Source organism: Lathyrus oleraceus, chromosome 7 (assembly GCF_024323335.1).
Source record: "Lathyrus oleraceus cultivar Zhongwan6 chromosome 7, CAAS_Psat_ZW6_1.0, whole genome shotgun sequence".
NCBI lineage: Eukaryota > Viridiplantae > Streptophyta > Magnoliopsida > Fabales > Fabaceae > Lathyrus > Lathyrus oleraceus.
Genome location: NC_066585.1, coordinates 92,884,642 through 92,956,730, shown reverse-complemented (window position 1 = coordinate 92,956,730; position 72,089 = coordinate 92,884,642). Strand labels below are relative to the sequence as shown.

General features: G+C 35.9%; 1 protein-coding gene, 1 non-coding gene and 1 pseudogene across 2 annotated transcripts; 1 reads left to right on the top strand and 2 right to left on the bottom strand.

Annotated features, from left to right (window-relative positions):
- Positions 1 to 30,926: 30,926 nt before the first annotated feature.
- On the bottom strand, positions 30,927 to 31,033 carry LOC127109243 (small nucleolar RNA R71). Its single transcript, XR_007796573.1, has one exon. It is a non-coding gene; the product is annotated as a small nucleolar RNA R71 (small nucleolar RNA).
- A 5,927-nt stretch (positions 31,034 to 36,960) lies between these two features.
- On the top strand, positions 36,961 to 37,878 carry LOC127103985 (putative ubiquitin-like-specific protease 1B). Its single transcript, XM_051041212.1, has 5 exons — positions 36,961 to 37,054; positions 37,131 to 37,241; positions 37,314 to 37,395; positions 37,486 to 37,581; positions 37,680 to 37,878. Exons 1-5 carry the CDS (start codon positions 37,005 to 37,007, stop codon positions 37,779 to 37,781), a joined length of 441 nt encoding a protein of 146 aa, XP_050897169.1. The 5' UTR covers positions 36,961 to 37,004; the 3' UTR covers positions 37,782 to 37,878.
- Positions 37,879 to 49,224: 11,346 nt separating this feature from the next.
- On the bottom strand, positions 49,225 to 49,324 carry LOC127109076 (uncharacterized; annotated as a pseudogene).
- Positions 49,325 to 72,089: the final 22,765 nt, after the last annotated feature.

Genomic DNA, 72,089 nt, shown 5'->3' with positions numbered 1-72,089 from the left:
ATGATCCAACTCAATTCAACATTGCATGGCTTAATGCAACACTTTCAGAATGACCTATGCACGATTTTGGACCTTTGCAAATGATCATTTGGGCTTTGCACATGCCCATGCTAGCCCATGAATAAACTTTCTATTTTTGAGCATTCAAATGGAACTGTATGAAAATCAATTGCCAAGGTTATAAATAGAAGTGCATTGTGATTAGAACTCCATCAAGACCTTGCCCAAGCTTTTCCAGACCAATCCAAACCCTCCATTCCATAGAATTTTTGAAGATTTCTTTTGAAATCGAGCTTGAACTTCATCTCCTGTTTGGAAGTTCAAACTCCAAAAATTCATTCCCCTTTTCATCTCAATTGGTTTCTGTAAGCAAGAGGAAAAGAAAGCAAGCAAATTCAGATCAAGATCAAGTGAACTTGAAGCAACTCGAAGGTGATTTTTCAGAAACTTCATCTCTTCGATTCTCTCTAAATTATTCACCATTCTTTGTGGTTTTTGGTTGGCTGAAGTCCTACCAATATAGGTAACAAGATTGAGTTGCTTTGAGGTCAAATCGAAGCAACTCATTTCATGATCCTCAAAATTCAAATCCTGGTATCTTTTCATATACTTGGAATTAGAGAAAATTGAGGTCAGATTCGTGCTCCCGAGCATTTTTCCTTCAAATTAGTGTATTCACTTTTCATTTTTCATGAAGTTTTGGTTGAACCAGTCCGGTGGCCTTCACCGGAGAAGATGACCGAAGCTAAGGCTCCGGTGATGTGTTGGCTTGACCTGAGCCATTTGATCCTTGTCCAACGTTTTAATCTCGTCCATTCAATTTGATTACCACATGTACGCACGCGCTGACTTTGGAACACCATGGACATGATGCGTGTGGCCATCAAATATGCCACCTCAATTAATGAGGGAGATCTAATGGCCCTTATTTTTTCATATTTTCTGATTTTCCATTTAATCCATTTGTTTTGATTAATTCATATTAATTTCATTTTTAATCCAAAAAATATGGGACTTTCATCAAAAATCTTTAAATATTTCTCTCTTTCATTTTCTAAATTAAAATTATTTTTTGGATTAATATTTATATTTTTTATGAATTAATTATTTTTGTGCATATATTTTATTCTTTAAAAATTCTTATGACTTTTTAAAAATCATGAAATTTTTTGTCTAAGGTCCTTTGAACTTCATTGACCTAGGATAAATCTCTTGGATATTCATTTGGTGTTTTGAAGAGGTTTTAGGTTTTGGCCAAATTAAATTGAATTTAAATGCATTTTTAATATGACTTTTAATTGATTAATTGTGTAAAAATTATGTTGAACTATTTTTATTGACTTGCGATGTTTGACTATTTGTTGGGGCCTTGGTCAAGGTTGATTTGACTTTTATTGAGTTAAAATCAATGGATTTAGGGGATTGATGAAATGCACATTTCATCTCCCAAAATGAATGAATGATTTTAATTTGATAAAATTCCTCCCATGACCAATTTGTATTTCTCTCATATCCCCTCCCTCTTCATCTTTAATCCCATTATTTCTCATCCCTTTCATTGACCAATGAAATCTCAAGATTCTAAGGCTAATTGGTTCATCAATAACTTGTGTTAGATGAACCAATACAAGTATGGATGAGATAGGTCCTCATTTGATCTTTTTTCTTTTAGTGTGTGGTATGTTTTAGGAGTTTGGTTCATTATACCAAATCTCTAACATGCATTAACACCTAAATTTTTATTGCCTGACCTCAGATAGTTGTGACTTCTCCATAAGTCCAATTACGATTGCTTAACATAGAGCTAAATTTGACCCTAAAGGTATAACATTCTAGTAAGTGAGATTGTAAGTCTCCCATATTTCTTGATATTGTGAGGAAACTTGGATTTTTTCCTTCCTTTGGAAGATGTCTTGGTTCAAGGGTTCATGCTTGTGAATAGATGGTTGAGTATTGTCCAAAGAATGACTTAATCAATTGAAAAGCAAAAATCCATTAACATCTAATTAACTTTGACTAACACTAACTACTATAAACTTTGATTTAACTTCAAGTCATTTACTTTATGCAATTTAATTTCAAGTCATTTACCATTCATTGCCATTTTCATTTCATTAACTTGTTTATGTTTATGTCATCTTCACTTTGCTCATTTGAGCCATATATTGTGATTGTATATATTTGTTTGTATATCTTGTTTGTATTTGTGGTCTTTGGACCTTAAAATACTTAATAAACAACAAAAACCCTAAAAAATGTTTGTGTGAACTGTTGGGTTTGATTTGAACTTTTGGACTTAGGATTAGGCAACATTACATATGCAAAAGGACTTGGCCAATGCCAACATTTCTGAGACTAAGTATTGTGATTTGAGCTTTCATCTGATGCAAGTATTGGGATTCACTAGAATTCATCTGCTACATGGTCTTGATACAACTTTTATTTTGATCTTGTGTGTAATGCTTTATTCTGAGTTAATCAAGGAGTATTTCATCTGATACATAAAAAGACAAAGAAGACTGCTAGCTATGGAATTGCTTGCTTGAATGTGGCTATCTTTATTTGATGCCTTGATATTCATATTGCTAATTTCTTGTGGATATTTTATTGATTCAGAGTCCAAAGGGAAAATGAGTTTTCTATATGATATTCTTGTCTGTTGGATTGTATCCCATTGGTCAGATCTTTTCAACTCTTAACTTTTAATTTTATGCTTAGGATTAGTCTCTTCATCTTCTCCCACTTCTTAAATTTCAAAAAATCTCTCCCCTTTTTTTCAAAAATCTTCTTTGCTTATGATTTCAAAACTTAGACCTTATTTAAAATTAGAAACTTTGGCCTTATGCCATTGCATTTTTAAACTCTTTTCTTAATCAAATTTGTAAACGAACTTAACAATATTGACTTACAATTTAAAAAGACAAAAAAACTAACACTCATTCAAACTCTTGGGTCCTTTGTGCCTCTTTTTTTAATTTAATTTTGATTAAAAGAAATCTACTCATTTTGAAATTAGTACCACGAACTACGAGGTTTTGATCCCTCATTTTTATGTTGGTACGTACGCACAAGTTCGAAGGTTTTGTCAAACACAAAAATATAATCAATAAATTCTTTTCTCATCCCCACACTCTATTTTTCTCAAAACGTCTTTTATACCAAAAAACACATACACACATAAAAAAGGGCTTCCTAGGAGTACCTATGACACTTTGGGTGCTAACACCTTCCCTCTGTGTAACAAACCCCCTTACCTGTAATCTCTGACATTTTATTAGTTTTGATTTGAAAACTTCTTATCTTTGGGTTTTGTTCACACTTTTCCCTTTTTCTTGGGAAACAATAAAAGCGCGGTGGCGACTCTGGTTTTATTGAAGTTAAGTTTATTCATAGCTTAATGGTCATGAATTTACCGTTACACTTCCCTTTAACAATTCATAAGGAATTTTGTTGAGAATAGGACGAATGAGTATCCTATTCAAGACATAACAAGTCGTATTTATGGCATCGGCCCAAAAATATTTAGGAAGGCTATTTTCATTGATCATAGTCCTTCCAAGCTCTTCTAAAACTCGGTTTTTACGTTTCACTACTCCATTTTATTGTGGAGTTCTTGGAGCGGAAAAATTATGATCAATGCCATTTGTTTCACAAAATTACTCAAAGAGGTGGTTTTCAAATTCACCTCCATGATCACTTTGGATAGTAACTATGCTAGTGCTCAATTTGTTTTGAAAATCTTGGCAAACGTTTCAAAAGCGGAAAAAGTGTCACTTTTACTTGCTAAGAAAATGGTCCAACAAAATATAGAGTAGTCATCTACAATAACAAAACCATAGTAGTTTCCACCTAAGTGATCCTTGTTTGCTTTCCCATTTGGAACGCATCACATAAGTGATCTTTTGAAATTTTGATTTTGGATAGACCAACTACTAAATCTTTTTCCACTACTTTATTTAGTAAGTCAAACTTGAAATGCGCTAACCGCCTATGCAAAAGCCAAAAGTCTTCACTCATGGAGACAAGACATTTAACGCTAGTCAAAGATACTTCAGTCAAGTCAAGCATGTATACGTTATTTACCCTCAATCCCTTAAACACATCATTCTTTTTATCATTATGTCCAATCATGCAACAATCTTTTGAAAATGATACTTTATATCCTTTGTCGCATAATTGGCTTATGCTAATAAGATTGTGCTTAAGGCCTTCAACTAAAAGGACGTCTAAGATAGTAGTAGAAGAGGGATTACCTACACTACCTTTTCCGAGTATAGCTCCCTTGTTATTATCACCGTAGGTTACAAATCCTTTCTTCTTAGACACAAAGTCAAAGAATAAGGAAATGTCACCCGTCATATGTCTTGAGCATCCACTATCGAGAAACCATGTTCTCTCCGTAGCCTCAAGACATTCCACCTACAAATAAAACAAGGGAATGAGGTGCGCAATTTTCATTGGGTCCTTGTGTGTGAGTGAAACTTTGGTTGCATTTGGGAAACCATTGGAAAATTCCTTTAGGAACTAAAAATCTCCTAAATCAGCATTTAGCAATAGTGTGTCCCATCTTGCAACAATATAGACAATTTGAGTTTGGATGAGAGTTACTTTTGCTAACTTGATTTTTTACCACATAAGTGTATTTTTTATAAGTATTATTCATGTTACTTCTAAAATGTGATTGATCAATAACAAAGGTAACTCTAGGTTATAAAGCCTTGTCTAATTTAGCTTGAAGGGTTCTAACATCTCTTTGCCAAATGTGACAAGTTTCACATCCAGACCATCTAAACCAAAATCCCCTATCATCTTCAGTTTTTCCTTTAGTAGCCTCTATCATAGATTTCTTAAGAGTTTCTAATTCCTTTTTGGAATCAGAAACCTTTTTTTTCTAAATACCAGAAAATCTTCTTATTTGAGGCTAAGTGTTTAAAAGCTTCCTTGGCCTCATTGTGTAGAGTACTAAAGGCTTTTTGCAAATCTAAATAAGACATTTTATCAACATGATCATATTTAGAATGACTTACATTCTTTTTCTTCTTTTGATGAGGCATAAGACAAAAATTGACCTTTTGTTCTTCATCACTTGAGTTACCATTGCTTGAGGGCTCACTATCGCTCTCCCATACAATGTATACTTTTCTAGCTTTGCTAGATTACTTGTGACGTTTGTCTTTTCCTTTGTATTTCTTCAACAATGGACAATCCGACTTATAGTGATCGTCCTTTCCGCAATTGTAACATGAGCCTCTTGAATTAGTTGTCTTACTTTCTTCTTGTTTTGAGAACTTTGATTGTCTTTTATAGTTGACTAGATTTTTATCCGAATGTTGAACTTCATTCTTTCTAAGGTATCAGTTATACCTCCTTACAAACAACCCCATGTCTTCCTTCGAATCTTTATCATAATCACTTGATTCACTCTCACACATATCATTGGTGGATGACTTAGAACTTGAAGCCTTTAAAGCGATAGACTTCTTTTCGGTGTCCTTTGCTTTCTCCTTCTTTTCCTTCTTTTGACTCTTTTCATGTTTCTCAAGGTTCATGAGCTCTTGCTCATGCTCTTGAAGCTTACCAAACAATGTTGTCATGTCCAATGTTCTTAGATCATTGGCTTCCTTAATCATGGTGACCTTTGGTTGCCATTCCCTGTTAAGACAAGATTTTGTTAGTAGCAAAATCATTAGAGGTGGTTTTATCAAAAGCATTTAACTTATTGATTAGATGAGAAAATCTCTTTTGCATATCAGCAATGGTTTTACCATTCTTCATATGAAAAAGGTCAATTTCTTGAGTCAAAGTGTTGATTCTAGATAGTTTGACATCATTGGTTCCCTCATGGGCAATTTGCAATGAGTCCCAAATAGCTTTAGCACTAGTATAATGGGAAACCCTATAATACTCATCAATACCTAAGGCGATAATGATTATATTCCTGGCTTTCCAATCATAGCTATACTTTTTCTCATCCTCTTCATTCCACTGTGCTTCAGGTTTAGGTATAACAACATCATCCACATTGGTCACAGTTATTTCCATAGGACCATCTTGGATGACTTTCTATACCTTCCTATCAACATAGTTAATATGAATACGCGTACAATATTTCCATTTATGATCGTTATCCATTTTCTAAAAGTTATATGCGAAGCACTAGATGAACTGGTGCTTGTGATACCACTTGTTAGACAATAGTACCGATCTAGAAGGGGGGGGGTTGAAAAGATCAGGTATTTCAAAATTTAGAGCTTTTTAAAATTGTTTTTAAAGGTTACGAAAGCTCCCTAGACCACGATTGTCTAAGCGATCCATTACTAGAAAGATCGGATATGCGTGAAACCTAATGGAATGAATAAGATAAAGCTAATCTACAACAATCTTAATCATTCGATCAAATAAACAAATTCTTGATATAGCTACCACCAATGATGAATTAAAACAATGAGAAAACAAGCAAAATATTGATAAACTTGGGTGAAGTTAATTTTAGCAAACACTTGGTGTGCCACTACACCAAGTCTTAATTTCACTAGAATTGATTGTGCAAAATTTTCCTTAGTTAAAACCAAAGTGATTGCAACAATTGATCAAACAAATTTAGTGCACAACAATTAAGCGAGATGAAGTTTCTAATTAGTTTCACACAAGATTCAATTTATGCATAAATTAAAGAGTTGGAGAAAGAGAGAACAACACCAAATTTGTTTAGCCAGTTCCCCTTTCGTCCTTGATTCAGGTACGTCTGTCCCCAATTCTAAAACTAGAATTGAGATATTTATTATCAATTGCAAAGTTTATACAAGAGAAGAAATAATCACCACCAAGCAAACCTAAGTGTTGTTGTAGATCCTATTCACTTCTCCCCCCTTGATTCGAGTTGAACCAAGTGCTTCAAACGTTCCAAACACACCTCCGATTATAGCTACCTTATTGCAAGAACTCCAGATTCTCCAAAACTCTAGCTCTGATGATTTCGATCGGATATGCGTGAAACCTCCAATTGTAGCTACCTTATTGCAAGAACTCCAAGTTCTCAAAAACTCTAGCTCGGATGATTTCAACCGCGACACGCTTGAACCCAAACCTTTCTTCACAATCCTCCAATTACCGTTACTCGTTTGAATGAACCCACTGTTCTTCAAACCTTTCACTCGGCTGAATCTATGAAGCAAAGATTTGTGCAAAAAACACCAAATCTTGGAGGACAAAACCCTAAGATTTTATTCAAGAAAAACCCACTAAAAACCTCTAACCAAACCAAGGTACATAATCCTATTTGGACTTTATCACCACAACAATGCACTATGATCAACAATTTTTTTTATGTGTAGTTGTTGAAACATGCAATGAAAAATGAAGATGAAGAGGAACTTTAGTGTATATCTTTCACTTTTCTTATTCTTCAGATGAAAAAGAGACTCAAGAATATATATATATATATATATATATATATATATATATATATATATATATATGATGTATGAACCAAGTGAAAAACACTGCAGATTTTTTTTGCAAAAGTACACAGTATAAAAATGACTGAAATCAGCGACCACTCGACCTGTTCACACTAGGGACTCGACCTGTTCATTTCCGCAGCAACACAATTCAAATAAAACAGGTAATGAGTTGGCTCAAACAGGGAGATGAGTCGACTCATCTTGTTTTTCCATAAATGAGTCGACCTATGACTCGACCTGTTCAGGCCCGCAGTAACACAATGTAAATAAAACAGGTTATGAGTCGACTCAAATAGGAGATAAGTTGACTCATCTTGTTTTTCCAAAAATGAGTCGACTCAAAGACCCGACCTGTTCAGACCCGTGAGTTACAAAGAAAATGACATGCATGAATGAGTTGACCGCTCCAAAGCATGAGTTGACTCAAAGATTTTAAATGGTCAAAAATGATTTTTTAAGATGTATTTTGGTCAATCCAAACCATTCTCTTATGGATCTAAGCTACCAACAATGATCAAGTGCAATATTGACATATATGAGATGCTCCTATATACATAGACATATTGAATTGATACTTTGAGCATGTTAAAGAATGAATGCACTCTACGATATGATGACACCGTCCAAAGTACATAGTATGAGCTACTAAAAGGTTTGGCATCATTAAAACAAGGACTAAGAACCTTTGCCCTCACACTGTTTAGGGTATATGTCGGCAAGGTCTTCAAAATGGCAATAGTGCCCAGAGCATAATGCTTAGCTTCCACTAAGTATTGTGGAAGTTTTTTGTATGAATCCTTTCAATTTCTGAATACTCGTTCAACCGCCTTACTCCTAGTTATCCATGCCTTCTTGTACGAGGGAGTATAATTGTATCATGTAACGATATGTGAGATTATTGTACTCACCTTCAATGACGGATTATTGTTAATGACATACAAAGTTTCATCGCATATTAACTGAGACTTGAGTTTACGTTGATCCTGCATCGGATTGGTGATTATGCAAGTGAGAGTTGGACCCATAGAACCTATCTCCCCAAAATCACTCCTCTTTCGTTAAGATATTATCAGCCGAAACATGCAGAGCACATTACAACACAAGATTTTGTACCTCATCACATTAGTTTGATCGACCCTATAATCAACTGATATTTCCATGTGATACTTTTTAACATCTCTAACAAAATCTTCTTTTGTGTGAAATCTATCTCCACTTTTAGTGATCCTTCTGTTTGCATATACAAATTGTAAAATATATTTGACGACGGTTCATCTGCAACCAAGTTCAAGTTCTTCATGTGTTGAGGCAGATAATACACATGACCAGAAGGTAATGGGTCTTGCTCATGGTCGATAGTGTCATCGTTCACCATTTGATCAACCAATATCTCATATTTTTCTTCTTCGTCGTCAACAACATCGACTTTGACATGTTTTTCGTCGGTAGTTTCACAAAAAACTTGTGAAGAATCAACGATATGAGACAACTAATTTTGTTGTTGTAAAATATATAACTCAATATCTTTGAACCTAGAATGTTCATGACTGAGAAACATATTTTGAACATCTTTATCATCTCGAATCTTTAGATGATAAAACTTGACTTGGTTGTTGGCAAACAAAACTGAATTTTTGTAGATAATTTGTGCCACCGGACTACACAACAACTTTTTTTTTCTATTCTCTCTTTCAAATGTGAAAATTTTGACCTTCTATTTATTGTAAACTGAGTAACTTCGGTATTACAAAAATTAAAATCAGATATGTCACATTCAAATATCTCACCATTGATGTGAGCCTTGATAATATATTGTGGTGATATAGCCATTTATGTGAAACGTAATGTATTTTAGTGTACTGGTTGTGATAATACAATGTGAGTTGGTTTTGAAACGAAGGAATATTAATTTAAATAGGGATCAGATAGAGATACCAAAAAGTAACCCATGCGCCATGATGCTTTTTTTTCTTCACCTATGCGCCATATGGATTGGCTTGTCCTTTGTTTGCATGCATGAGCCTAGCCTACTCCCCCTTCCAAGAATCTTGGCATGCATGAGTCTAGCTTCATATCTTGTGTCCCCTACCACAAATCCTTGCATGCATGAGCCTAGGAGGCGCCATTTTGACTAGTGAATGCTCATAAAAAAACCCATGCGCCATTGGGTATGAGGCATACGTTGGAGATTACATGCAACATTTCTTCACGTGAATGCTATAAATATGACTATGTTACTCAGCATTTCCATCAAACACACTCAATCTATTCACTTTATCAGCAACAAACACTCAATCTATCCATTTTATCAGTAATAAACACTCAAAAGCATTCTAAAAAATATCTCTACTAACCATGGGTGATGAACATCGAGGAACTATCAATAACATTGTAGAGTTTGTAAGTTAATATTTTGAAATGTATTATCGAATTTCCCGCTAATAATTTTCCTTTATTTAATTTTCGTTAATTATTTTTCTTAATTCTCTTTTGTTAGGATCCAAAGAGATTTCGATGTCATGTACATGAATATGTACCACACGATCCATTGATAGAACCATATTTACTAGAAAACGATTTTGGTCATTAGCTCAGCATAGTCTTATACTTTGTTGATTACAAATTTATCCTTGCTTTGGTAGAAAGGTGGAGATCCGAGACACACACATTTCACCTTCTGTTTGGTGAGTGTATCATCACACTAGAGGAGGTGTATATGTTGTTGGGTCTACCTATCGAAGGTAAGGTTGTTAATGGTAGAGTTAACCAAGATAATGCAATACCCAAAGAATTATTGGGTGCCTCTTTATGTAAAGACACAACTAGAGGTCAAGGTATTAATCTAAAATATCTTAAACAATAGTATTCAAATATAACATTAACCGAAGATTCAACTAAGTATGAAAAAAATACTTAAAGCTCGGTATTATATTATGATTCTATTTGGTAATTTTTTATTTCATGAAACTATTGGTAATGCGGTAAATATTATGTATTTTCCTTTGTTAATAAGCATAAATAAAATAGGAACATATAGTTGGGATTCAGCTGTTTTATCCCATCTATATAGTTCTTTGTGTAAAAATGCAAAAGAGGATACTTATTCATTTTATTCTTGCTCCTTTTTGCTACAAGCATGGGGTTGGTCGAGAATGTCGTCACTCATCCTGGTCAACGAGAAACCATTCACATTCCCCTTCGTAACAAAGTAAGTTTATTTTATTTCTTCAAATTGATTACTTTATACTACAACTAACTCTAAATAATTTATTTTCAATCTTTTTGGTTTAGGTGATCTGTTCTGGGGGTGAACTACAACAAATGTCTCGAACATACTATAATAGTCTATCAGAATCTTATAGACCACCTTGGACAAGACGGTGTATTACAACTAAACAACTCTAAATTTGGTTTTAACATTACCAATTACAAATCTTCTAATCAAGTATTTTTCTTATGCAGTTTATGTGGAGGTTGTATCTGGGTCTAGATCATGAGGTTAACCATTATGATGTTGCAGGTTGGACAACAAAAACACCAATCATCTGGTTCACTACTATGAAGATACACCAGAGTGACCGTGTCAAACTGCAGTTCGGCATGCAAGAATAAATTCCAGACCCTCCGACGTGTTTGAGAGACTGACATCAACTAAGATTCGATGGCCAGTGGGGTTATTCCGATTGGAAAGTGTTCTCTAAAGAGATGTGTTATTGATGGAGTAATCGAGATTGATACATCTTAAACGAACCTATCATACATGGTGCTAGACCAACTCAAAATTATATGAATTGGTATAGATCAATTACAACGATAAAGTTTGTGTCTGAGCCGAGGTATTTGATCGACGCACGCCAACGAGTTTCATCATCATACACCAAGCAACAAACCCCTGCCCAAAAACCAACCTCACACCATTACCAAATCCAGTAACAATGTCAACCCACCCAAACCCAACAACCAGCCTCACAATGTCACCATACCAAATACACACAACCACACAACCAATTCATGCCACACACTTAAACATAAAACCATGAGCATGACCCATACCACCAACAACCATATGGCTCAACCACATCTTACTATAGCCTGATGATTCCACCTCATTCCACCATAGCCCCCACCAATGTATACCCAAACATCACATCGCCAAAGCACCCAACCACCACATGACTTTTTGAAACCACAAGAACCATTGATTTGTTTCCAAAATGATCCAATGTCCCAATTCAACCAACCAGCCCATCAACACGTAGCCCAACCCATGACCCAACTACAAGATTATGGACACCAAACTCGACTACGACACCCATGACTCTTGGAGAGAAATGATTGAAAATTTGTTAGATATGCCAGGACCCTCACACCAACCACCTTTGCCTCAGGCCAATACTAGGAGACCCCAAACACCTCAGAAAAATTATGGGAGACCTCGAAGGCAAGCAGATGTACGGATGTGGAGCTGATGGGTGTTACGACCGAGCGGGCCGTTGATTTCTATTCAATCATTTTTTAATTCAATTTTATAAAATAATATTATAAATTATTTTTAATTTTATATTTTATTTCAAATTTCTTTAGTGTTAAAATAATTAAAAAAATTTTTTAAAAAAAACAAACAAAGCAGTAGCCACTATCTGTGGCGCATGCTACTATAAAATTTATTTATTTTTAATTTTTAATTTTATTTCAAATTTCAAATTTCTTTATTTCAAAAATACATGCACCACTTACAGTGGCATCATCTATATGCAGTCGCCATCCCCTATGGCGCCTCTGTACAAAATTTTAAAGCATGTGACACTCATAGTGACTACTCCTCTTGCCAGTATTATTTTTGAAACATGATTAGTTTGGTAAATTATTTGAGAAATTGGTTATTTTGGAATATAATTTGAAAATGTTGGTTATTTAAAAAAAATCAAAATTCGTTGTTGGTATGAATATATTGTTGAGAAACAAGTGTGAATAGTGTAAGTCTCGCACTATTTGAAAAAGTGAATGTTGAGCATTTTATAAGTGACATGACTCATACATTGTATCAAGGTTTTGGATGAACATGTTGTGTCTCTCTCACTTTTTTGGGTGAGTCTTTGATTAAAGGTGGATGCTTCCCCATCATGATGACCCATCAGTGGTATCAGAGCCTAGTTCGAGTAGTGGACCGACTTCTTGTATCGAAAGTCTTCCTGACGTGATAATGGTCAGGAGGTGTGTCTCATTGAAGTACCTGTAATGTGGTAAGAGTGTATCTCAACAACGGTACAAGTATGTGGATAAAAGAGCTTCCGATTGAGTGAGAGCATTGTAGATGAACTCACACTTGAGGGATAGATTATTGAGAACCAAGTGTGAGTTTTATAAGTCTCACATTGTTTTAAAAAATGGAGATTGAATACTTTATAAATGAGATGACTCATACACCCATTATTTCAAGGTTTTGGGTGAATATATAATATTTCTCAAATTCCTCCAAACCAATATAAATGTTTTCTCCTTATACTTTTCAGTGAGTCTTTAACCAAATATAAATGTTTTCTCCTTACGATGACCGATCCTATATTCATTTGAGTTTTTAAAAAGAGATTTAAAAAACTTTTAATTTAAAGTGGACTTGATTTTAAGAGCGCTCAAACATTTTTCTATCATTTTTAAACACATTTATAATCTTTTTTAAAAACGTTGAAAATTATACATATATCTTATAAAAAATGTCAACAACATTTTCGTTAAAAAATATCATTTTTCTCTATATATCAACAACATTTTCGTTAAAAAATATCATTTTTCTCTATATTATGTTAACAATATTATCTTATAAAAATATATTTTTAGTGAGACGTCCTTTAAGCCTTCATTTAATCTTTACATGAAAAGTGATTGTAAGATAAGAAAATCAATCTTTTTATATAAATTAAAAAAAAAAGAGTTTATCTTTCATTTCAATATCAACATTTGATTATTTTCCCTCTACTTTTCTTACACATATTTGTTAAAGGAATATCATAGACAATGATGATGGATATTGGATACAATATCTATCACTACATTTCACCATTGGCGGTGAGAACTATCATTATGAATGGTGATTGCTTATTTGACTTTTCACAACGAAAAAGCTTATTGCCTTTTTCATATATCCCTTTTACTCTTTAATCTTTCTAAACTCAACCTAACCCTACATACACCTACCCTTTTTCTCAAATTCCTCCAAACCAAACTTATAATACTCTTATCATATCCTTATCATCTTTTCAAATTAATTAAGTGTGACAATCATCATTAACTTTATATTTTCTCATGCCTAAAAATATTTGTGGACCAATGTCTAGAAGTCGAAATCATATGTAGTTGATTTATCTACCCGTTTGATAACTTAAGTCTTTTATGCTGTTAACTAAACACTAGAATGATGATTTCATATTTAGAAATTGATGGATGAAGTGAAAAGTAGCTACTGAGTAAGAATTCATAGAGAAGAATTGTGTATATGTGGTGTATACGTGCTAATATTAGAAAAGGATCATGAGATAGTGTAAAATCATGAATAGAAAATTGTTTATAATTATTAAAGGACAAAGGACTTTTTAAGGTAAAAGTATATTAATTAAAGGAGAAAACACTAGGGACATAAACATAATTTTGTTAAAAGAAAAAGACAAAAAAAAAAATACAAAAAAATTATAAAATAAAAGAATGAATGACTATTACAAAGATTTAATAGTGGATATATAAAAATAAATATAATATTTTATAAAACAAATATTTATTAAAAAATTATATTATATATATATATATATATATATATATATATATATATATATATATATATATATATATATATATTTGTTGCATAATCAAAATTGTTCGATGAACAATAAAATAAAACTTTGGTACGGTAGAGTAAGTTTTCGATAATGGCGGAGAGAGATTAATCTGCAAAATTAGCACTCCAACGTCCAAGTCAATGAGAGAATGAAAAATGATGTGTAAGTGAAAACGAATTTGAATACCCAGAATGACACAATTTCTCTCTTATATAGTTGGAGCAATTAAAATCGTATGTGAGAAGTGCGGTATGTCATGCAAACAACTTTTTGATTAATCTGGAAAATTGACAATGCTTTACTGGACACTATTGTCTACTTCAATCGAGGATAGAGGACCACTTGCTCCTCACGTTCGCTTCATTTGCTCTACCTCTAGGTCTTTCGTCTTGGACCTCGTGAGTGACCTCTTTGAACAGTTTCCCCAATCCCTTATCCCGCTTTGCAGGACAAGGGTTTTCCATATACACCTTAACCCTGTTGCTTGGCATGATGCGGTGAAAAGCCTTGATGGGACGTCAGTATCTCGGAAATAAGCGCTTTAAATCTCTTTCTCATAATAGGTAAAGTTTTGCAGGAAACAACTGATGTGTGTCCCTACGCGATTTGGTAATGATGTTTCCTATTCTTTAGGGTACTTAAGTACTTAGAGAAGTGTTTGATGAAATCCTAACCGTTGGTGGTGCACAACAGATCGTACGATCCTCTATCGTTGACGCACATATAAAAGGTTTCTAAAACATCATTTTTTTCTCTTTTATGTCATTCACGACCTGTAAAATATCTTTTTCTTTGTTATGTCAACTTCGATCTTTCTTCCGAGCTCTTTTGCACTAATTTCTTAGTTAAGCTCATTTGTGATCTTTGTTTGGTGGCATTTGATATGAATAAAAAGCCAACCCATTTATTTTAAGGTAAATTCAACATCATTTTCTTGTTATTGCTTCCTTATATATTAAGGTTTGTAGAAATGAGTTTTCCGATATCTCTGATGCTCAAACTTCTATTATTGGCATGTCCGATTTGAGTGTTGTTTTTTCATATTTTCTTTTTTTGTGTTGATAGGGTTATTCATAATTGACATTCCACCTACTGTGTTTCATAAAGCCAGATGGGGAAATTTATTAGTGCGGGTAAATTAGGAAACGTTGGACATTACTTCTACATTCGCCTCTAAAAGGGGTTTAGATTGAGCTTTTGCCGAGTTAGGGCCTTCATCCACTGGGTATGTCATCCCACTTCATAAGTTTCATTTCTCATTAATATGTTTATGTCTTCCTTTCATCAATTTTGAAATTGACGTTCTTAATCACCTGTTAATCTTACCTTCGCAACTACACCTGGTGACCTAGGCTTACGTTGAAGTCTTCCAATACTAGTGTAAATATAAGCGAAGTGTTATAACTAAGAGGATCTTCTTAACCTTTTCAAAGCTCAACACAGTTCGTCTACTTTAGCAAAGGGCCCATGCATGATATCTCTTTGATAGTGCACCAAGATGTTTGATGTTTATTCAGACAATGTAAAGCATTTCAAGAATAGATTTTTCCTAGTTACCCCTCTCGATGAGAAGCTTAATGCCACAATAAACTCAATAAACCTCGGGCCTCCTTACAACTGCTTGGATACATTTTCCAAGTTTTGGCGGCAAAGCCACTTCTTGCTGGAATAAGGATCCTATATTTGCAAGATGGATGATTTAACCCAATAAAACAACTACTTAAAAAGGAAGTTGTGTCTTTTTACAAGGCTCTAGGTTACGACGAGGTTGTTACTCCTCTTGATGCAACATCAAGGAAATAGTTGAAACGACTCATAGAGACATGTCTGCTAGTGGATGGTGGCTCGAAAGAAGCCATGAATGACATTTTTGGTGAATAACTAGAAGGATGTTTCCTTTTCTGAATACTCTTTGATGATTTTGTCTAAATCAAATATTTTATTTCCTTGCATATAAGATGGAATGTGATAAAACATTATATAAAATGAGGAGGACTTCACACACTACCCCTCATTCGGTCGATGTTACCAGTATTATGACCATTGGAAGGGTTTAAGTGATAGATGCCTCTACTATTTTGGTCAGCAAGGGCACGCCTACCTCGATAAAGGTTGAAGTATGGGATTCATCTAATGGGGCCATACTGGAGGGTGCATAGGGTTCTTCAAAGCCTTACGACGGAGGAGACTTTGAACTTAGTCATAATCTTGAAGAATGTTGAGTAGAAAGGCTGCTTAGTTGATAACGAGAAATTGTATCGTGTTTTTAGGCTTATTTCATATGATATCCGTTTATGTTTTTATGTATTTTATCGTCTTTTACTTCCATTTTTTGTGTTTTGCAGTTATTATCCGATATTAATGAAGTTTTGGGAGCCTCGCGGAAAAGGAGCAAAATAGGAGCTAAAAATGAGCAAAAGAGCCAATTTTATGCATTCTGTCCAGACGGCGTTTGCCATTTACTTCGCTGCCGCGTCATTTAAAACATGAAAGGAATGGTGTTCGCCATTTCCCTAAAGGCGTTCGCCATTATTGCGCGATAACAGAATTGCGCTAGTGGGCAGTTTTTGGACCAATTTTTATCCTCTATTTTCCTTCCACTCTCCATGCACGATCCAATGGAGTTACCAGGTCTCAAAACCTCTATAAATAGGATTGCTGGAGACTTTGGAAGGTATCCAAGTAGTTCGGGAGCGCTGTCGAAATCGCGTTTTAGAATTAAGCATAAATTACCTGTAAAAGTGACAATAACTCATACTGAGGGATTATCACACCTATTCTATTTTATTTCTCATTGTACTCTTGGATCAAAGAAAAAGTCTGTCGTTATTTTATTTTCAAGTTAATTCAAGTTCAAGTTCAAGTTAATTCTTTTTTTACTGATTTTGATATTTGCATGTTTTACTGTTTCAATTACTTGTATGCCATGTTGCTCTTAATTTTGAATGTTTTAATTATGTTGTTCCCAAATAATATCATATCTTGCTAATTTATTGATGCGTGATCGTGACTATATATAAAATATAGTATATCGGGTACTTGACTGTAAGTGCACAGTCCAGTCGTTTTAGTTTTAAAAGATATCGAACCCACAGGGACCGATGGTCAAACTAGTGTTACTAATGTCACTTTGTTAGCTAAGGGAATGATTTATAGAAGTTCGGGTGCAGAATATTAAATCTAAGAGAAATTTAGTATTTAGAAATGATTAATAAGAGGAATCAGTATGCAACGCATTAATCTTCGGGGATTCGATAAGTCACCGGTGAATAGTTTAAATACCAAATATCTTTCAGTAGAAAATACTTATTTAAAAGACTTCATCTCACACTCTCGTGGTTGTTGATTCAGCCTATAACTTTAAGTCAGAATGTACACTCTCGTTGTCCCATTTGAAGTTAAAAATACTTTTTGAAAATAAATAAGTTCTAATTGCTTTTAAAGTGCTCTCGCTGTTTTTAAAATCAATGCCTAGTTTTTACTATCCAACTCGAGCCTCACACTCTCGCGATTGTTGGTTCTCACCTTAGTTAATTTCCCACTCTCGTGGCAAAACCGTATTAAATAGCTTCTCACTTTTGTGACAAAGTTAATTAAATTTAAATTAAAAACCTCAGCCTAAAAGATTGTTTGAGAAAAAGAGTTTTCACCGATTATTATTAAATCTCATCCAATTAAATTGTTACATACCGACACCGGTAGTTTAGCCGGACATGTTAAATAGCGCAAAGACAGAGCATAAACAGATTAACAGTGCAACAAACATAATTATAACAATAACTGGGCAATAATAATAATAATTAAATAAAAACCTGGCAATTGGATTAACAGAGTACGACAAATCTTGGAGTACTTGAGCAGTCCTCCACAAGTCGGTAGGATTTTGCTTCTTCAATACAATTACTTACTAAATTAAATAAAGTGTAGTAGTTCCCCAGTGTAGGAAACTACTACTATGGCTAACTGGAAAACGGGAAGGAAAAGAGAAAACGGGAATTCTAAAAGGAATGGTAAATGAATTAAGGAAATGGAAACAAAGTTGCTGAAAAGAAAATAATTAAAAAGCTAGAATGCTGTAAAAAATCAATTGCAGAGCGGAAGTGTAGGCGTCCCCTTTTTTTCCAACTTCGGTCCTTTATATATTGCTTTTGGTAGGTCTTGGCAGTTGAGAAAATTAAGGAAGACTGGTTGAATAAGGAATCCACGGGGGAGTCATTCTGTTGGAGAGAATTTAGGCACGTTTGGTTGCCTCTGCTGACTGCTTCAAAGTGTAAAAATCTGGTCGTGTGACGCTCGTCATGGGCCTGTGACGGTCGTCACAGGCTGGGCCGTGCCGGTCATCATGAAGCTTGTGACGGTCGTCATATCAGCAAATTCTGTCTTCTGGTTTTTCTGCTTTTTCTGTGCTTTCTCATCTGTTTCTTCTTCTTTTTCTTCCTTTTCTACATTTTGCTCATTAATGCTTGAAGATTTAAATACCTGCAAAAATAACTCGAATACTTGCGAAATAATCGGAATATTAACTAAAGTGGTATGATCTTTGAGTGTAAATCAAGGAAAATATCTTATGCATTTTCGCGTTATCATTTATTCTGAGTCTGGCGTATGAGAAACGTCGTTACTGATGGGACTCGGTAGAAATAATAGATGCGAATTTATGATTTAACTATGTTATGGCTTTAGTTTCCAATTGTATGTTTTATTGTTTTGGTACGAGAGTGTGAGACAAGTTAAGGTTCAATCCGATAGCGCGAGAGTGTGAGGAAGGAACCAGATAGTGGAAACTAGGCATCGATCCTAAAACCAGCGAGAGCAAATTCCTGTGGTTATGAGGTGTGATCTTTGTCAATAGCGCGAGAGTGCGATACGGGATCTTTAAGTCGACATTTTCTACATAACTCAATAGAATCATATTTAGTGCCCAATTCTACCTAATCCCTTAGGTACGCGGAATCCATATTCCAGACTCGTTTTTTATCATAACTTTTAAACCGTTAGAAAATAGTATTTTCGTTTTCGTTCCTACCCTTATAATCTTTAGCCTTAGCTTTGCGCTGCAATAATAGATAGCATTAGTTTGACCATTAGTCCTTGTGGGTTCGATAATCTTTTAAAACTACATGATAGGTTGTGCGCTTGCAGTCATAATCCGACAGACACGCCTGTCGCTCATCATCAGTAAGTGTCCTCGACTCCTCGAGTGGGATGTAAGGATGTAGGGATTCGCTAATAACTATGTGTCATTTCCTACTAGTTTTCCACCTACATTACTCGCCTTCCCTAGTTTAAGAACGATTAGGGAGTTCCAGTCATTGGTATCTAAAGAAGACTACTCACTTATTTTTTAAACAAATTTGAAGGAGCTCTCTAGAAGGAGTTATTAGAATTTTCTCTCTACACCCGTCAGGCGTTGGCTGTCCTAGCCTTTAGAGTTGTCGGGTGAGAAAAAGTCTTTATGTCAGACCATCTTTAGAGAGAGAGTGAAGTGCTCAAATAAGTGTTGATTCCCTTACTATCAAGTGTGATATTTATAAGAACTCCAATAAGCGTTTACATCACTTTCGTGTGTAAGGGTTGATGTGGAATCTTCCAAGTACCCTGACGGACGGACTGGTTGAGAAGATGAAACTGCTTGTATAGATAGTGACGAAGAAGAATGAAGTATTAGCTTCTACTTTGACATTGTTATCTAGGATGGAGGTCGCCCTTGATGATGCAAGATATTTATTAGATCCTGCTTGATAAATGATAGATGAGCTCGAGGAATCTTTAAAGGATTATCAAGAAGGTCAAAATAAGGATGAAAACTGCCTGGGTGAGATGTTTTTTGAGAACCTTATCTTGTCCAAGGAGTATGTGAAGTCTTTAGAGGAGATTTACTTTATCGCACATGGATCTTTTGAAAATGCTTTGCAACATGTGGCACTTTTTCATTTCACTAGGTCCATTTATTGAGAGCAAGTTCCCCCATACCAGACAATGATCTCCTTAGTGGATTAGTCGACTTTTTCGTACCTGGTGTATTTGTACCATAATTTTTTTTTTGAAGTGTATGTTTCAATTTTGGTTACTTACCCTTATTTTTACTTGTTAATTTGGCATTGCTTTACGTCATGACTTCGTTTATCTAGAAGATAACTCATATTTCAAGATTGTGCTTGAATTTTTATTGAACATCTCTAAAGATCATGCCCAACCAAGGGTTGATACCCCTTACTTGCCCCCAGGTGAAAATATGTTTTGAGGTCGACATAATGTAAACTCGCCACTGCCTCGAGAATGGCTAGCTACCAAGAGGGGGGGTGATCCCGCGAATGTCACTTTTTAGTCTGTTATCTTTGTCTATGCATTGGCACTATAGGGATTTTATTGCTTTAGTCACACACCGGTTGCATTTCTGAAAGCATCCCCTGAGTCATTTGTGATTGATGAAACGCCGCAAGCGTACGACTATATCGAAGTAGTAAGAAAGTTGTCATCCTCTGAGACCAATTCAATTACCAAATTCTAAAACTCATATAATTATCTAAGACGATAATTTTGAATTTGTATTAAAAATAAATATATTAGACTTTAACAGTTTCTAAAATGAGTTTTTGGATAATGAATCTTGTCTTAAACTCACTCATGTAGGCATGGATTCTAGTTATAAACAAGAAACTAATTTGTATAAGTAAATGGAAATTGACATTAATGCTTACCTTTGTCAGCATAATACCATGTTCTAAACTAACGAGTAACATGCATTCATAGCGCAACTCGTTTGTTTAGGATCATTTAAATACACAACTTTTTTAAATACACACACATACACACAGAAAATCACAAACTCTCTCTCTCTCTCTCTCTCTCTCTCTCTCTCTCTCTCTCTCTCTCTCTTAAAATATGTTTTCAAATCTTCATCTTTTTTAAAACACATCTTCTAAAACTTATTGGTTTTGGCCAAGCCTTTTAAAATTGAAGCTCAATCGATTACAAAGCTTGGTTAATCGATTATGAAGAGAAAATTCACCCTATAATCGATTACGACACTTGTTTAATAGACTATGGGGTGAACTCTTTAAATAATTGATTAAGTAAGCCTTCATATCGACTATGATTCAGATCAAGCAAAACATTTCCTAGTTTGTTAGGTCATAATCTATAATGGTCGTAACCTAAGCGATTATGATGCAGATCCGACCCAATTTTTTCCTATTCTTGGCCAAATATTTTACTACAAAAGGATAACTTGTGATAATTTGAAAACACATAAAAAATATAAAATAATAATCTCTCTTTTACTCACTCCTTTGATATTCTAAATTTCATATTCACTAAAATATCTTTTTAATATTGTGAGAGCAAATACTTAAGTAGAGTTATCTTGTGTAAATCATTGTTGATCCGAAACTATAATCAAGAAAGGTTGTTCCTTTGACTCTAATATGTTTTGATATAAAAATTAGAAGATGAACATGAGATAAAATCTTGGTGTAAGAAGGTTTTGAGTTGATCATGTTGTAAAAGCTATCTAATAGTGAAAATCTCAAGGGTCACTCCTTGGGAACTGCACGTAGGCTTTGTTGTTTTAGGTCAAACCATGATAAAATATGGTGTGTTCTTCTCAGATCTCTTATTTGTTTACTTTTTTGTCTTTATTTTCTTGTATCGCTCTTCATCTCTTGCCAATATTCTTAAAATCAATCTTAAATTTGTTTTCCTGTTTAAAATTGCAAAATAAATAAAAAATCATAATTCACCTTCCACTTGTGTTTAAAGTCACTTGGATAAAAAGTGGCATCAGAGTCTAATTCTTGTTTAAAGATTAATCATCTTAGGAGGTAGGATGACTTTAAACAATTCATTAAACAACCCATCATTTTTCAATGGTGAAGAGTATATTTATTGGAAAGAGAAAATGAAAATATTAATTAAAGGGATGGATTGTGCTATATGGGCCACGGTTAAAAATGGTATATTTGTTCTCAGACATCAAGTTAATGGTGTTGTGAAAAATAAACCTAGAGATCTATGGACCAAAGATAATAAAATAAAGGTGCATTACAGTTTGAAAACAAAAACTATTATTAGTACCACCCTTGGTATTTATTTATTATCTTTTCACATTTCACACTATAATTCTACAAAAGAAATATGAGATATTGTTCAAGTTATCCATGAAAGTATATTTGATTTAAAAAGGGCTAGGATGAAGACATTGACTCATGAGTATGAGATGCTTAGATTGAAGCCAGAAGAAAATATTTAGCACATAGAAAAATGTTTTATTCATATTGTTAATCATTTAAAAACTTTGGAAAATATTTTCAAAATGAGAATTTAATTAACATATTCCTGAGGTTCCTAAACTATAGTTGTTAACCTAAAGTCATTCCAATTTCTGATATTAAAGACTTGTCTTTTATTGATTTGTTTACTTTGTTTGATAAATTGCAATAACATGAGATTGAGTTAAAAAAAGCTTGCTGAAAATGAAGAAGGCAATAAAAAAAAGAAAAGTCTTTCACTTAAAATTGAAGAAGTCTAATAAGGAGAACACTAATACATAAATAATATTAGAATTATTCATATGATACCTATCTTATTAAAAAAAGATATAAAATTTATATACAATGACAATTTTATAATTAAAATCAAAATTTTAGTTTTAATGTTAATCATTAATGCTTCATTTTTAGAAAACCTAGTGTCTAATGTATGTTCCTTTTATTACAAATGATTTTTTAACGTAAGATACTTACTTTTAAGAAAAATAAGTATAAAATAATAAAATGATAAAAAAACACACATATATATATATATATATATATATATATATATATATATATATATATATATATATATATATATATATATATATATATATATATATATATATATATATATATATATATATATAAATTCATAGATGCTTTTAGAAATATTAAATATGATACCAAAATTTAAGTTTACACACACATATATATATATATATATATATATATATATATATATATATATATATATATATATATATATATATATATATAATATATAAATTCATAGATGCTTTTAGAAATATTAAATATGATACCAAAATTTAAGTTTGTACCTGATTTGATTTGGAAAAATTATATACACAATAAATAAATAATTAAAAATTATCCCTAAAATTTAGAAAAGTTCGCTCCATATATGCTCTTCATTAAACTTGTGCTTTGTAAAACCTACATTTGTAAAATCTGAAGTTGCATATCACATAAAATCTTTATGCTCTCATATTACGATTTCACAACCAACTATTTAAAATTGCATCTTCTCTCAATCAATAAAATTTGAAAAATTCTCTCAAAAAATATTCACAATAATTTTTTTTCTCAAAATCAGTTTTGAGTACTCACAAACGTAATCCCTCTCTTTTATGTTTCAATCTTTCTTTAAATTAAATTTGTTGATCAATTTTACTATCGAATTAGAATATATCTCAATTTGTTGATTTATTTGCACAAAATCAGTGTTCCATCTCGCTTGCCCTACGCCGCCATGTCAAGATCCTCGTGGTATGTCCTTATACTTATTATTATTTTTCTTAAACCCTCACTTTAATTTAGTTAGTTTTATTTAATTTGTGTTCTTTGGAAATGAAATTTCATATCACTTTGATTCAATGTTATAATTCTGTTATTTGATATTAACTACGTTATTTGATACTTGATTTCTAGGTATTGCTTGATGTGATTTTTTATATTTAAATTTTTTTATTTTTTTATTTTAGTTTTGAATTTCATATACAAAATTTTGAATTGATATAATCTTTAATAAATTAAAATTTCATAATCAACATTAATAAATAAATTCATAAATAAATCAATTAAACAAATAAAAAGAGTTTAAATTAAAATTGTAATGCTAGATGAATAAAATCTAATTGTCTTTTTCAATAATTAATTATTTTATTTATATTTATTTTATATATAGTTGTGAACTCTACTTCCAAAGAAAAATAGGAGCGTGGAATCTTGGACTTAGACACTATTTAACAAACCAATGATTAATATCATATTTTAATTAGCCACACATATTTAACCTTAACTATTGCCTCGTTGAAAAAGGAAAAAAACCAATAATGATAATCTAGACCAAAACCAAAATAGTAATGATAATAATAAGAGTTAAATGCTATTAAATTTTCTTATTTTCTACAATAAATATTATTAAAAATAATAATTAAAAGAAGTAAAATTTATATTTTTATTTGTATATATCCTTTTCATAAATTCGTTTTTTATTTTGAAAATTTTATATTTATATTTGTTTCAACAATTTAGATATCTGCATTGCGGGTGTATCTTCAATTTATCTAGTAAAAAATCTGATTTCTTTGATCCTTTTAGGATATTTAATAACAAATCGGATGACCATAGTGATGAAGTTAGGCAAGCATTCATACAAAATAAGATGTATAATCATCCTAAAAGAAGGTTTTTTAGGGTTACATTTGAATGTGTAAGTGCATATTACTAATTAGATTGTCAAATTATTTGCATATTATATTTTTTTATATGCGCTTCTAACACAACTGTTTGTAAAATCACATCAAATACTGGAAATTGTTTGTAATTTATCCAAATAATAATATGATTTATTGGTTTTGTTCGCTTGAAAATCAATCAAGCAAGTCTTTTAAGGACACACTTCTAAGGTAAAATTTATCTTTCAAAATTTATATTGAGATTTCTCTATTATTTAGCTTTATATGTTTACTAAAGATAATTAGATTTTTGTTAAATATTTGTTTCCATTAGGGATATGAGAGACTATAACATCCTGAGAGGTTGTATTATGAATAAAAAACATAATTTTATATTTATTAAGATAAGTTAATTATCTTAAAAATGCATAAGGCACGAAAAACAACTTCAAAATTTTCAACATAAAAATGAAAAAGATCATCCTTTGTGTCAACATGTTTCTAGTGACTAAAGAAAGTTCACATAAAGAGTGTAATTGAGACAATTAAAGTATCTTAATAGATATAAAATTAGGCTTTTTATTCATAATACAACCTTTCCGAATGTTATGACCTCTCATATCCCTAATGAAAAAATAATATTTAACAAAAATTTAATTATATTTAATAAACATATAAAGGTAAACAATAGAGAAATCTCAATACAAATTTTAAAAGATATATTTAACCTTAGAAGTGTGTTCTTAAAAGACTTGCTTGGTAGATTTTGAAGCGAATAAAACCAATAAATCATATTATCATCTGGGCAAATTACAAATAATTATCAGTGTTTGATGTTACTTTGCAAACAGTTGTATTAGAAACGCATATAAAAAAAATACCCAAACAATTTGACAATCTTGTTAGTAATATGCACTTACACATTCAAATGTAATCCTAAAAAACCTTTTTTAAGATGATTATACATCTTATTTTGTCTGAATGCTTGCATATCTTCATCACTAAGGCCACATCATTTATTATTAAATATTCTAAAAGGATAAAAAAAATCAGATTTCTTGCTAGAGGAATTGGAGATACACCAACTATACAGATATCTAATTTGTTGAAACAAATTTAAATATAAATCTATCAATATAGAAAATGAATTTATGAAAAAGATATATACAAATAAAAATATAGATTTTACTTCTTTTACCTATTATTTTCAATAATATTTGTCGTACGATTTTGGTTTTTGGTCTAGATTATCATTATTTTTTATTCCCCTTTTCAATGAGGCAATAGTTAAGGTTAAATATTAATTTTTGGTTTATTAAAGAGTGTCTAAGTCCAATATTCCACACTCTTATTTTTCTTTGGAAGTAGAATCTACAACTATATATAAAATAAATATGAAAAAAACAATTAATTATTGAAAAAAACAATTAGATTTTGTTCATCTAGCCTCACAATTTTAATTTAAAAACTCTTTTTATTTTTTAAATTGATTTATTTATGAATTTTTATTTATTAATGTTGATTATGAAATTTTATTTTATTAAGGATCATATTAACTCAAAGTTTTGTATATGAAATTCGAAACTAAAATAAATAAATAAATAATTTCAAGTATAAAAAATCACATCAAATAATACCTAGAAATCAAGTATCAAATAACAGAGTTATAACATTGAATCAAAGTGATATGAAATTTCATTTTCAAAGAACACAAGTTAAACAAAATTAACTAAATTAAAGTGAGGGTTTAAGAAAAATAATAATAAGTAAAAGGACATATCACAAGGATCTTGACATGGTGGTGTGGGGCAAGCGAGAGGGAACACTGATTATGTGCAAATAAATCAATAAATTGAGATATATTCTAATTTGTAAGTAAAATTGGTCAGCAAATTCAATTTAAAGAAAGTTTGGAACATAAAAGAGAGGGATTGCGTTTGTGATTATTCAAAACTGATTTTGAGAAAGTTTTTTTTTCTAAATGCTTTTTGAGAGAATTTTTCAAATTTTATTGATTGAGAGAGAAGATGCAATTTTAAATTGTTGGTTGTGAAATTCTAATATAAGAGCATAAGGGTTTTTATGTGATATGCAACTTCAAATTTTACAAACGTAGGTTTTACAAAAGCACAAGTTTTATGAAATGCAAATCTGAAGCGAAATTTTCTAAATTTTAGTGGCAATTTTAATTATTTATTTATTGTGTATATAATTTTTCCAAATCAAATCAGATACAAACTTAAATTTTGGTATCACATTTGATATTTCTAAAAACAGCTATGAATTTATATATACGTGTTTTATCATTTTATTATTTTATATTTATTTTTCTTAAAAGCGGTTATCTTATCTTAAAAAAATAATCTGTAATAAAAGTAACGTACATTAGACACTAGGTTTTCTAAAAATGAGATATTAATGATTAACATTAAAACTAGAATTTTGATTTTAATTACAAAATTGTGATTGTATATAAATTTTATATATTTTTTTAATAAAATAGGTATTATATCAATAATTATAATGTTATTTATGTATTAATGACATTTATTAAATAAAACTTTCTGATTTTAAGAATCAAAATGTAAAATGTATTATGTCTGTCAATGAAGAGCAATGGACGTGACATAGACGATTGAACCATGTTAGCATGAGGACGATTTCTCAGCTAAACAAGCTTAATTTAGTTAGAGGTCTGCAAAATCTGAAGTTTTCTTCGGATGCTCTTTGTGAAGCATGTCAGAAAGGCAAGTTTTCTAAAACTTCTTTCAAGTCTAAAAATGTTGTTTCAACCTCCAAACCATTGAAGCTTCTTCACATTGACTTGTTTGGTCAAGTGAAAACTTCCTTTGTTAATGGTAAGAAGTATGGACTAGTCATTGTTGATGAATACAACAGATAGACATGGGTAAAATTTCTCTGACACGAGGATGAGTCACATTATGTATTTTCTACCTTCTGCTCTCAAGTGCAAAATGAGAAGGATATCAGAATTGTAAAAGTCAGATGTGATCACGGTGGAGAATTTGAAAACATAGATTTTGAAGAACTCTTTGATTCTAACGGAATTTCCCATGATTTCTCCTTTCCTGGAACTCCAAAACAAAATGGAGTTGTAGAGCGGAAGAATAGGTCTCTGCAAGAGATGACCATAACCATGATCAACGAGACTAATGTGGCTAAGCACCTTTGGGCAGAGGCAGTCAACACAACGCATTATATTCAGAATATGATCTCAATAAGACCTATTCTAGGTAAGACTACTTATGAATTGTGGAAGAATCTGAAGCCCAACATTTCATATTCTCATCCTTTTGGATGTTCTTGTTTTATGTTGAACACTATAGAGAATATGAGCAAGTTTGATTCTAAGGCACAAAAGTGCATCATGTTAGGATACTCTGAATGCTTAAAAGGCTATAAAGTATACAATACTGAGACACAGATTGTTGAAGAATCAATACATGTCAGATTCGATGATAAGCTTGACTATGAAAAGTCAAAGCTAGTTGAGAAATTTGTAGATTCGGGGATCACTTATTCAGGTTCTGAAGAAAAGACTTCAAAAGTTGAAGAAAAAGACTCTGAAACTCCTCAACTAGAAGTTGTTATAGCTCAAACTCCTTTGAGAAGGCACAAATAGAGATCGCCACATTTTGAAGAATTTATTCTAGGAGAAAAATATGAACCTGTCAGAACCAAATCCCCCTTCAAACCTTCTGAAGAGACTCTTATGGGTTTGGTGTCTCCAATAGATCCTACATCAATTGATGAAGCGCTTATGAACAAATAATGGATTCTTTCTATGCAAGAGGAACTAAATCAATTATCCATAAATGACGTGTGGGATCTGGTGCAAAGACCCAAAGGAATTCACATTATTGGAACAAAGCGGGTCTTCAGAAATAAGTTGAACGAACAAGGAGAGGTAGTAAGAAACAAGGCTTAACTGGTGATAACGCGAAAATACATCGTATATTTGCCTTGATTTACATTCAAAAATCGTACCACTTTCATTTATATTCCGATTATTCCGCAAGTGTTCGAGTTATTTTTGCAGGTATTTCAATTCCCATGTTTAAATGAGCAAAGAATAGAAAAGGAAGGAAAAGAAGAAGAAACAGAAGAGAAAACAACAGAAAAGCAGAAAATACAAATCTTGTGCATGTGACGACCGTCACAAACCCTGTCACGACCATCACGCTATGAGTGTCACGAACGTCACAGGCCCACCACGACCGTCACAAGGCTAAAAGCAGCGTAATGAATTTGTCAACAGAAGTGATCCACACGCCCATTTTTCTTGCTCCTCAGCCCACTTTCCCGTGAATTTCTCACTCAACCAAGTCACCCTTATTTCTCTCAACTACCAAGACCAAATGGAGAATATAAAAGGATGGAAGTTGGAAACCTACGGGCACGCTGGATTTTCCCCTGAAGCCAGCTTTCAAGATTTTTCTCTGCATTTACTTTCCATAGCAATTTCGTTTTCTACTATTATTTTTCTTCAGCAACATTGTTTTCTTTTACCGCAATTTATCATTTAGCCAAAAGTAGTAGTTTCCTACACTGGGGAACTACTGTAATTTATTTAATTTAGTTTAAGCAATTGTTTCGAAGAAGCATAATCCTACCGACCTATGGAGGACTGCTCAAGTACTTCAAGATTCGGCATATTCGATTAATCCAATTTCCAGGTTTTTATTCAATTATTATTGTTATTGCTTTATTATTATTATAATCATGTTTGCTTTATTTTTAATCTGTTTATGTTCGTTTGTGTTTGCGTTATTTAACATGTCCGGCTAAACTACCGGTATCGGTATGTAAACAATCTAATTAGACGGGACTTAATAATAATCGGTGTAAAACTTCTTTTCTCAAATAATCTTTTTGGATGTGGTTTTTAATTTAAATTTAATTAACTTTGTCACGAGAGTGAGAATCTATTTAATACGGTTTTTCCACGAGAGTGGGAAATTAACTAAGGTGAGAACCGACAATTGCGAGAGCGTGAAGGTCGAACTGGATAGTAAAAACTAGGCATTGATTTTAAAAACAACGAGATCACTTTAAACGCAATTAGAACTTATTTATTTTTGAAAAGTATTTTTAACTTCAAATGGGACAGCGAGAGCGTACATTCTGACTTAAAAGTATAGTCCGAGTCAACAATCACGAGAGTGTGAGATAAAGCCTTTTAAATGAGTATTTTCTACTAAAGGATATTTGGTAATTAAAAATATACACCAGTGACTTATCGAATCCCTGACGATTAATGCGTTGCATACTGATATCCTTTCATTAATATTTTCTTAAAAACTTAACTTCCTTTAGATTTAATTTTTGTTCAACCAAACCTCTAAAAATCATCTCCTTAGCTAAACATAGTAACATCGATAACATTAGTTTGACCATCGGTCCCTATGGGCTCGATATCTTTTAAAACTAAAACGACTAGACTGTGCACTTGCAGTCAAGTACCCGATAGACTATATTTTATATACAGTCACGAGACGTATCAAGTTTTTGGCATCGTTTCCAGGGACCTGATTTAGTCAAATAGTGTGATTCTTTCATTGCGCAGTATAGACTAAGGTAAAAAAACTAGTTTCCTTTCCCTTATTTCCCGGTTGTATGCCAAGTACTCGTTCACAAGGCGAAAACTTAGCACCACTAATCGCAGAATTAGAGCATTTCTTATATTTAAGACGCCGAATACTAGAGTACCAACGAAGGTATAATATTCCCAATATCTTCTTTCCTACTATTGAACCAGTTGAAAAACCAACCATGGCTACAGTGGAATCACATAATCGTCCTCTTAAGTTCTACGCTAACCCGTCCCAACAAGAACCTCACAACAACATTCTTGCCCCTGCTATCAACCGAAATGATTTCGAGTTGAAACCCTCATTATTATCAGTTGTCCAACAACATCAATTTGCTGGAAATCCTACGGATGACCCTAATGAACATTTGACCAAGTTTGTGCAGTACGCAGACACTATGAAGGAGAATGGTGTATCTCAAGATGCGATAAGACTACGCCTTTTTCCTTTCTCTCTACGAGACAAAGCTTGGGCTTGGTTGCAATCCTTGCAATCCAACTCAGTTACTACATGGGAAGAACTGAAGAACATTTTCTTAGCCCGATATTTTCCACCAAGCAAAACTGCTATGCCGAGAGCTCAAATCAACGGATTTCGACAAAAAGATGCAGAATCTCTCTACGACGCGTGGGAGAGATACAAAGACATGATGAGGATATGTCCACATCACGGTCTCGAAGACTGGGTGATCATTCACACATTTTACAATGGGCTTCTGTATAACACAAGACTGACAGTAGACGCTGCCGCAGGCGGTGCACTTATGGACAAGCCATACAACGAAGCCTATCAACTCATTGAAAACATGGCCCAAAACCATTGTCAATGGGGAGGTGAAAGAACTCAAGTGGAAAAGTCCCAAACAAAAAGTGGAATGTACGAAATCAGTAGCCTTGACCATGTCCATGCAAAGGTAGATTCCCTTGTTAAAAAGTTAGACAACTTGGCCATACCACCCGCAGCCACTATGGTTGTCGTAACTCCAAACTGCGAGTTATGTGGAATTCCTGGACACATTGCACCAGAATGTCAAATATTAGCAGGAGTCCCCACTGATCAAGTAAATTATGCTCAAGGAAAACCTTATTCGAATACCTAAGGGGCCAAAGGTTTAAATTATGCTCGTAGTTCGTGGTAAAAATTTCAAAGCTGGTGAATTGCTTTTAACAAAAATTTAATTGAAAGGACACTAAGGGGCCAAAGGTTTGAATGAAGTTGTTAGTTCTTTTTCTCTTTTTGAAATTTTAAGTCAATATATTAGATTTATTTACAAGTTTGATTTAAGAAAAAGGAGTTCAAAAATTCAATGGCATAAGTGAAGGAGAATTGCCATCCAAGGCGCAGCGGAATTTAAAAATTTCTCCATTTAGTGATCCTTACGAATGGGCATGATTAGTGATAGAATCGTTACATCTTGTGGCGATTCAAACCTTTGGTGCAGATCTCTTGTAACGATCAAAACCTTGGATACAAATCCACGGAGCGATCACGAACGTTGAACGATGACAACGTCTCTACTCAGTCCACACGAACGGATTCCTTCAATCTCAGTGCTAGCTGGTACGAATGAAGGCTTTAAGTGAGAGAGAGAGGGAAACAAAATTCCAAGTCTTTACTTGAGTTTCAGTATGAGTGGAGTGACAATGCTTCTACCCAAGGGTTCTATTTATAGAACCACTTGTGTGAGCTTCAAGCTAAAAGCCCACTTAAGTGTATTTTGGCCCATATCTCATAATATGCCAAAATCACTTAAGTATTTGGTACCTTACCATATTTCGTATTCCACTTAAGTGCACCGTACCTTACGGTGTTCCTTAGTTACTCTATTTCTCATCAATCCGTCCTTTGTGTGTGACCCTGTAGGTTTTTGCGACGTTGGCAATTATATTAAATCACACATTTAACATAATAAACAGTGAGCGGTATCTAGCAACACATCACTGCTACCCAAGTCACGAAAGTGTCATGTGATCTGACAAAACCTCTTGTGATAATAATTATGTGTATAATTACCCCTTTGCCCTTATGTCTATATTGAACACAAGGTATAGACCGTGTCATCCTTGTCCAGTTCAATATTGGGCCCATAGACATTTATCCTGTTACGCGGGATGGGCAAATTCCATCTAGGACACTCATGTCCCTCAGCATGCTTTGTGGAGTACCCATCAACTGTCTTTATGGTTATCCAGTTACGGACAACGTTGGATCAGCAATAAAGCACTCGACTCTACATCTAGGATCCATAGTGGTTTCAGGTCGAAGAGTGGTATACACTATTATCACCATGAGAATAACTTATGACACTTTGCGTAACTTTCTATAGAGTATTCTCATAGCGGGTCAATCCGGTATAATTATTACTCCTAATATTCATACCTATGTTTAAGACTTGATAACTCTTTATCCATGATCCATGAGATGTGATCATCAGTCTACAAACATAATAGTCTTAATGCTTTAATGTTATCCCACTTCACACTAAAGCTCGACTACGGATACTTTAAGAATAGTGTCCTTATGTTTAATGTGCTCTCATGATTAAGTCACACTTAATGCATTAAACGGACTATCTATTCCAGGGACTTTATTAATCAACCATAATAAAGAAAATGCTTTTTATTATTAATAAATAATTTGATACAAGTACCAAAAGTATTGGCCTCTAGGGCTTACACCAACAATCTCCCACTAGCACTAGAGCCAATCAGGCATACCTCTTATGCCCATTGATCTAGTATGGTCATCATGCTTCTGCTGTGCAAGAGGCTTTGTCAGTGGGTCAGCAATATTGTCAAGTGTAGGTACTTTACATATTTTCACATCTCCTCTATCTATTATCTCTCGAATGAGATGATAACGCCTAAGTATGTGTTTGGATCGTTGGTGAGATCTAGGCTCCTTAGCTTGTGCGATAGCACCATTGTTATCACAATAGAGACCAATGGGATCCACAACGCTAGGGACTATGCCAAGTTCACTAATGAACTTCCTGATCCAAACAGCTTCCTTTGCTGCACTTGAGGCAGCAATATACTCGGCCTCGGTTGTAGAATCAACAACTGTATCTTGCTTTGAACTTTTCCAGCTCACAGCGCCACCGTTCAAGCAAAACACATAACCAGATTGCGATCTAAAGTCATCCTTATCTGTCTGGAAGCTAGCATCGGTGTAACCAATTACAGCCAACTCTTTCTGACCTCCATATATCAAGAATGATTCCTTAGTCCTTCTCAAGTACATAAGGATATTCTTAACAGCTACCCAATGGGCATCACCAGGATCAGGTTGGTACCTACTCGTTGCACTTAAAGCATATGAGACATCTGGTCGAGTATATAACATGGCATACATGATAGATCCTATTGCAGATGCATATGGAATATTATTCATGTGATCCCTTTCTTCCTTAGTTGAAGGGGATTGTGTTTTTGATAGACACAGGCCATGTTGCATAGGTATGAATCCTTTCTTGGAATCATGCATATTAAAGCGTCTCAGCACTTTGTCTATGTGTGTACTCTGACTTAGGCCACTACGCCAAAAATGACTTTTAACAGCGCATCTTAGACAGCGCTTTTAAAAGAAAGCGCTGTCTAAGGTTAAAATTAAAATAAAACACGGAAAATGTTCCAAAAAAATAATGAAAGCGCTGTCTAAGGGGGGGTCTTAGACAGCGCTTTCTAAAAGCGCTGTCTAAGACCCCCCCTTAGACAGCGCTTTTAGAAAGCGCTTTTAAATATAGACCTTAGTCAGCGCTTTTGATAAAGCGCTGTCTAAAGTCTTTAAATTAAAAAAAAATTAAAACCAAAAGCGCTGTCTAAGGGGGGGTTTAGAAAGCGCTTTTGGAAAGCGCTGTCTAAGGCATACCTTAGAAAGCGCTTTCCACAAAAGTGTTGTCTAAGGTCTAATTAAAATAAAATTTCAGACTCCATTTCAATTTTCGTTCTCTGTTCTTTTGTTTTCCCTCCTGCGAACGTTGAAACCCTATCAGCGAAAACCATAACAGCGAACACGAATACACTTCCATTTTTCGGTTTCAATCATTGAACGTGTTTGAAGAATCGTACGTGTCTCGACATTTGGGTGTTGACTTCGTTTTTCGTTTCTACTGTTCTTCATTTCTTGCGGTATGTTCTTCAATATTTCTTCATTTCTTCGTTTCTACTGTATAATCTTGTTGAGAATGTTGAGAATGTTTATAATCTTGTTGAGAATGTTTATAATCTTGCGGTAGTTTACTAATGTTGAGAATGTGCATAATCTTGTTGACTGAGTTTAGTGTATTATTCTTGTTGAAGTTGTTTTGATTCATAAAAACTGAGTTTAGAAGTTGACAATAGAAAAATGTTGATGTTTGTAAGGAAAACAATAAGGTACATTGTTGTTGTTATGTTTGATTAGAAAACTGAGTTTGTAAAAACTGAGTTCATAAGGTACATTGTTGTTGTTATGTTTGATAAGTAATAATGTTGATAATAGAAAAATGTTGATAATAGAATAATGTTGATAAGAGAAAAGTAATGGAAGAAAAAGTTTGATTCTTGTAATAGAAAAAATGAAAGTGATGAGGTAATTAAAGTTGTTATGTTTGATAAGTAATAATGTTGTAATAGAAAATTAAAGTTAGTTATAGAAAAATTAACGTGTTATAGGTATAGTTATAGGTATATTGTAATAGAAAAAGTTTGATTCTTAAGGATGCGGATGGTAATTTTGTGGATGCGGAGCTTCCTAAAAAATATGAAAGTTTGATATCGGCTGAAGAATGGGAAGCTTTCAAATCCAAAAGACAAGACCCGGTTTTTCAAAGAATAAGTGCTACAAATCGGGAAAGAGCATCAAGTCCCGCATATCCGTACCGAAAAGGACGTGTCGGATATGGACGCTTAGAACAATCCATGGTAAGTATTTATAAATTGCGATAACAAATTTGTTCATCATATATTAGTTTTATCTGATCAAATTGTATGACTTAATGTGTAGCTGTAGAAGGAGGAAAGTTCAGAAACATCTCTTCCTGCACATGTTTTGTGGAAGGAAGCCCGTGTGGGCAAATCTGGAGTTCCTCAAGAAGAAGTTTTACACGTATACCAGAAATGTGTAAGTATAACATTTTTTCATTAATTGAATAACATTTTTATACACAAATATTTGACAAGTATACGGTATTCATCTGATTTTTCAGGAGGAGCTATCTCAGTCTTTATCTCCCGATGATACTAAGGGCATACTTAGTCGGGCATTAGATGTCCCTGAGTATTCTGGTCGGGTGAGGGGTAAGGGATTTGGAGTCACTCCGACCTCCCTGAGTATTAAAAAAGGAAAGGCTCCTAGTAATCGGGAGCTTCATGCAAGATTGGAAGCCATGCAAGCTGAGCTTGATGCATTGAGGAGAGAAAGAGAGGCTAGCGCCTCAACAGTATACAGAGATGCTTCGGACAAAGACAATATCAACTGTACCTTTCAGCCGAACATTCCAGAGGTAATTACATATAATTGTCTTAAATTGAACTATTTGCTTAAATTATGTATTTGACATATATACACATTAACGATTTCTTGTTATTATTGGTTTTAGGGCATTTCCCATTGTCAGCTGTATTTGTCGTCACCATACTATCGGATGGTTGGCAAGGGAAAAGTGCATAACGTTAGCGGAGTATTACTCCACACTAGAGAGCTCCCTGCTGGATGTTTGAAGGTATCAGTTGATATTGCAGTTGAGCCGAATGCAGCATTACCATATCCTAGCGATGATTCGGATGCAACAACGGTGCACGAAGCAGTAGGTTCGTTTGTTGCATGGCCGACAAACCTCATATGCGTAGGATATGAGGTATGCTTAAAACTTATGTTAACTTTAATGTGTATATTCAAAGTTTAAAATTTATGCTTAAAATTTTACTTACATATTTTCCTTGGTTATGTTAAATAGACTCCCACAAAATCCAAATCAAAAGATAATGCGATTCCACGGCATATACCGAGTCCACGGTTTCAAGAAAAGAGGTAATATACAATTATATGACATATATTCATGGAAGTTGTTACATTCTTAATTTGATCTAACTATTTATATGACATGTAGCTTCAAGAAAATGAGGTTAGCAATGCCTCCGCACAACAAAAAAAGGAGGTTAGCAACGCCTCCACACGGGTAAAAAGTTCTGGTGCTAAGAAGACCGTAGCTAGGAAAAAACCTACCACCAAGTATAGGTCGTGCCTCAGGACATTTCTAGAGATGACCGATATACCGACCGGAGGTGTTCGGACTGTACATATGGAGGTAGGGATTTTCGGCTTTGATTACGACCAAATGATTGGTAATGAAGACTTCATGCAAGTTTTTAGTCATGAAGAAATCGGCGTCACCGTTGTCAATACATATATTAGGTAAATCCGGTCTACTTTGTTTTATTAATTAAACAACTTATGTTAATGATGTTTACTTTATGTTAATCCGGTTTACTTTATGTTTCAAAAGAGGTGTTAATGATGGTTTTATATTAGGTTTTTGTATGACAAATTGATGCGCCCCAATGGTTTGGACGTGTCATTCGGATTCTTAGCACCCGCGACCGTCAACTTAGGTTTAATCTTAAGTAGACCGGATACCGTGACGGAGTACGTTCTTCGGATCCTCATGGACAATAAAGATGCGGAGAAGTTGTTTTTTATACCGTTTAATACCGGGTTAGCATTTCATTCTAAATTCATCTATTATAATTATTTTCCAAGTTACCATCTAACATTTGCCTAATCATTACAGTGGACATTGGTTGTTGCTCGCAATCAATCCTATCCGAGAAATTGTGTATTATCTTGACTCGTTAGGAAATGATTGGACAACATACCCGGATATGAAGGTCCTAATTGACACGTAAGTGAGAATGTTCAAAAATTTTCTTAGTTTATGTGAATTGTTCTAATTGCTTCATTTTTATTTTATTAGCGTCCTACAAGCTTTTCGGGCCCAACGAGATATCCAAACCTCAAGGAGGGGCGCCAACTCCATTACATGGATTAAAGTGGCGGTATATTTTTAATTACCACATTTTTTATTATATTAGTGATGACACTTGATAAAACTTAGGATTTATAATCCATATTTTTTTCATATGTAGTGTCCTCAACAACGTAATCAAATAGATTGCGGGTATTTCATGTTGAGGTTTATGCGAGATACTCTTGCTTTGGGCCGATTAAAGATTCCCACCGATGTATGTATTTCTAACTTATGAGTTATTTTTATATTTACACATATCTCATATAATTAAATAGTTGGAATTAATTCAAAATATGTTATATTATTATGTAGTACTTTGATGAATTCAAGTGTGCATTTTATACAAAGGATCAAGTGGACGAAATCAAAGAGGAGTGGTGTCAATTCATGATAAAGCTCAATGTTTGTTCATAAATTTGTGTAATTAATGTGTACATTTGTAGTATATGTTATGACTTGTAAATGTGTACATAAATTTGTATATATTTTGATACATTTAAGGCAAAATTGGTTTGAATTGGTATATATATATATTTGTTAGCCAAAAATTGGTAGAAAAAAGGCCAAAATGGCATATATAAAATGTGATAATTGTCTGTCAAAATCTGGTTGAAAACAGGTAGAAATTCTGGTTTATAAACCTGGAAAAAATGTGGTTTAAAACAAAAGCTTCAAAAATTTTCGTATACCTTAGACAGCGCTTTTGTAAAAAGCGCTGTCTAAGGGGGGGATTAGAAAGCGCTTTAGGCAAAAGCGCTGTCTAAGGGGGGGCTTAGACAGCGCTTTTTGAAAAGCGCTGTCTAAGGTATACCTAAAAAAATTAAAATAGGAGGGTCTTAGAAAGCGCTTTTGGCCAAAGCGCTGTCTAAGGGGGTGGGGCTTAGACAGCGCTTTTCAAAAGCGCTGTCTAAGGTATACCTAAAAAATTTAAAATAAGAGGGTCTTATAAAGCGCTTTTGGCCAAAGCGCTGTCTAAGGGGGGGGGGGGGGCTTAGACAGCGCTTTTAAGATTTAAAAAAGCGCTGTCTAAACCTTTAGCAGCGGAGGTTTAGACAGCGCTTTAAAGCGCTGTCTAAGGCTAAAAAAAGCGTTGTCTAAGGTCTTGTTTGTTGTAGTGGGCCAAGCAGTTTTTGTGATCTATCTCTATAGATTCTGATTCCTAATATATAGGTTGCTTCACCTAGGTCCTTCATAGAAAAGCATTTTCCCAACCAAGACTTTACTTGTTGCAGGGTAGGGACATCGTTTCCAATGAGTAATATGTCATCTACATATAACACCAGGAACACGATCATGCTCCCACTAACCTTCTTGTAGACACAAGGCTCATCTTCGTTCTTGATGAATCCATATTGTTTTACCGTTTCATCAAAACGAAGATTCCAGCTTCTGGAAGCTTGCTTCAATCCATAGATTGATCTTTGTAGCTTACATATCTTTTGGGCTTCTTCTGGTATGTCAAATCCTTCAGGCTGTGTCATGTACACATCCTCAAGAAGATTCCCATTAAGGAAAGCAGTTTTGACATCCATCTGCCATATTTCATAATCATGATATGCAGCGATAGCAAGTAAAATCCAAACAGATTTAAGCATTGTAACTGGTGAAAAGGTTTCATCATAGTCAACACCATGAATTTGTTTATATCCTTTTGCAACCAGTCTTGCCTTATAGGTATGTACTTTACCATCCATATCAGTCTTCTTTTTGAAGACCCACTTGCATCCTATAGGATTAACTCCTACAGGAGGCTCTACCAAGGTCCAAACTTGGTTTGTGTACATGGAATCCATTTCAGATTTCATGGCTTCTAGCCACTTCTCAGACTCGGGACCAGTTATGGCCTCTTGGTAGGTCACAGGCTCATCTTGATCCATGAGTAATACATTACCTTGATCTGTTATGAGATATCCATATCTCTCAGGTAGGTGACGTATCCTGCTTGACCTACGCTAGTCTTGTTCTACTTGAGCAGGTTGCTCTTCCACAACCACTTGTGTTTCCTGCTCTAATTCCTCCATAGGTGTATCGATGCTTTGTGATTCTTGAATTTCTTCAAGCTCTACTTTCCTCCCACTGGTTCCTTTGGAAATAAAATCCTTTTCTAGGAAAACTCCAGTTCGAGCGACAAACACTTTGCCTTCAGAAGGATTGTAGAAGTAATACCCTCTTGTTTCTTTAGGATACCCCACAAATAAGCATCTGTCAGATTTGGGCTCAAGCTTAGTTGAAATTTGTTGGTTTCACATAAACTTCGCAACCCCAAATCTTCATGTAAGACATATGTGGTTTCTCACCACTCCATATCTCATTTGGTGTCTTCTCAACCTTTTTGGATGGAACACGGTTAAGTGTGTAAGCTGCTGTCAACAGCGCATGTCCCCAAAAGGAGTTTGGAAGATCGGCATGACTCATCATGGATCGGACCATGTCCAATAGGGTTCGATTTCTTCTCTCAGATACACCATTCCATTGGGGTGTTCCAGGAGGAGTGAGTTGGGATAGGATCCCACACTCTTTCAGATGGTCATCAAACTCTAGGCTTAAATACTCACCACCTCGATCTGATTGAAGAGTTTTAATATTCTTACCTAGTTGGTTTTGTACTTCATTCTTGAATTCCTTGAACTTTTCAAAGGACTCTGATTTGTGTTTCATTAAATACACATAACCATATCTATTGAAATCATCAGTGAATGTGATGAAGTACTGAAAACCTCCTCTGGCTGGTATGTTCAGTGGTCCACATACATCAGTATGTATGAGGGCCAAAAGATCATTAGCTCTTTCACCTTTTCCTGTGAATAGAGACTTTGTCACCTTTCCAATTAAACAAGATCTGCATGTCTCATATGATTCATAATCAAAAGAGTCCAACAGTCCATCTTTATGGAGTTTGGAAATGCGTTTCTCATTTATTTGGCCTAATCGACAATGCCAAAGGTAAGTTGTATTTAACTCATTAGGTTTTGTCCTTTTAGTATTAATGTTATAAACTGGCATTTCAAGATCAAGGACATATAATCCATTGTTCATTTGAGCAGTAGCATAGAATATATCATTCAAATAAATTGAACAACAATTATTCTTTATTATGAATGAAAAACCGAACTTGTCCAAACAAGAAACAGAAATAATATTCTTGCTGATTGCTGGTACATAATAACAGCTCTCTAACTGAATTATTAAACCACTAGGTAAAGTCAATTCATAAGTTCCTACGGCTAAGGAGCAACCTTTGCTCCATTGCCAACTCGTAGGTCGACTTCACCTTTTGCCAAATCTCTACTCCTTTTTAGTCCATGCACATTTGTACAAATGTGAGAACCGCATCCAATATCTAATACCCATGATGCAGAAGTAGATAAATTAATTTCAATAACAAAAATTCCTGAAGTTGGAGTCTCTACTCCATTCTTCCTATCTTCCAGGTACTTTGGGTAGTTCCTCTTCCAGCATGCGGTCTTACCGCAATGGAAGCAGATGCCTTCTTTTTCTATGCTTCCACTAGGCTTCAAAGCAGCAATAGTGGGTTTGGGTTTGGAAACTTCCTTGCCTTTCCCTTTATCATGTTTGAGGACAATCCTCATGTTTCAGTACCAATCCAGAAAATTTGTCCCAGACAATTTTTCCTTCTCAAGGTTTGATCGCAATATGTTCTTAGAGGTGTTTATTGTCATGGTTATCTACATAAGGATTAATGAAAATATAAGTATCATTGACATATTTAATTAGGCCTTTAATTAAACATGCTCCCACTATTTTATTCAAAACAAATGACCCTCATCATTTGATTCGGAAAATCCCGTTGGAAGATTTTCTAGTGGGTCGAGATCCATATTTCACTTCGTTCTAAGTCCGCGTAGGCGGATTACATAAAACTAGGTTATTTAGGTAGGAACTCCTTCCAATTGTATCTCATACAACTCTCGAAAATTTCAGTTGGGTGAATAACTCCTTATTCCAATCCATCATATGGATCATTCCCAACTCTTGCTTCTAAACATATATATAATGTTATTATAATTTGTTTAGTTAAGTTTGACCCATTGTTTTAACAGTTGGATATTACAATTATCCCATCGCACCTTACTAATATAGAACATGCACCTCGCGTAGGCGAAACCTACATTATTCGATACTAGTCTTGATGAGTGTTAAAACTTGGAAAGCATAAACTTAATATTTATTTTGAGGGAATTGCAATTTTTCTGATCTCACTGGCTTGTTTATCATATAAACCGTCTCTCACATGCATCAACATACATTCACATGCATCAACATACATATAAACATAATGAAACAGTTATGGCCTCTAGCGCAATTGTTCTCCCAAGCCAATGAGAGAACCTAAGCTAACCTAACAACGATCTAAGCTTCTCCAAGCAAGATCTTCAAGGTTGTCCTCCTTTGGCACTGACTTCTTTGCTTTCTTCATATCATTACATTACAAAAGAAACTCGTTTTACATACGAGGGAGTGAGATGAGAAAAAGAAGTTACATTTGGGAGACAAAGAGAGAGGCACGACACGCAGGTCGTATTTTAAAATCCAAAGCAGAATAAAGGAAAACTAAGGCCATAACCGATCACCACAAGACAATAATAAACACTTTATTATTATTATTTCCTTTAATTAATTAAAATCAAATTAAATCTCGACGACCGATCATCACATTTTAATGAACAATTCATTTAAAATCAATGTCGCTTTTCGCATCAACACTTGATACTTTTAAAGCACTGAGTTAGCCGAACGGGTGAATTTTGCCTTGCGTTAACCGGTTAACCATATGCGTTAACCGGTTAACACTGTTTGAAATCTATTCAAAAAATTCTTTTCTGCCTTGCGTTAACCAGTTAACCAAATGCGTTAACCGGTTAACACTGTTTGAAAATGTCTTGGAAAACTGTTTTCCGCCTTGCGTTAACCGGTTAACCAAAAGCGTTAACCGGTTAACATTGTTTGAAAAACTCAAATTTTTTATTTCGTATTGCGTTAACCGGTTAACACTATGCGTTAACCGGTTAACACTGTTCCAAAAGGTGTTTAGAAAGCACAACTCTTGTGTGGTCAAACCCCAATCGCATAACTCTCTGACAACACAACCCTTGTGCCGTCACTAACCCTGATGCACCAATTTCAGACCGTCAAACACATATTGATTGTTAATTCAGTATGATTGATCAAAACGTCATTGCTTCACCATACTAATGTCGGATAAAGAAGCAAACGACCATTGATCGCTCAAATGAAAACAATCATTGAATGTTTGAATGAACGAAACGAGAACACTATATCATATATAATGTATTTTGCATCAGGATTACATATATCATATATATGTAACTTGATCGATCTCAATTTAATCTTTGATTCATTCTGTCTTTAATCATATTAATACAGAACAAAAATAGTTATCAGATTCATGGTTTCGTAACCAGGCTCTGATACCACTGAAGGAGAATCGCCATCCAAGGCACAGCGGAATTTAAAAATTTCTCCATTTAGTGATCCTTATGAATGGGCATGATCAGTGATAGAATCATTACCTCTTGTGGAGATTCAAACCTTTAGTGCAGATCTCTTGTAACGATCAAAACCTTGGATACAAATCCACGGAGCGATCATGAACGTTGAACGATGACAACGTCTCTACTTAGTCCACACGAACGGATTCCTTCAATCTCAGTGCTAGCTGGTACGAATGAAGGCTTTGAATGAGAGAGAGAGGGAAACAAAATTCCAAGTCTTTACTTGAGTTTCAGTCTGAGTGGAGTGACAATGCTTCTACCCAAGGGTTCTATTTATAGAACCACTTGTGTGGGCTTCAAGCTAAAAGCCCACTTAAGTGTATTTTGGCCCATATCTCATAATATGCCAAAATCACTTAAGTATTTGGTACCTTACCATATTTCGTATTCCACTTAAGTGCACCGTACCTTACGGTGTTCCTTAGTTACTCTATTTCTCATCAATCCGTCCTTTGTGTGTGACCCTGTAGGTTTTCGCGACGTTGGCAATTATATTAAATCACGCATTTAACATAATAAACAGTGACAACACATCACTGCTACCCAAGTCACGAAAATGTCATGTGATCTGACAAAACCTCCTGTGATAATAATTATGTGTATAATTACCCCTTTGCCCTTATGTCTATATTGAACACAAGGTATAGACCGTGTCATCCTTGTCCAGTTCAATATTGGGCCCATAGACATTTATCCTGTTACGCAGGATGGGAAAATTCCATCTAGGATGTAACACCCCGATAATAATATGATTATTTATTTAAATTAAGTTAATAATATATTTATTAATTTAATTAGATAATTGGATTATTATTATTATTATTTTGGAATTATTGAATTATTATTATTATTATTGGAATAATAATATAATTTGGAAAATATATAAGTTGGAATAAGGAAAAAGAGTTTCATTTTTTGGAAAATAAGGTTTTCACGTGAAAAACAGAGAAGCGATCGTGAAAGAGGAAAGGGGCAAAGAGGCAGAGCAAGAGGAAGAAGGTTGGAGAAGAGAAGAGCTTGGGGCTTGAGATTCGCCGGATTAACTCAGGTAAGGGGGGTTTATCGTCGTTTAATGGGTATTATGGGTTAGCATGTAATGGGTAGTGATAAACCGTGATTTGACCCTAATTGGGATTTTGAAATGCTGAGAAATTTTGATGAATAAGTTGGGTTAGACTGTAATTGAATCTGTGTTTGGGTTAGTTGTAAATTTCCGAAAGTGTAGCTTTTTACGGAATTGGAATCGGAGGTCCGGAAGTCCTCCAATGGCGGAAAATGCGGAGAATTCTGCATTCTGCCTTGAGTTAGCGCAGGAACAGCTTCTGTCTTGCGTTAACCGGTTAACCCAGGGTGTTAACCGGTTAACACTGTTGTGATTGCTGAAAACATTGTTGTTTGTGCTGCGTTAACCGGTTAACCCAGGGCGTTAACCGGTTAACACTGTTAAGTTTAGGGACAGGAAGCGTGTTGTGCTGTGTTAACCGGTTAACCCAGGGCGTTAACCGGTTAACACTATTGCAGAGTGGAAAAATTGTTAGTTTAAATGTTGTGTGCCAATTGGTGGTTGCCTATATCAGTGTGTGATATAGTAGGGATTATCTCCCGCTGTTTTGAGCAGTATAGGTATTAGTAGAGTGTGCTAATACTGTGTTTAATTAATTGACATGATATGATGTGTTGATACATGTGTTGATGATGTATGATGATATGCATAATGCTGTGAATGTATATATTATGCATGTATTTGTGAATGGACTGTTGTATGGCTTAGAGTGTGAGCATATGTCCATTGTGGATTGTTGTTGATGTTGCATTGCTAGATGATTAGCGTGCATAGCATAGCCTGTGGGGTTGTAGCTAATTCCCATGGTGAGGAATTAGTGAGTGAATCATTGTGGATTTGTTGTTGATGTTTACATGCTAGATGATTAGTGTGCATAGCATAGCCTTTGGGGCTGTAGCTAATTCCCATGGTGAGGAATTAGTGAGTGAGTCATTAGATCTCAAATGAGTGGGACTAGTGAGCTTAGTAGCCGTATCTGGATTGATCGGTGAGCTTGAACTATATGTTCAAGAATAGTCGGTACCGCATGTGTGGAGTCTCATTGCATAAATGATGTATGGCGTATAATATGAATGGATGTATTCCAATATTATACGTGTGTGATGTTGCTATTGAGTATGAATATGAGTTGTATTAGTGTTGAGTATGATGTTTGAGTTGGTGTGCCGTTGCTGAATGTGTAATCTGATTTGGGTGATGAAATGTGTTATTTACTTAACATGACATGATAATTTATAATGCTTATTATATCGATTGAGGAACTCACCCTTACAACTATTTTTCAGGTAACGAGCAATGAGTTGAGTAGAAGCTAATGCTTGGAGTCTAGTGTAGTCTCCTTAGTGGGTCATGCTCTGATAGATGTAACATCGGGAGGGAACATTTTAATTGTGTTGTTGATGATTGTTGAACTAGTCTACATGTAGTATGTTACATGTTTGAATGATCGATTTGATCTCTATCCGCTGCGTATTGTGCAATACTTTATGTTTTGAGTTAAATAATGAGCATGACTAAATATTTATGGCGAATAGTGTGAAATCTTGTGTGACACCCTTGATTGCATATTACTCTGATTGATATGTTGTTATATTTTAATTAAATATTTGGGGTATTTTAGTAGGGTGTTACATTAGTGGTATCAGAGCATAGTCGGTCGAGTCGAGTCGTAATTATTCTGTTTCCCCTGTACGGTATAGGTGTTGTGTAACCCTATCAGTACTCATTGTTTTAGTTTGTTTGGGTTCTCAGAATAGAGATGGCTGGAAGAGGTAGAGATGATGCTGCGATTGCTGAGGCTCTGGGTATGCTAGCTGGAGTACTTGGAGGAAATCCGAATGTGGTGGGAATGGGAGCTGCTCGTCAACTGAGTGAGTTCCAGAAGAACAATCCTCCAATGTTCAAGGGAGCATACGATCCAGATGGCGCTCAAAAGTAGTTGAAGGAGATAGAGAGAATCTTCCGAGTGACTGAGTGTGCCGATAACCAGAAGGTCAGGTTCGGTACGCATATGCTGTCAGAAGAGGCTGATGATTGGTGGGTTGCTACCCGCACTGAGTTGGAAACTGCTGGGAATGCTGAAATCACTTGGGCTGTGTTCAGAGAGAGATTCCTGAGGAAGTACTTTCCAGAAGATGTCAGAGGAAAGAAGGAGATAGAGTTCTTGGAATTGAAGCAGGGCAATCGGTCGGTTACTGAGTATGCTGCTAAGTTCACAGAGCTGTCAAAGTATTATACTCCCTATAATGAGGCTACTGGAGAATTTTCGAAATGTGTGAAGTTTGAGAACGGGTTGCGTCCTGGGATCAAGCAGGCTATTGGATATCAGCGGATCAGAGTGTTTTCCGACTTGGTTGACTGTTGCAGGATTTTTGAACAGGATTCCAAAGCCAGAGCAGAGAGCTATCAACAGAGAGTTGATAGGAAAGGCAAGAATCAGAATGATCGTGGAAAACCGTATGCAGCTGGCAAAGGTTTCCAGAAGCAGAGTGGGATGAAGAGGCCTAGTGGGGGAGACTCCAGTGCCCCTGCTAAGTGTTATAGATGTGGTCGGGCTGGACATCGTGTCCATGAGTGTACCAGTGCTGAGATGAAGTGTTCCAAGTGTGGAAGAGGTGGTCATTTGGCTGCGGAGTGTCGGTTGAAGACTGTAACTTGTTTCAACTGTGGAGAGTTGGGTCATATCAGTCCACAGTGTCCTAAGCCGAAGAAAGAGAATCAGTCGAAAGGCAAGGTCTTTGCTTTATCGGGTTCTGAGACTTCTGCAGATGATCGTTTGATCCGAGGTACGTGTTATATTAATGGCTTTCCTTGATAACACGAAATTATATCACATTTTAAGACTTAATTTAATTAGATTATATTATCATTTACTTTAATTTATCCCATTTTATCAGATATTATGCAGTATTTCTTTTCTATTTTACATCAGGTACCCATTTTGAAGCAAAAGTGAAAAAGGGGAGATAAGAGGTGTAAAAAGCAATAAAAAGGAAACAAATGACCAAATGCCAAAGCCCAGCCCAAAGCGCACAAGTCATCAACGCTGTGCCTGTGACGGACGTCACAGGGTGCGTGACGAGCGTCACGCAAAACAGACTTGTGACGGACGTCACACATAGCGTGACGAGCGTCACACAACTCCACTACCTTTTTGGCGCAAGTATCGCCCTCAGAAAGACTTGAAGAATAACGTTAAGGAGTTGGTCTCCTATATGCACGCCGTGGATATAGCCACGCTGAAGAATGGGAGAAACGGAATGCAGTTACGTTACCAAGGCTATTATAAATAGCCATCTCATAAACCAAAAGAACACACAGTTTTTGCACGCTCAGTTTTGCGGAAGCTCTGCCAAATTTACTTTTCACGCCTTTGCCTATTTTTCTTCCTTTCCAGCATCGTTCACTTAATTTATTTTATTTTTGCAAGCTTTATTTTCTTTTTCCCTTGCAATTTATTTTCCCCCGTTCTTAGCTTTTAGATATTTTTCGCGTAGTAGTTTCTATACCGGAAACTACTGTGCAACTTTATACCGGATTTAACCTTACGTTATATTCGAGTTTTTATTTCCTTGATTTAATTTACTGTTTAATTGAAGAATCGACGAACAAATCCTACCGGCTTGTGGTGGAGTGTTCAAGACCATTGTATTACGCATTCAGGTTCTTTAACTGTTATTTAAATTTTTATGTTTTATCCTATTGTTTATTCACATTGCATGCCTGGAATGAGTCTGTTTATGCATGATATAGATTCTTATTTATTTAGCATGTCTGGCTAATTTGCCTAGGTATCGGTATGTAAAGTAAGCAGAATAAGGGGTCAAGACTAAGTCGGTCTATTCAAACTTAAAATTAGAATCAATCTTTTTATGGTCTTAACTTACAGGTTTAATAACAAGATTTTTTTACAAAAGTAAAAGACATAAAGAAGTTGAAACCAACAGAGCGAGAGTTTGAGGTTTTAACTGGACAGTGTAAGTTAGTCATTAAGTCTATCTCAGGGCGAGAGCAAGTTTTAGAATTAATTAAATTCTGACTTTTTTCCAAAAAGTATTTTTAAAGATTGAATGTGAGGACGAGAGTTAAGCATTTAGATTTAATTGTATAACCTAAGTCAACAGAGCGAGAGTTTGAGATAAGGGTGTTTAAAACGGTCAGTATTTTCTTAAAAGGAGTTTCTGCAACTTTATTGTTTTCAAAATATGATTTTTGACTTAATTATAAGTGACAGCTACATTAATATAAGATCATGGTTTCTTCAACAGAGCGAGAGTTTGAGATAAAACCTTTAACCAATAAAGTTAATCGAAACGATTTATTTTAAAACCGAGTGACCGACAAGGAATTGATTCCCTAGTTTTGACGAACTACATACCGATATCCGTTTTATTGATATTTAATCTAGATATTAGTTTAGCTCTTAGTTTTTCCCCAAACAATCAAACATTTTCACCTTAGATTTACGTAGTAACTTTAGATAACGGTACATCGATTCATAAGTCCCTGTGGGATCGATATCTTTTAAAACTACGCGATAGAACTGTGCACTTGCAGTTTGTATCCCATTCTCGACTCACACAGTCGAGCGATCAAGTTTTTGGCGCCGTTGCCGGGGACTTTTATTTAATCGATATCGTAACTCTTCCGTTACGCTGTAGAGACTAAAGTTTTTTTTTTTTTTTCCTTCTATTCTTTCTTTTGTTGATTTGTATGCCACGCACTCGCTCTCAAGGCGAACCGCTCTATTTACGAATCAACGATATCGAACTATATCTCCGAGTCTTACGACGAATTCGGGAATATCGTGCCGAAAACAATCTCCCTCCTATAAACCTTCCTGATATCAAAAACATTTTTCCTTCTTTAACCGAGATGGCAGAACCAGCTCGCGCTCTTAGAGATTACGCCGCTCCATCGCAAGATGAACCGCATTCAAGTATTGCTCCGCCCGCAATCGAAGCAAACAACTTTGAACTTAAACCTTCGTTGTTGCAGGCTGTGCAACAGAACCAATTCTCTGGAAATCTTACCGAAGATCCAAACCTTCATTTATCCGTATTTGTTCAATATGCTGATACTGTTAAAGCTAATGGTGTCACTTCAGAGGCAATTCGACTTCGTCTTTTTCCTTTCTCATTAAGAGATAGCGCTAGAAGATGGCTTCAATCTCTCCCTTCCAACTCAGTCACCACATGGAACGAGTTGAAGAAAGTTTTTCTTGCCCGATATTTTCCGCCAAGCAAAACAGCTATGTTAAGAGCCCAGATAAACGGATTTAAACAGAAAGACAACGAGTCTCTTTTCGAAGCATGGGAAAGATACAAAGACATGATGAGACTTTGCCCACACCATGGTTTGGAAGACTGGTTAGTAATTCACACATTTTATAATGGTCTCTTATACAATACAAGGTTAACAATAGACGCCGCTGCAGGTGGTGCACTAATGAACAAACCTTATGCTGATGCTTACCAGCTTATCGAGAGCATGGCCCAAAACCACTATCAGTGGGGAACCGAACGAACAACAGTGGAAAAACCTCAACCGAAAACTGGCATGTACGAAATAAGTAACCTTGATCACGTTAATGCAAAAGTGGATGCTTTGGTCCAGAAAATTGAAAGTTTAAACGTATCACCACCAACCGCCGTGGTTGCTATAACTCAGAATTGCGAGGTCTGTGGAATCCAAGGCCACACTCCTGCGGAATGTCAACTCTTGACTGGAATCCAAACAGAGCAAGTAAACTATGCTCAAGGAAGCCCCTATTTGAATACCTATAACCCAAATTGGAAGAACCATCCAAACTTTTCATATAAGAGTAATAATGCTTTATACGCACCTGGACAGTCTCCGAATCAAACCCCATCTATACCTCCGGGATATCAGAAACCAAATCCTAACAATAATACCCCTAGAAAATCCAACTTGGAAATCATGATGGAAAACTTTATAGCTTCCCAACAACAAACCAATAAAGATTTCTTAAACCAGAACATACACACTGGCGAACAACTTAAACAACTCGCAAGCAAAGTAGATGCCTTGGCTACCCATAACAAAATGCTGGAAACACAAATATCTCAAGTAGCTCAACAACAAGCACCTACTGCTGCACCAACTGGTACATTCCCTGGACAGCCCCAACCTAATCCGAGAAGCCAAGCTCATGCAATTATATTAAGAAGTGGAACGGAAGTGGAAGGACCGTCTGATCCAAGGATAGAAAACCAAAACCCTAAGAAATCTAATGAGGAAAGTGAACCTAAGGAAAAGGAAGAGAGTAATAAGGATACCCTAGAAAAGAAGGAACCTTATGTACCTCCACCACCTTACAAACCACCTATACCTTACCCTCAAAGGCTTGTTAAAACCAAAGATGTAGGCCAATTTAGAAAATTTGTCGATCTCCTTAAACAATTAAACGTTACAATTCCATTTACCGAAGCTATTACGCAGATGCCCTCATATGCTAAATTCTTAAAAGAAATTCTTTCTAATAAAAGGAAACTTGAGGATAGCGAAACTGTTACACTCCCTGCCGAATGTAGCGCTATAATCCAAAACATGCCTCCTAAACTCAAGGATCCGGGTAGCTTCTCTATACCCTGTCACATAGGAAAATTTGTCATCGACAAAGCCTTATGCGATTTAGGAGCCGGAATTAGCGTTATGCCTTTATCCATATGTAAGAGACTGGAAATGGGAGAATTAAGACCGACCAAGATGTCTGTACAACTAGCGGATCGTTCCATCAAATATCCTGTAGGAATCCTTGAAAACGTTCCCGTACGCATAGGTCAGTTTTACATTCCCACTGACTTCACAATTATGGACATTAGAGAAGATGATACTACACCTATTATACTAGGAAGACCATTCTTAGCAACTGCCGGTGCAATCATAGACGTAAAACGAGGAAGACTCACCTTCGAAGTAGGTGAAGAGAAAATTGAATTCATTCTTTCCCAATTCTTGAAAGCACCTGCAATAGAAGATACATGTTACTTCATGGATATCATCGATGAATGCATAAAAGAAGCAGAGTCAGGAGAAGACAAATCATCAGACTATCTTTTAGAAGACAAATCTAAACAATGCTTAGCAATAACACCAGATCCTACGCAGTGTCTTAACAAACCAACCCCTGATTTGAAAACACTTCCCAAAAATCTGAGATATGAATTCCTAGACTTAGAACTTGAACGACCTGTAATAGTCAATGCAGATCTAGGAAGACTCGAAACAGAAAAACTCCTACATATCTTAAGAAAATATCCAACCGCACTAGGATACCACATAACCGATCTTAAAGGAATAAGCCCTTCTATTTGTATGCACCGCATCATGTTAGAAGAAGACGGTAAAACCTCTAGGGAACACCAGAGAAGACTAAATCCGATCCTAAGTGAGGTAGTAAAGAAAGAAATAACCAAGTTATTAGAAGCAGGTATTATATATCCTATATCTGATAGCAAATGGGTTAGTCCTGTACACGTTGTACCAAAGAAAGGAGGCATAACCGTTATTGAAAACGAAAAAGGAGAAACTATAACTAAACGAATCGAATCGGGATGGAGAATGTGCATTGATTATAGGAAACTAAACAAAGCAACCCGAAAAGATCATTTCCCTTTACCATTCATTGACCAAATGTTAGAACGATTAGCTAAACATTCACATTTCTGTTATTTAGACGGTTATTCAGGCTTCTTTCAAATACCAATTCACCCTGATGACCAAGAAAAGACAACATTCACATGCCCTTTTGGTACCTTCGCGTATAGACGAATGCCGTTTGGTCTGTGCAATGCCCCTGCAACTTTTCAAAGATGTATGATGGCGATTTTCGCCGACTTTCTCGAAAACATCATGGAAGTATTCATGGATGACTTTTCTGTATACGGACAAAGTTTCGAAGAATGCCTTGAAAACCTGGAAAGAGTTCTTGAACGATGTGTAAAAGTAAACTTAGTACTTAATTGGGAAAAGTGCCATTTTATGGTACAAGAAGGCATTGTTTTAGGACACATCATCTCGAACAGAGGAATTGAAGTAGACAAAGCCAAAATAGAGGTAATCGAAAATCTTCAACCCCCAAGAACCGTGAGAGAAGTACGAAGCTTTTTAGGACACGCCGGTTTTTACCGACGATTCATCAAAGACTTCTCTAAGATAACTAAACCCTTAACCGGACTATTAATGAAAGATGCTGAATTCATATTCGACGATAACTGTTTAAAAGCATTTCAAACTCTTAAACAAGCATTGATCTCCGCACCCATAATGCAGACACCAGACTGGAATGAACCATTCGAAATAATGTGCGATGCCAGTGATTATGCTGTAGGTGCTGTTTTAGGACAAAGAAAGGATAAAAAGCTTCATGTTATATATTACGCTAGCAGAACCCTGGATGAAGCACAGATGAATTATGCCACAACCGAGAAAGAACTCCTAGCAGTAGTATTTGCGCTAGATAAATTTCGTTCTTACCTGGTAGGAGCCAAAATAATAGTTTACACTGATCACGCTGCTATCAGGTACCTTCTAACAAAAAAGGATGCTAAACCTAGACTCCTAAGATGGATCTTGTTACTACAAGAATTCGACTTAGAAATCAAGGACAAGAAAGGAACTGAGAACGTAGTAGCAGACCACCTCTCTAGACTTGAGAACCTTGAACCAGAAAGAACATCCATTAATGATGATTTCTCGTATGACAAACTCATAGCTACTTTGGAAGAGAACAACTCCGACATGCAAGTAGAAACCACCTTAGCTATATCTGTCATACCATGGTACGCTGATCTAGTCAATTATTTAGCTGCCGGAATAGTTCCACCTACTTTATCTTACCAGCAGAAGAAAAGATTCTTCCACGACCTAAAACACTATTACTGGGATGATCCCTTACTTTTCAAAAGAGGTCCCGATGGTATTTTCCGTCGATGTGTACCCGAAGAAGAGGTAGAAAATATAATCCAACACTGTCACTCTGCGCCTTATGGTGGACACACAAGTACATCCAAGACCTGCTCTAAAATCCTACAAGCTGGCTTTTATTGGCCAACTATATGGAAGGACGTACATGCGGCTATTAAGGAGTGTGACAGATGTCAACGCACGGGAAACATATCTAGACGTGACGAGATGCCACAAAAAGGTATTTTGGAAGTAGAGATTTTTGACGTGTGGGGAATAGACTTCATGGGACCATTTCCATCCTCCTTCGGTAACAAATACATACTCGTGGCGGTTGACTACGTATCAAAGTGGATCGAAGCTATAGCTTCCCCAACTAATGACACCCGAGTAGTAACTAGACTCTTTAAAAATATAATATTTCCGAGATTTGGCATCCCAAGGATAGTAGTCAGTGATGGTGGATCGCACTTTATATCCAAGGTACTCGAAAAACTACTACTTAAATATGGAGTGAGACATAGGATAGCAACACCTTACCACCCTCAAACCAGTGGACAAGTGGAAGTATCTAACAGAGAAATCAAGCAAATACTAGAAAAAACGGTCGCCACTTCAAGGAAAGATTGGTCATTGAAATTACCAGAAGCTTTATGGGCATACCGAACTGCTTATAAAACTCCCATAGGGACGACCCCATTTAAGCTCATTTATGGAAAATCCTGTCACCTCCCGGTAGAATTAGAACACAAAGCCTATTGGGCTATTAGAAATTTAAATTTGAATTATAAAGCCGCCGGTGAAAAGAGAATCCTTGACATAAACGAATTAGAGGAACTCAGAAGAGACGCCTATGAAAATGCCAAAATCTATAAAGAAAGAACGAAACAATGGCATGATAAGCGTATATCAAGGAAAATCTTCAAGCAAGGCGACGCAGTACTCTTATTTAACTCCAGACTAAAATTATTCCCGGGAAAACTACGATCCAGATGGTCAGGACCTTTCCATATCACTAAAATCTTTCCCAGTGGAGCGGTAGAAATAAAAGGACAATCTACAGAACCGTTCACCGTAAACGGGCAACGTCTGAAACATTATCACTATGCGGAAACCAACGAGGATTCGCAAATTCTACACTTAGACGAAACGCCCCCAGGACTCATAGACAATATTTAACAATTTCTTTGTCGAGCTTGCGACATTTAAACAAAGCGCTTAGTGGGAGACAACCCACAAATTAATCTGTTATTTTATTATTCTATTATTATTATCATTTCTCTATTTTTCTCTTAATTATTCTTTTAATTTCTATTTAGTATTCATTATTGATTTATTCAAAAAGAAAAAATATATATCTATATATAATAATAATAATTCTTTTCTTCTTTCGGCATTTGGCCAAATCCTGACTTAAACTCATGTTTTCTTTTCTCTAGTTAACACTAACCAGATGGGACATTTTGACCGTATGGGTATCAAGTTCAGAGGAATGGCTCAGAAACGAAGGTTTGAAGAACTAGCCACTAGAGAGATGCTACCTAGTTTATATGCTGATGATTGGGCTATGACTGCCCTTGGACTGAGACAGAGTGTCCTGTTTTTGCTGAATCAGATAGGATGGGAGACCTCCCCTATCCTGAGACCTTTCACCACCTACCGGAGGCTCACACTAGAATTCCTTAGTTCATTAATCTATCTACCTAGCCATGGAAAAGGAATTACCAGAGGTTTTATCCAGTTCAGGATGTTCAATATGGAGTACCAATTTAATATTAGAGACTTCACCAACCTTTTGGGTTTTCCTACCTCCTTTGATACATTCACTATAAGCCAGGAAGAACTTTTTGAATATAGAGAGCTTGAACACTTTTGGGGTAAGCTGACTGGAAATGATGAGCCCGAGGAACATGAGTTTCTCTCTGGAAACATACATAACCCGGCTTTTCGCTATTTCCATAAGATCCTGACCCACACTTTATTTGGGAAGAAGCCAAATAGTACTTCAGTTTCACGTGATGAACTCTTCATCATATTTTGTGCTTCCCAGAACCGTCCAGTAAACGGTGCTACTTTTATGTTTAGCTAATTTGGACCACCTTATCCAGGATGAGAGAGCACCCATTAGAATAGGCGGCCTGATAACTATGATAGGTAATGCTATTGGATTACGTCAGCCTATGCTTGACCTGAACCCTTTTTGTGGCATTACCACTATGAGTATACCTTTCCTCTTCAACACTATGTTTATAGCAAACATAGGGTCTGATGAGTTTGAGCTTGTTATTGATAACCAGGTTCTCTGCCTATTCACCCTGCCCGATCCTAGGACTAGTGTTCATAACCAAAGGAACTGGCTCTATAACCTGAATGAAACCCCAACTCCTGATGGATCCACTGAATCCATCCAGGATTATGAGATTTGTGATGACTATGAGCACTATGTTGACCATATCTCTCTTGCTGAATCTGACCCTCAGACTCCATCCGGCTACCATGATATTGATCCTCCTCCTCAGCCTGTCCTGACCGAAGAATCAGCCATGCCTGATCTCCGACATCATATGCCAGGAACAGATATTAAAACCGTCATTGAAGCTTTGATGTCAGAACAAAACGCCCTCAGGGAAGATTTCCACAGCTTGAGACTTGCAGTCCTAGAACACATGAGCAGTACGGCAAGTCAGTTACGTATGTTACGGCATCATGTTAACTCTTTTACTCCTCCGGCCAGAGATCCGAAGATAGATGGAATTTAGTTATTTTTTTCTTTCTAAGTTATTTAGTTTTAGGCTAGATTTTTTCATTAATGTTATTTGAATTCATGTCTATTTCTATTTCATTTCATTATTTTCCATTCCTGTAATACATTATGATCTCCTTTTTATTGAAGCTGTTTAGTTAATTTTATTATGCAAATGCCTGTTACGTTCTACTGTTGTTACTTATTATTATTATACAAAGCAAGTAACATGCCCAGTGCATTAAAATTGCAGACTAAAAATAACCATAAGCTAAATAAAACATTAAAATACGCTACCAAAGTGATTCTGTGAGGCGCTACTAAGCCTTTCCAAAAAGGAAGTGTGACGAGCGTCACACCACCCATAACGGACGGCACACTTAGTGCCTGTTACGAGCGTCACAGCCTTGTGACGAGCGTAACGCCTCTCAGACTTGTGAACGTTAGGGAGCCGTTGGAGACGAACGTTACACCCCTACCTTTTTACATTCCCCATTCATTTTTCATTTACCACACTTAATTACTTTTCAACCACTTTTTCTTTCTACCTTCCAATCCTTCTCCTATAAATACCCTCCAAAACTTCCTTCATTCACCACAAAACAATTCTCTCATATCAAATACATTTCTTTTTTCTTTCCAAATCACTCATTCAAAAATTCATCACAATGGCGGGAAATCAAAATTTCGGAAATATCATCTTCCGATCCGGAGATGACAACTATCAGCAGGAGCAATTCGAGCGCTTCCAACAGCGAGGCGTCGCTTCCACCAGGTACCCCGATTTAACTTGTTTACAACAATTGGGCTTACTCCAAGGTATCGAGTGGATGCTCCGTAGAGCCGATTTAACCTTCCTTTGCACCCATAACCAACCCACCTATCCTTCCCTAACCTTAGAATTCCTAAGTTCTTACGACTACACCACTCCCGCCGGTGAAGGTGAATTTCTAACCGGTACAGCAACCTTCCGTATGTTTAACACCGAGTACTCTCTAACCCAACGCCAACTGAGTGCCATGCTACAATTTCCCACAGAAGGTCTGCTGCATGCCAGAATCCCTCCAACCTCAAACTGGAACACAGTTCTAGTTTTCGACCTTTTTAGAAAATTTCCGGTATAAATACCTACAACTGGGAAGAACTCCTTCTCTCCCACATCCATAACCCCACCATCCGTTATTTTCTCCGTATCCTGCAAAACACACTCTTTGGAAGACCAAACAACAGTAAGGTCAACTCAAAAGAACTCTTTTTCCTCCAGTGCGTTTTCGAATCGGATACTAAGGTAAACGCCGCCTCTTTTCTCTTTCATCATATCCGCACCTTATGTGCTAGAGGCCGGCAACCATTCATAATTGGTGGATTAATAACCTCCATAGCACTTGGCCTGAACCTAGGGGATAAACTCCAAACTTTAGAATCCCTACCACCCCTGTCTATGGATATCAGCTATTGTCGCTCCAGCCGCCTGATTAAAAACAGAGTAGGCGGAGGATACTATCTTATGGTGAACAACCAAGCAGTCCCAAGTGTTGTGCTACCCAATACCACCCTAACCGATGTCACAAACCCGAACCGCCACCTCTACGATCTTAGCGCTCCTGAAACCACCGAGCCTTCACAAACAAACCAGCAAACAGATGAGTTTGCAGAAATGGAACAAGGTGATCATCCGCCAACACAACAATCAGTCCCGCTAAACCCTTCCAGTAATGCAGCCGGCCCATCCTCCCAACGTCGTCGACGACGAAGGCCTGCGACCAACGATGACATTATGGATGCTATCGATGGAATGCAGGCACAGAATACAGAGATGATGCAGATGATGCGTCAAATACAACAGCAACAGGATGCTCGGAATGCCATAACCGACCAGCGGTTTACTGAGTTGTTTAGCAGATTCGACAGCTTAGACATACGTCAAAGATCACCAGGACCAAGAACCAGAGGTGGAAGGCAGCCTTAGTTGTTATTTTCTTTTTCCTTTCCATCTTGTATTTCTTTCCCTTAAAACATTGAGGACAATGTTTAGTTTAAGTATGGGGGGGAAACATTATTCTTTCCATTCTCATCCTTGTTTCAAGTATCCCTTTTCATTGTTATTTCCCTATAAAAAAAAAAAATATATATATATATATATATATTTTTTTTTTAAGTTAAGTCCTGAATGTGAAAAATTTTCTATTATCTATTTCCCTCAATTTTCTTGAGCCATAACAAAAAATTTTAACACACCCAATAAGTATAAAGGTTGCTTACTTTATAAAATTTGAGTGAAATCAAAACAAAATCATTACCATAACAACGCTCTGAGAACCTCAATATGTTAGATCAGGATAAGTACCTATTATACCGAACTCCTTGAACTTTTAGTTCTATGGTAACCCCAAGTAGTTTATACAGAAGTCAGCACCATCTTAATAGCAAACTACGTGGAGAGCCGATGAATATAAGTGAATGATCCCCAAAGTAACCTGAGATACATAAATATATCAAGAAATGCACTAATCAAATTAGGTGATCCTTACCGGATCATTTAATCTAAAGGTTGCAGATCATGTAAAAGCACAATACGAAAGATCCATTATGAATTGGTTCAGTAGGAATCTGGTACTGAACTTGGTAGGGCGGACTACGGTTCGATCCCCCGCAATTTGCAATGGACTGAATAATGAAGTTATCCGACTTATGTACCAGAACTTCTAGCTAAATGCGGATCATAATCACTAACCGGTTACTCCACTATGTGCGCGAAAAGATAAAGGGCTTAATGTGATTTCGCTAGAATGAAAACGGGTAAAATAAGACTAAAGGAACCAGGATAGCTATCATAGGGCACTTGAACTGATTGGCATAAGGTAGGGTTATCTAAGTTGTAAAGGTAGTTGTTGATGTCAAGATTAAACTCAAGTCCTCCTAAACAAAAATCCATTGGCAACCTAGTACGAATTGATGTGCGCTTTAAAATTCCATCAGGCTAAAACTTTTAACAAGTTCTATACTGAATTTTGCTTGAGGACAAGCAAAGATTTAAGTATGGGGGAGTTTGATAACACGAAATTATATCACATTTTAAGACTTAATTTAATTAGATTATATTATCATTTACTTTAATTTATCCCATTTTATCAGATATTATGCAGTATTTCTTTTCTATTTTACATCAGGTACCCATTTTGAAGCAAAAGTGAAAAAGGGGAGATAAGAGGTGTAAAAAGCAATAAAAAGGAAACAAATGACCAAATGCCAAAGCCCAGCCCAAAGCGCACAAGTCATCAACGCTGTGCCTGTGACGGACGTCACAGGGTGCGTGACGAGCGTCACGCAAAACAGACTTGTGACGGACGTCACACATAGCGTGACGAGCGTCACACAACTCCACTACCTTTTTGGCGCAAGTATCGCCCTCAGAAAGACTTGAAGAATAACGTTAAGGAGTTGGTCTCCTATATGCACGCCGTGGATATAGCCACGCTGAAGAATGGGAGAAACGGAATGCAGTTACGTTACCAAGGCTATTATAAATAGCCATCTCATAAACCAAAAGAACACACAGTTTTTGCACGCTCAGTTTTGCGGAAGCTCTGCCAAATTTACTTTTCACGCCTTTGCCTATTTTTCTTCCTTTCCAGCATCGTTCACTTAATTTATTTTATTTTTGCAAGCTTTATTTTCTTTTTCCCTTGCAATTTATTTTCCCCCGTTCTTAGCTTTTAGATATTTTTCGCGTAGTAGTTTCTATACCGGAAACTACTGTGCAACTTTATACCGGATTTAACCTTACGTTATATTCGAGTTTTTATTTCCTTGATTTAATTTACTGTTTAATTGAAGAATCGACGAACAAATCCTACCGGCTTGTGGTGGAGTGTTCAAGACCATTGTATTACGCATTCAGGTTCTTTAACTGTTATTTAAATTTTTATGTTTTATCCTATTGTTTATTCACATTGCATGCCTGGAATGAGTCTGTTTATGCATGATATAGATTCTTATTTATTTAGCATGTCTGGCTAATTTGCCTAGGTATCGGTATGTAAAGTAAGCAGAATAAGGGGTCAAGACTAAGTCGGTCTATTCAAACTTAAAATTAGAATCAATCTTTTTATGGTCTTAACTTACAGGTTTAATAACAAGATTTTTTTACAAAAGTAAAAGACATAAAGAAGTTGAAACCAACAGAGCGAGAGTTTGAGGTTTTAACTGGACAGTGTAAGTTAGTCATTAAGTCTATCTCAGGGCGAGAGCAAGTTTTAGAATTAATTAAATTCTGACCTTTTTCCAAAAAGTATTTTTAAAGATTGAATGTGAGGACGAGAGTTAAGCATTTAGATTTAATTGTATAACCTAAGTCAACAGAGCGAGAGTTTGAGATAAGGGTGTTTAAAAACGGTCAGTATTTTCTTAAAAGGAGTTTCTGCAACTTTATTGTTTTCAAAATATGATTTTTGACTTAATTATAAGTGACAGCTACATTAATATAAGATCATGGTTTCTTCAACAGAGCGAGAGTTTGAGATAAAACCTTTAACCAATAAAGTTAATCGAAACGATTTATTTTAAAACCGAGTGACCGACAAGGAATTGATTCCCTAGTTTTGACGAACTACATACCGATATCCGTTTTATTGATATTTAATCTAGATATTAGTTTAGCTCTTAGTTTTTCCCCAAACAATCAAACATTTTCACCTTAGATTTACGTAGTAACTTTAGATAACGGTACATCGATTCATAAGTCCCTGTGGGATCGATATCTTTTAAAACTACGCGATAGAACTGTGCACTTGCAGTTTGTATCCCATTCTCGACTCACACAGTCGAGCGATCATTCCTCTTGTAGCTATTATTGACACCGGTGTTACTCATTCCTTTATATCTTTGGATTGTGCTGTGAAACTTAAGTTAGAGATATCTGAGATGTATGGTAGTATGGTGATTGATACTCCTGCAAAGGGTTCAGTGACTACTACTTCAGTTTGTTTGAGTTGTCCTTTGAGTATTTTGGTAGAGACTTTGGGATAGACCTTGTGTGTCTTCCGTTAGTGCAGATTGATGTTATCTTGGGTATGAACTGGTTGGTGTTTAACCGAGTTTCTATCAACTGTTTTGATAAGACTGTGATATTTCCTGAGATTGAAGAAGGAAAGGATTTGTTTCTATCAGCGAGACAAGTGGATGAGGTAGTAGCAGATGGGGCAGAGTTGTTTATGCTGTTAGCGACTTTGGAGGCTAAAGATAAACTGGTGATTTGTGATCTAGCCGTGGTGTGTGATTTTCCTGATGTGTTTCCTGAAGAAGTGAATGAATTGCCGCCAGAGCGTGAAGTTGAGTTCTCGATTGATTTGGTACCTGGTACTAGACCGATATCGATGGCTCCGTACCGTATGTCTGCTGTTGAGTTAACTGAATTGAAGAGTCAGTTGGAAGATCTGTTGGATAAGAAATTTATTCGTCCGAGTGTGTCACCGTGGGGTGCACCAGTGTTGTTGGTTAAGAAGAAAGAAGGTACTATGAGGTTGTGTGTGGACTACAGGCAACTGAATAAAGTGACGATCAAGAATCGGTATCCTTTGCCGAGGATTGATGATTTGATGGATCAATTGGTTGGTGCGAGTGTGTTCAGCAAGATAGATTTGAGATCTGGGTATCATCAGATACGTGTGAAAACTGAGGATATTCAGAAGACTGCTTTCAGAACGAGGTATGGACATTATGAGTATTCTGTAATGCCTTTTGGTGTGACTAATGCGCCTGGAGTATTTATGGAGTATATGAATAGGATTTTCCATCCGTACCTAGATAAGTTTGTTGTGGTGTTTATTGATGACATTTTGGTGTATTCGAAATCTGAAGAAGAGCATGCTGAGCATTTGAGAGTGGTTTTAGAAGTTCTCCAAGAAAAGAAGTTATTTGCTAAACTGTCTAAGTGTGAATTTTGGTTAGAAGAGGTTAGTTTTCTTGGTCATGTGATTTCAAGAGGTGGTGTTGCTATTGATCCTTCTAAGATAGAAGCGGTGTCTAAGTGGGAAGCTCCGAAGTCTGTTGCTGAGATTTGAAGTTTCCTTGGTTTGGCTGGTTATTATAGGAAGTTCATTGAGGGATTTTCTAAGTTGGCGTTACCGTTGACGATGTTGACTAGAAAGGGGCAAGCGTTTGTTTGGGACTCAAAATGTGAAGAAGGTTTCCAAGAGTTAAAGAGAAGGTTGACTACTGCTCCTATTCTGATATTACCGAGTTCGTCGGAACCATTTGAGGTTTACTGTGATGCTTCATTGTTGGGTTTAGGTGGTGTGTTGATGCAGAATAAGCAGATTATAGCTTATGCTTCGAGACAACTGAGAGTTCATGAGAGGAACTATCCGACGCACGATTTAGAGTTAGCAGCTGTAGTGTTTGTTCTGAAGTTATGGAGGCATTACTTGTATGGGTCAAGATTTGAGGTTTTCAGTGACCATAAAAGTTTAAAGTATTTGTTTGATCAGAAAGAGCTGAATATGAGACAGAGGAGATGGTTAGAATTTCTGAAGGATTATGACTTTGGTTTGAATTACCATCCGGGTAAAGCAAACGTAGTAGCTGATGCATTGAGTCGGAAATCATTGCATATGTCTATGTTAATGGTTAAAGAATTGGATTTAATTGAGCAGTTTAGAGATTTGAGTTTGGTGTGTGAGAGTACTCACAATAGTGTTAAATTGGGAATGTTGAAATTAACGAGTGGTATTCTGGATGAGATTAGAGAGGGTCAGAAATCCGATGTGCTTTTGGTTGATAAGTTGACTTTAGTGAATCAAGGTCAAGGTGGTGAATTCAGAGTTGATGAGAATGGCATTTTGAAATTTAGTAATCGGGTGTGTATTCCGGATGTTACCGAACTTAAGAAGAGTATTCTAGAAGAAGGACATCGTAGTGGCCTGAGTATTCATCCTGGAGCTACGAAGATGTATCATGATTTGAAAAAGTTATTTTGGTGGCCGGGAATGAAGAAAGAAATTGCAAGTTTTGTTTATTCCTGTTTGACTTGTCAGAAGTCAAAGATTGAGCATCAGAAGCCGGCTGGGCTAATGCAACCGTTGGCTATTCCAGAGTGGAAGTGGGATAGTATCAGTATGGATTTTGTTTCTGGTTTGCCGAGGACAAGTAAGAATTTTGAAGCTATTGAGAAGATTAGCCGTTGGAGAGATTAGCCGAGTTGTATATTGAGAAGATTGTAAGTTTGCATGGTATTCCGTCTAGTATTGTTTCGGACAGAGATCCTAGATTTACATCGAAGTTTTGGGAAGGTTTGCAGAGGGCTTTGGGAACTAAGCTGAGATTGAGTTCTGCATATCATCCGCAGACTGATGGTCAGACTGAGAGGACGATTCAGTCACTAGAGGATCTTTTGAGGGCTTGTGTTTTGGAAAAAGGAGGTGCTTGGGATTGTTATTTACCTTTGATTGAGTTTACCTACAACAATAGTTTTCATTCGAGTATTGGTATGGCACCGTTTGAAGCTTTGTATGGTAGGAGATGTCGGACACCTTTATGTTGGTATGAGTCCGGTGAGAGTGTTGTGGTTGGACCGGAGATTGTTCAACAGACTACGGAAAAGATTAAGATGATTCAGGAGAAGATGAGAATTGCTCAGAGTCGTCAGAAGAGTTATCATGACAAGCGGAGGAAGTCACTTGAGTTCCAAGAGGGAGATCATGTGTTTCTTCGTGTTACTCCGATAACTGGTGTTGGTCGAGCTTTGAAGTCGAAGAAGTTGACACCTCGATTTATTGGTCCTTATCAGATTTTGGAGAGGATAGGGGAAGTAGCCTATCGTATCGCTTTACCGCCGTCGCTTGCGAATTTGCATGAAGTTTTTCATGTGTCTCAGTTGAGGAGGTACATTCATGATCCGTCGCATGTAGTCCAAATAGATGATGTACAGGTGAGAGATAACCTGACTATTGAAACATCACCTATGAGGATTGAGGATCGAGAGTTGAAGCAGTTGCGGGGTAAAGAGATTGCCTTGGTGAAGGTAGCTTGGGGAGGACCAGCAGGTGGCAATGTGACTTGGGAACTGGAGAGTAAGATGAAGGAGTCTTACCCAGAGTTGTTCGCTTGAGGTATGTTTTCGAGGACGAAAACTCTTTTAGTGGGGGAGAGTTGTAACACCCCGATAATAATATGATTATTTATTTAAATTAAGTTAATAATATATTTATTAATTTAATTAGATAATTGGATTATTATTATTATTATTTTGGAATTATTGAATTATTATTATTATTATTGGAATAATAATATAATTTGGAAAATATATAAGTTGGAATAAGGAAAAAGAGTTTCATTTTTTGGAAAATAAGGTTTTCACGTGAAAAACAGAGAAGCGATCGTGAAAGAGGAAAGGGGCAAAGAGGCAGAGCAAGAGGAAGAAGGTTGGAGAAGAGAAGAGCTTGGGGCTTGAGATTCGCCGGATTAACTCAGGTAAGGGGGGTTTATCGTCGTTTATTGGGTATTATGGGTTAGCATGTAATGGGTAGTGATAAACCGTGATTTGACCCTAATTGGGATTTTGAAATGCTGAGAAATTTTGATGAATAAGTTGGGTTAGACTGTAATTGAATCTGTGTTTGGGTTAGTTGTAAATTTCCGAAAGTGTAGCTTTTTACGGAGTTGGAATCGGAGGTCCGGAAGTCCTCCAATGGCGGAAAATGCGGAGAATTCTGCATTCTGCCTTGAGTTAGCGCAGGAACAGCTTCTGTCTTGCGTTAACCGGTTAACCCAGGGTGTTAACCGGTTAACACTATTGTGATTGCTGAAAACATTGCTGTTTGTGATGCGTTAACCGGTTAACCCAGGGCGTTAACCGGTTAACACTGTTAAGTTTAGGGACAGGAAGCGTGTTGTGCTGCGTTAACCGGTTAACCCAGGGCGTTAACCGGTTAACACTGTTGCAGAGTGGAAAAATTGTTAGTTTAAATGTTGTGTGCCAATTGGTGGTTGCCTATATCAGTGTGTGATATAGTAGGGATTATCTCCCGCTGTTTTGAGCAGTATAGGTATTAGTAGAGTGTGCTAATACTGTGTTTAATTAATTGACATGATATGATGTGTTGATACATGTGTTGATGATGTATGATGATATGCATAATGCTGTGAATGTATATATTATGCATGTATTTGTGAATGGACTGTTGTATGGCTTAGAGTGTGAGCATATGTCCATTGTGGATTGTTGTTGATGTTGCATTGCTAGATGATTAGCGTGCATAGCATAGCCTGTGGGGTTGTAGCTAATTCCCATGGTGAGGAATTAGTGAGTGAATCATTGTGGATTTGTTGTTGATGTTTACATGCTAGATGATTAGTGTGCATAGCATAGCCTTTGGGGCTGTAGCTAATTCCCATGGTGAGGAATTAGTGAGTGAGTCATTAGATCTCAAATGAGTGGGACTAGTGAGCTTAGTAGCCGTATCTGGATTGATCGGTGAGCTTGAACTATATGTTCAAGAATAGTCGGTACCGCATGTGTGGAGTCTCATTGCATAAATGATGTATGGCGTATAATATGAATGGATGTATTCCAATATTATACGTGTGTGATGTTGCTATTGAGTATGAATATGAGTTGTATTAGTGTTGAGTATGATGTTTGAGTTGGTGTGCCGTTGCTGAATGTGTAATCTGATTTGGGTGATGAAATGTGTTATTTACTTAACATGACATGATAATTTATAATGCTTATTATATCGATTGAGGAACTCACCCTTACAACTATTTTTCAGGTAACGAGCAATGAGTTGAGTAGAAGCTAATGCTTGGAGTCTAGTGTAGTCTCCTTAGTGGGTCATGCTCTGATAGATGTAACATCGGGAGGGAACATTTTAATTGTGTTGTTGATGATTGTTGAACTAGTCTACATGTAGTATGTTACATGTTTGAATGATCGATTTGATCTCTATCCGCTGCGTATTGTGCAATACTTTATGTTTTGAGTTAAATAATGAGCATGACTAAATATTTATGGCGAATAGTGTGAAATCTTGTGTGACACCCTTGATTGCATATTACTCTGATTGATATGTTGTTATATTTTAATTAAATATTTGGGGTATTTTAGTAGGGTGTTACATAGGACACTCATGTCCCTCAACATGCTTTGTGGAGTACCCATCAACTGTCTTTATGGTTATCCAGTTACGGACAATGTTGGATCAGCAATAAAGCACTCGACTCTACATCTAGGATCCATAGTGATTTCAGGTCGAAGAGTGGTATACACTATTATCACCATGAGAATAACTTATGATACTTTACATAACTTTCTATAGAGTATTCTCATAGCGGGTCAATCCGGTATAATTATTACTCCTAATATTCATACCTATGTTTAAGACTTGATAACTCTTTATCCATGATCCATGAGATGTGATCATCAGTCTACAAACATAATAGTCTTAATGCTTTAATGTTATCCCACTTCACTCTAAAGCTCGATTACGGATACTTTAAGAATAATGTCCTTATGTTTAATGTGCTCTCATGATTAAGTCACACTTAATACATTAAACGGACTATCTATTCCAGGGACTTTATTAATCAACCATAATAAATAAAATGCCTTTTATTATTAATAAATAATTCGATACAAGTACCAAAAGTATTGGCCTCTAGGGCTTACACCAACAATAAGGCCAAAGTTTCTACTTGAAATAAGGTCTAAGTTTGAAATCACAAGCAATGAAAGTTTGTTGAAAAGGGGGAGAGATTTTGAAATTTAAGAAGTGGGAGGAGATAAAGAGACTAATCCTAAGCATAAAATTAGAGGTTTAGAGTTGAAAAGATCTGACCAATAGGATGCAATCCAACAAACAAGAATGTCATATAGAAACCCATTTTCCCTTTGGACTTTGAATTAAGCAATAATCAATCATGCAATTAGCAATATCAGACATCATGAAGATCAAGGCATCAAATAAAGATAGCCACATCCAAGCAAACAATTCCCATAGCTAGTAGTCTTCTTTGTCTTCTTATGTATCAGATGAAATACTCCTTGATTAACTCAGAATAAAACATTAGACACAAGATCAAAATAACAGTTTGTATCAAGACAATGTAGCAGATGAACTAAAACACATCCCAAGACTTGCATCAGATGAAGGGTCAGATCATAATAACTTGATTTTAGAATGTTGGTATTGGCCAAGTCCTTTTTGCATAGGGAATGTTGCCTAGTTCTAAGTCCAGAAGTTCAGATCAAGATCAACAGTCCACCAAACATTTTTTAGGGTATTTGTTGTTTATTAGGTGTTTTAAGGTCCTAAGACCACAAACAAAATCAAAATGCACAAACAATATATACAATCACAAGATATGGCTCAAATGAGCAATGTGAAAAATGACATAAACATAAACAAGTTAAATAAAATGTAAATGGCAAGGAATGATAAATGACTAAAAATTAAATTGCATAAAGTAAATGGCTTGAAAAGTAAAGCAATATTAATAAGAGTTAGTCAAATGTTAGTCAAGATTAATTGAATGTTAGTGGTGTTTTTGCTTTTTAATTGATTAAATCATTCTTTGGAGAACACTCAACCATCTATTCACAAGCATGGATCCTTGAACCAAGACATCTTCAATAGGAAGGAAAAAAGGCCAAATTTCCATACAATACCATGAAAGATGGGAGACTTACACTCTCACTTACTAGAATGTTATGCCTTTAGGGTCAAATTTAGCTCTATGTTAAGCAATCGTAATTGGACTTATATAGAAGTCACAACTATATGAGGCCGAGAAATAAAAATTTAGGTGTTAATGCATGTTAGAGATTTAGTATAATGAACCAAAATCCTAAAACATACCACACACTAAAAGAAAATATTAAGAGGGATGTACCTATCTCATCCATACTTGTATTGGTTCATCTGACACAAGGTCATCGGTGAACCAATTAGCCTTAGGATATTTGAAATTTCATTGGTCAATGAAAGGAATGGGGAAGAATAGGGATGAAGATGAAGGGGGAGGGGAATGAGAGAAACACAAATTGGTCATGGGAGAAATTTTATCAAATTAAAATCATTCATTCATTTTGGGAGATGAAATGTACATTTCATCAATCCCCTAAATCCAATGATTTTAATCCAACCAAAGTCAAATCAACCTTTACTAAGGCCCAAACAAATAGTCAAACATCACAAGACCATAAAAATGGCTCAACACAATTTTTTCACAATTAATCAATTAAAAATCAATTTAAAAATGCATTAAAATACAAATTAGTTTGGTCAAAACCTAAAATCTCTTCAAAACACCAAATAAATGGCAAAGAGATTTATCCCAGGTCAAACAAGATCAAAGGACCTTAGACAAAAAATTTCATTATTTTTGAAAAGTCAGAAGTATTTTTAAACAATTTAAAATATGCACAAAAACATTTAATTCATGAAAAATATCAAAATTAATCCAAAAAATAATTTTAATTCATAAAATGAAAGATAAAAATATTTAAAGATTTTTGGTGAAAGTCCCATATTTTTTGGATTAAAAATGAAATTATTATGAATCAAACAAAATAAATCAATTAAATCAAAAATCAAAAAATACAAAAAAAACAAGGGCCATCCGATCTCCCTCATTAATTGAGGTGGCAGATCTGATGGCCACACGCGCGCGTTCCGCCTTGCTCCTTGGTCAAGGCAATGTACGCGTGGTAATCAGAATGAACGCTCAAGGTTAAAACATTTGAACCAGATCAGATGGCTTGGGACTTGCCAACGCACCACCGGAGCACTAGCTCCGATCATCTTCTCTGGTGATCACCACCGGATTGGTCCAACATCAACTTCATGAAAAATGGAAAACAAGGACGCTAATTCAAAGAGAAAATGCTTAGGAGCTCGAATCTGACCTCAATTTTCTCCAATTCCAAGTATATAAAAAGATACATGGATTTGAATTTTGAGGATCATGAACTGAGTTGCTTCGATTTGACCTCAAAGCAACTCAATCTTGTTGCCTACATTGGTAGGACTTCAGCCAACCAAAAATCACAAATAATAGTGAAGAATTGAGGGAGAATCGAGGAGATGAAAATTCTGAAAATTTACCTTCGAATGAGCTTCAACCTTGCTTGATCTTGATCCCAATTGTGCTTGGCTTGGCTACAAAAGTTTGTAGGAGGTGATTAAGATCAAAGAGAGACTTGGACTCTTGGAGTTTCAATCTCAAAACAAAATGAGATTTGAAGCTCGATTTTCAAATGAAAACCTTCAAGATTATTGTAACACCCTTCTAAAATACCCCAAATATTTAATTAAAATAACAACATATAAATCAGAGTAATCATGCATTTAAGGGTGTCACATATTTATTTCGCACCATTCGTCATACTATTTAGTCATGCTCATTATTTAACTCAAAACATAAAGTATTGCACAATACGCAGCGGATAGAGATCAAATCGATCATTCAAAACATGTAACATACTACATGTAAACTGGTTCAACAAACATCAACAACACAATTAAAATGTTCCCTCCCGATGTTACATCTATCAGAGCATGACCCACTAAGGAGACTACACTAGACTCCAAGCATTAGCTTCTACTCAATCACTGCTCGTTACCTGAAAAATAGTTGTAAGGGTGAGTTCCTCAATCGATATAATAAGCATTATAGAATATAATGTCATGTTAAGTAATTTAACACATTAATCACCCTAACCGTATCACACATTCAGTAACGGCACATCAACTCAAATATCATACTCAATATCAACACAAATCATACTCATGCTCAATGCCAACACAACACACGTATAACATTGGAATACATCCATTCATATTATACACTACACATATATTATGCAATGAGACTCCATGCATGCGGTACCGACTATTCGTGAACATATAGTTCAACTTCACCGACCAAATCCAGGTACGGCTACCAAGCTCACCAGTCCCACTCATTTGAGACCTAGTGACTCACATCACTAATTCCTCACCATGGGAATTAGCTACCACCCCAAGGGCCATGCTATGCACGCTAATTCACCTAGCATGCAAACATCAAAAACAGTCCAAATGACTAACATCACTAATTCCTCACCATGGGAATTAGCTACCACCATAAAGGCCACATTATGCACGCTAATCACCTAGCAATGCAACATCACAACAATAATACACAATGGACCGATGCTCACTCTCTAAGCCATAAAACAGTCCATTCACAACACATGCATAACATACACATTCACAACATTATGCATACCATCATACATTATCAACACATGTATCAACACATCATATCATGTCAAATAATTAAACACAGTATTAGCACACCCTACTAATACCTATACTGCTCAAAACAGCGGGAAATAATCCCTACTATATCACACACCGATATAGGCAACCATCAATTAGGCACACAACATTTTAATTAACAATTTTTCCACTCTGCAACAGTGTTAACCGGTTAACGCCCTGGGTTAACCGGTTAACGCAGCACAAACACGCTTCCTGCCCAAAACTTAACAGTGTTAACCGGTTAACGCCCTGGGTTAACCGGTTAACGCAGATAGAACAGCAATATCTCAGCAATCACAACAGTGTTAACCGGTTAACGCCCTGGGTTAACCGGTTAACGCAGACAAAACAACAATTTTACACAATACAACACAGTGTTAACCGGTTAACACCCTGGGTTAACCGGTTAACGCAAGACAGAAAGCTGTTCCTGCGCTAACACAAGGCAGAATGCAGAATTCTCCGCATTTTCCGCCGTTGGAGGACTTCCGGACCTCCGATTCCAATTCCGTAACAAGCTATACGTCCAGCAAATTACGACTCACACGACTATCGATTCAATTACAGTTTTTAACACAGTTTATCCAACGTAATTTTCAGCATTCACAATCCCAATTAGGGTCAATTCAACGGTTTATCACTACCCATTACATGCTAATCCATAATACCCATTAAACGACGATAAACCCCCCTTACCTGAGTTAATCCGGCAATCTCTAAGCTCCAAGCTTTTCTCTTCTCCAACCTTTGCCCTTGCTCTTCCTCTTTGCCCTTTCTCCACTTTCCACTTTTCAGCCGCTTCTCTGTTTCACGTAAAACTCTTTTTACCAAATGGGATTCTTTTCCCTTACTTCACACTTATATATTTTCCAATAACTATTATTCCAAAATAATAATAATAATCCAATAATTCCAATTATTTAATTAAATTAATAAATATAATATTAATTTAAATCAAATAATTATCTTATTTTTATTGGGGTGTTACAACTCTCCCCCACTAAAAGAGTTTTCGTCCTCGAAAACATACCTCAAGCGAATAACTCCGGATAAGACTCCTTCATCTGACTCTCCAGTTCCCAAGTCACATTGCCACCTGCTGGTCCTCCCCAAGCTACCTTCACCAAGGCAATCTCTTTACCCCGCAACTGCTTCAACTCTCGATCCTCATTCCTCCTAGGTGATGTTTCAACAGTCAGGTTATCTCTCACCTGTACATCATCTATTTGGACTACATGCGACGGATCATGAATGTACCTCCTCAGCTGAGACACATGAAAAACCTCATGCAAATTCGCAAGCGACGGCGGTAAGGCGATACGATAGGCTACCTCCCCTATCCTCTCCAAAATCTGATAAGGACCAATAAATCGAGGTGTCAACTTCTTCGACTTCAAAGCTCGACCAACACCAGTTATCGGAGTGACACGAAGAAACACATGATCTCCCTCTTGAAACTCAAGTGACTTCCTCCTCTTGTCGTGATAACTCTTCTGACGACTCTGAGCAATTCTCATCTTCTCCTGAATCATCTTAATCTTTTCTGTGGTTTGTTGAACAATCTCCGGTCCAACCACAGCACTCTCACCGGACTCATACCAACATAAAGGTGTCCGACATCTCCTACCATACAAAGCTTCAAACGGTGCCATACCAATGCTCGAATGAAAACTATTGTTGTAGGTAAACTCAATCAAAGGTAAATAACAATCCCAAGCACCTCCCTTTTCCAAAACACAAGCTCTCAAAAGATCCTCTAATGACTGAATCGTCCTCTCAGTCTGACCATCAGTCTGCGGATGATATGCAGAACTCAATCTCAGCTTAGTTCCCAAAGCCTTCTGCAAACCTTCCCAGAACTTCGATGTAAATCTCGGGTCTCTGTCTGAAACAATACTCGACGGAATACCATGCAAACTTACAATCTTCTCAATATACAACCCGGCTAATCTCTCTAACGGATAATCCATTCTGATCGGAATGAAATGAGCCGATTTCGTCAATCTGTCAACAATCACCCAAATGGCTTCAAAATTCTTAATTGTCCTCGGCAAACCAGACACAAAATCCATACTGATACTATCCCACTTCCACTCTGGAATAGTCAACGGTTGCATTAGCCCAGACGGCTTCTGATGCTCAATCTTTGAC

Bases quoted from the DNA above. Each gene is read 5' to 3' on its own strand.
- LOC127103985 (XM_051041212.1), top strand. From the start codon at position 37,005: ATGGACAATAAAGATGCGGAGAAGTTGTTTTTTATACCGTTTAATACC. The intron at 37,242-37,313 runs GTAAGTGAGAAT...TTATTTTATTAG, and splicing joins ATGAAGGTCCTAATTGACAC to CGTCCTACAAGCTTTTCGGG. The intron at 37,582-37,679 runs GTATGTATTTCT...ATTATTATGTAG, and splicing joins GATTAAAGATTCCCACCGAT to TACTTTGATGAATTCAAGTG.